Raw genomic sequence first — 72,089 nt, forward strand, 5'->3', positions numbered from 1 at the left:
TCTGCTCACTGGATAATTCTACCTTCTGGGTCAGCTCTGCTAGCGGCACTGCACAGCGGTCTGGATCTCTGGTTCTGACAAAAGTTCTCGGCACTGCATGGCGGTCTGGTCTCTGGTTCTGACAAAGTTCTTGCCAAAAATTCAAACAGCTCGCCCGGCTGTTGAATAGTTTGCAAATGATTTGGAGGCCTGCTGAAAAAGGATTCAGCTTGTGGATTCAGGCCTCTCTGCTACAGATTCTGGAGTTAATTTCTGGTCTCTGGAGATTGATGGATTTGAAGTCTGGATCTCTGGATGTGAAGTCTGAAGTCAAAATGCTCCGCAGAAAGTGAAAAAAGAAAGTCCTATCTGGCTTCCAGTGGCTCTTTTTATGTGTTTAGAAAGTGGGAGGGTCGGCTCATCTTCTATGCCCAACCCTCTCAACTTATCATTGGCCAGTTCCTCATCTCTCCCTTGATTGGGGGAACTGGGTTGTGAGTCAGAGTGATGAGGTAGGTTTATGGTCAGAGGATCCTCCCCTTGTCAAATTGCACACAAATCTATTTCTGATCCAAATACATATTTATCTATGTACCATTTTTCTAATATTATACGTCCAGTTAACATATTTTCTGTAGCACCAAACCATCCGATTCCTGTCTTTGTAAGATGTCGTGTCCACTTATAACAGAATTCTGCCCTTTTCATCCAGATCACGACCTCTAAACCTTTCCAGATTTTACACAAATGTGCACCAGGGATATGGGTTTCAGATGATAAAGTGTCAGATTTTTAACATGCATACATTTGGAGTAACAACATTTTTTTCCGCTACTATCCCCAAGAACATACCGCAGGGTCCTAACACCTCTTAAAATGTGCACAGAAAAATCACAAGAATGATGATGTTATTTATATAACTTTTACAAGTCCGCACTATGAATTATCCATCTTTTTAAAATGATGCTCTGGCCAAAAGGGGTGTGGTTTCCCACATCACATGGTGGAATTACTGGTTTGTCCACTTCTGCCAAGCCAGCTTGCTCTCACAGATGCAGTGCCCCTCCCACTTCTCCTTCCAAGAGGAAGCCATTTTACGACCCCCCTAATATAACATTTGCCTGAGCCAGGGATAGTGCTTTGTTTAGTTTCCTGTAGTCCCCAGGTGCAAGTCCCCTAATTCAATCAGAGAGGTGTCATCTCCTTTTGGCAGGGGCAGCAGGATGCAGCCAGGCCTGGGAACACAGCTGCTGATCAACTTCAACTCCTGTCGGGGGTAGTTGTCAGGCAGAATCCAGTCTCATTAAGCCAGGTTTGAGCTAAATGTCACTTTTGTTCCCAGTTTTTCTTCATTCAAATCAAACTTACAATTTTTACACATGCAGCTAGAATGCTGATTCTAAGTTCAAAACTATGACATTTAACAGTTGCAACCTATGTTACACTCAAAAGTAGGTCACTCATTTATTTTAAACATTTTGATTTTAGTGGCTTTCTGTCCATTTAACTTAAGCTGCTGACATCCACAGCTCAGCCAGTTTTGTTATAAACATTGTTTTGGGCTCTTCATCTTTCCAGATTTTGTATGCACACAAAACTTCATTCTGCCAGATGTCTGCTGGTGTTCAGTAAGACTTTTGAATATCCTGCAATGTTTGAAATAGGCATTTTGAGCTTGCATTCAGGGAAACAAAGGTGATTTTAAAGCGCATTTTTTTTTAGCCAACCGGCGATGCTGTTTTTCCTTTGGCACACATTTCACTCATGGCACTCCTGGCCTATCATGTTCGTACTGGTGGGTGGCAGATTAGGTGACCATTTTGGTGTGCGCAAAACTGCGCGGTTCTCCAGGATTCTGGCGTGAATGTGGGCGGCGACAGCTCATCCCCACCTCTACCCAGTCTATTGATTCAAAATGGGTCAACACCCTTGACAAGCAGCCCACCCTGCACACTCAATCTGTATACCACTCAGTGTACACCAACACACAACATCTCACCTCGCTACAGCCTGGTGTGCATGAGTATCCTGTATATAGCCCCTCTCAGTTTTGTGGGTATCCAGTATATTACTCAATAAATGTAGTAGGATAGTCTGCCCATGGCACGAAATAAGTACTGGGGTTCCCAGCTAGTGCACCCTGTGGTGGCTGCACACCTAGAGGATCCATACTCTTAGCCTTTCTGCTATCAAAGATTTATAGGGGTTATTGATAAATGCACTCTGAAGGTACTTGAAATTGGAATAATAAGTTTCAGGATGACAACCTGTCTATTCAGCTTAGATGTATTAGGCCAGCATGCTCTAGTCCTCTAAGAGATAACGCAGACTTTTACAGTTGACTTTAGCGCCTAATGGATTTATGTGAATACTGCGCATCCATTGCATCAAATCTATGTGACAATGAAAATGTGCGCTAGACCCCCAACAACTCCCCTTCACTTTCCCCCACTTTAATAAATACCGTAACCCACCCTTCTATGTGTTTTCACATAGATTAGTTATGGTCTATGCGTAATTTTCGGCCATGCAGTAATGCTATGGGCAGTAAACGGGTCATACTCACCCAACTACTTCAAAGACAAAGCTCTGTCCAAGCCTCAAGGTACATATGCACACACTTCTTCATGGAACTTCAGCCACAGGCATGCAAACCCACCCGCACACATTAGAAAGCAGCGATGACTATGACAATAAGTCGGACTTCCTGGACACATAATGCTCCCCCCAGGCTTAAACTCTGCCCACAACACCTCTTTTTCCTTCAAAATGCAGCGATGACCTTTGACAAAGTGTCGGTCTTGCTGGACACTTAATGATTCTTTCTTTCTATCACACATATTCCCCTCACTCGGCACCCATCCATGTGCCTGAATTCATGGTTAGCATTTTTTGAGCCTGGTCATCCATCAAAACCTTATCTTGGCCAAAAAGCACACATGCATTCTTGCCTTCACACAACTTCCCACACCTTCAACTTCCATCCCATTTGAGAGCATTTGCAATGTCACTATGTCACTGCATCCACGCTGCGTGTGGGCCCTTATTTCCCAGACATGATGCGGGCCCTCAGACATCAGAAAAGTACTGTGTTCTGTAATGTGCAATGTGTTATTGTGAATGTACACGCTCACAAACATCCCACAGTAACTATTTGTTTGAATTATTTAGGCCTCTTTTCTGGTTGCAAGGGCTCCACAGCAGCCCTACAAAAGGCCGCACCCCAGAGCTGCTCTGCGTTCTGTTTTTGGTTTTGCAGAGCAGAGTAGCGGGCCACATTGCTTTGTGCTGCAATTGTTTTCAGAGCAGTTCTGCTGTGCTATATTACCTTTGCAACTAATGTCAATCATGGCTGCTGCCTCTATGCCAGCAGCACCCACACCCTCACCCTCACCACCACCACCTCCTTCCGAAGGGCCTGACAAAGGAACAGGCGTGCTCATGTAAATAGGGGTCAACAGGAGAACAAGAATGAAGTTCAGCAAGTCCCCAACGTCTGCAGCCCGTGTGACTGCTGGGTGTGGAAATTGTTTTCCAGCGTAGGAGATGTGCCGAAATATCATGCTAACCAGGTGAAATGCACTAACTCAGGCACAGAAAACCTTGCTTGTACAGCTACAGCACCACCGTGCCGAAATATCATGCTAACTAGGTGAAATGCACTAACTCAGGCACAGAAAACCTGGCTTGTACAGCTACAGCACCACCTCCATGCGATGACACCTCAAATCAAACACAAGGCAGCAGTGCGCAGGGTACTGCCCTTCCAACAATGCATTCCTCTCTACAAATACACCTTCTACCACATTATCTCCATACACACCACAACCACAAACTTTATTGAGCAGTCCCTTGGCCTCCACAGTCTCATTTCCATGGCCGCCATCCTCAAAAAGCCCCGGATGTGGCACGTGCAATCCTGGAACTACTGCGGTTTCTGCAAACTTATCGTGCTATCGTGCTGTGTGTGGGGGGGGTTAGGGGAATACATTTCAACCAGGGGAGGGGATTTCGTCTTTATTGGTGGCTCTGGAAAGAGCCTTTTTGTTTTGTAGGCACTTCTAAACAAACAACTTTTTTTTGGTTTTCATAGAGGTTTTTATTGTCTTCTCCTCCTCACATTCCTACAATAACATTTTCAATGCATCCTGTATATTGTAAAACAAAATACCATGTCCAATGGTGGACAAAGAAATGCTATTTGCACTGAAAAGATACACATTTCGAGAATGAATGATGTCATTGTCACAGGAGAACATGCCAGCAGCGCACAAAAAATCACACATGCTTCTGTTGATAAGACACATTCTGACCTCTGGCTGGTGTCAAAGTACATTGGGATAGTCCCATACTCATCCTGGTGGTTTGTATGAGAAAACCACCTTGGCAGTGGAAGAAATCTCCTTCACTGCTTTCATCAACTTCTTTAGTAAACGGAACAAACGTGAACAAGCCATGTAACCCAAATGCAGGCCTCCATAGTGCACCACGACAACATGGACAGTAGCAAAAGTGGCCACTTCTCTGCAAAGTTCATACACAATGGCAAAACTGCACACATCAACACTGCACCACAAAGCCTCCACTCCTTCCAAATTGAATTTGCCATCAAAGTCTATTTCCAGGGCATACCTGTGCAGATCTAGCATAAAGGCATCAGCCATGATCAACACTGTGCATCTCTCCATCTCTGCCAGCCTTACCACAAAGAGTAATGAAACAAAGTATTACCACCCCTTCCTGTGAAGCACATCCTCAGCACCAGATTGGATAATCCCCACAGTCCCACTCCCATGCCCAGCATGGTGAGAAGGGCAGGATTTGGCACGTGGACTTCCCCAACTACCGCGAGGGCCACGCACCAATAAAGCAGAAGCAGTCCTTCTTCCCTTTCTACTATTTTTTTCCAGCACTCCATCATTGGGTACTCTTAAATAATCACACACGCATCCACCAATCACATCCAAGACCTCTCCATCTAACACTATTAGCTCTGTACAACACTCCATATGTACCGTTAAACATTCAGAGTGCAAGCCTCGTGTGATTCAAAAGCACCTCCAGTAAAAAGTTCTGTGAAACTATCCAAGATTTCTGCATCCAGATTCATCCACATCGGTACCCATCACCACAAAGCACATGTATAAATATTTTTTCTACAGTATTTTTAGACCTCTGTTATAAGTGTCTCTGAGCAGGGTATCTGCCACTGAACATCCATAATGTACTCAAAAACCATACTGTAATTTCTCCCATCACCTACCATCAAGTATCACTTCAATGGTACGTGCTTTGCTGTTTTCATTTACCCATATCAGCCATTGTAATATCCAAAAAGGAACGCTCTTCTTTCCTTCCGACAATGGTACAATTATTTTTCCGCGCTAACGCATCTCTTACAAAATTCATAACATTATTGCACAAAAGCAGCACTGAATGTATCCTACCCACCTAAACCAAGTACATAAATTGCATGCATAGAACAGGGTGGCTGCCACTTACCTTGCACACTTCAATATAGGTGAGCATTGACAACAGTACCAATCGTAAATGCAAATACATAAATCCAAGAAGCATAATAATTGCTGTACTCATGTAGGAAGCATATTTGTGCAGAAAAGTTAATGGAATTTCAAACACAAACACATTTTCCTTTCCTAGCTGTACACCTTTCCCAACCTTTTTCTCACCCTTCCACAACTAGGACTAATCCATTTGCAAAGTAAATAGTCCTACTCCAATGCACACACTTGCTAAATGTCCCGTCATAAGGTACACTTACAAATGAACCACGTACCCCCTTACCAACAATGCTGATGCTCCCCCCAGCCATCCAAGTAAAAACACACATGAGGTCTTCCTGCCAACACATCCCCCTAACCTTTTATTTAATGCATTCTCCAAATGCAATCAGTATGCCATTAACAAACAAATTGGGCCTCATTATGAGGTGGGCGGTACAGGATTACCGGCACCGGTAAGAACATCGGTGCCGGTAATCCCTTACCACCCTATTCCGAGGTCCCTTAGCGGGTCCCTTCCTCAAAGCCTGGTTTTGCCAGGCGTTATGGAAGGGACCCATTAAGGGACTTGAGAGCTAATAACGGGCCCGCTCAGAGCGGGCCCGTTATTAGCTCCATCCCCATTCCCATTGAGCCCTATGGGGGCTCGAATGGGAATAGGGAATGGTTCCCGGAATGGGGAGTTACCGGGTCCTCCAAGGTCGGAATGACCCGGAAAGTCCCTACTCCGGGAACACGGACCCGGAATGCGGTAAGGGGGTAGCCATGGCGCTAATCGCGCCATAGCTACCTCCTACCTCATAATGAGGTCCATTGTTTTACGGTCTTCTTTAACAGTTGCAGTAGCCACCTCTGTCCTGAAAGCCAGTGGCGTGTCAACTTCAAAATGCAACCCAAAGGAAGCCTACTCTCCAGAGCCAAAAATGTAAGTGCAATGGTATCGTGGATGTGCACCTCTTACTAAGACAGTGCAGTGTTCTTGTACATTAAGGTACACAATTGCATCAACCCACTGGTATTTCCTTAATGCTTACTAAGTGCACCTCAACAGTTGCCCACTTTGTGTTATCATGTCGCCAGCATTATAGTAACTCCCAAATAGCAATATAGTGTTCCAACAGTACACTAACACACATTACACAATCACACACCTCTATCTGTATTCCTACCCGTATATTCATCCATTCATGCACAGATGCACACATATAAATCATAAAATGTGCCGACCTACACTTTTTTTTTCTCCAGCAGCTGCTACAGAATGGATAACAAAAATGAACTTGGTAGAAAACAACACAGAAATAGACCAGCTCTACCTAAAACCATAGAAAGTAGCCAAGCACCCCTAGCACATTTTGAACAGAAAGTTGAAAGAGAACAGTTAATACAGGCACAAATTAAAACAAAAGCACCTACCAGTAAGGAGAATGTAATGCCTCTATCAAAATGTAGAAATGAAAACAAAGGTAGTGAAAGGTACTGAAAAGAGTGCAACTGTCACTACTGGTAATAGAGTATGTACAAATGCTAATGACACCATAAGGAAGCATTCCCAAAAAGTATGCTTACAAAAATGTTCCATCACAGAGTCCTTCACAACCTTACAAGTAGAGGGGAGGAATCACGCTCAACCCTTTAACCTTACTGCACACAAGTAATCCTGGAAAATGTTGTAAACAATGAAATGCTCTTAAAACAAACATTCTTTCAATTAAATTTAATGAGAATGAAGCAGCTAACAACATTACTCTGTAAAGTACCACCACTACCTAGAAGCAAATGCAATCTCAGCATAGATACCTTAACAACATCAATACAGGTCAGTGGAGGAACACCACCAGCACAGAGGCATACTTCAATGACAAATCATACAGACAAGAGCAAAGAAACCAAATTGCCATACATAGCACTGTACGCGGGTATGAAAAGGTACACAATAGCATAATGGAAGAAGAAACACTGCTTTCACAAATATCCCCATCAAACTTACATGCCCCTGTCTATGGTACAGAACCAATGTGGCACATCTACAAAAACCTTCCACATCATTTTTTAACGATCGCCACAACTCGATGAAGTCGCTCAAGCAGTTCCTCAAGCACCAGTAAAAGTCATTAACAACGGAAAAAGTAAAATACTACAAACTGTGAACTCCTTTCCAGTGCTCAAATGTACAAGAGAACAAAGACATTTGTTAGCCTCCATTTCTAGACCTCCTTGCAAAAGCACCTTCCACCATGTCCAAATGTTAGCAACACACCATTGTACTGTAAGAATTCTTGTTTACAAAGTGTAGTGAGCAAAACGTACACAGCACAAAACTGCCTGGTCCATTCAAATTGTCCTACACAAGTGGTTTAAATTAGTATACAAATTTAACAAGCAATGGTGTATTGCAAATGGCACTATTTGTTTAAAACATTTATTAAAAATGCTCACACCAGTTGTGTTTACAAATAGTAGGTCTGCACAGAAATGCTGCACTCAATCCTAGAAACAGTTACCGGGGATCAGGAATAAGGCAGGAATTGGACTACTGTGCTTGAATGGTATATGCACCTTAAATAGACAAGTAAATCCACAGGAAGTGGTAATGTACTTACTGCAGTGTAGAGGAGGAGCCAAGTACCCGCACTCCACCTGCCCCAAGTACATTACCTGAGAAGTATAAACCAAAGTATGTGACGTATACTACACCAATCAGAAAGCAGGAAGAAGAGCAACGACTCTGTGCAGTACCTATACCTAAGAGAATATGGGAAGTGAAGAACCCATTGAGGAAACCATACCTACATCCAAGATAATATGATGGCCATTTGAATGGGATTCCTGATGAAACAAAGAAACTGAATGACCAGGATGAATGGTGACGTCATCCGAAACTGAATCGAATCCATATAGAAGATAACCAGACCAGACAGGCAGACGATTTATGAAGAACAAAGAAGTACTAAGGATAAGTGACATCTTGGGATCAAGATGAAGAGATTTATGCCAAAAGCATAGTGAAGATACTTTGTTAGTTTAAATGTGTATAGATGCAATGAAATGCAAGTAGCAAAGCAATCATGATCTAGCCAAATGCGTATAGTAAATAGATCGGGACACGCGCCAACATATACATATATACCACATAGATACATATGGATTGAATAAAGAATGAATGTTCCACTACGTATATAGCAGTCTTGAGCAACGAGGAAGGCCTCAATTCAGAGTCACAGTTACTAAAGCAATTGAATTAAAAAGAATATGTTTCAGCTAAGGAGTTGAATGAGCCAAGAGTGCAAACGTCTTATCAGAACTAGAATTGGCTGACATTGGATACAATTAACATGAAAGAACAGAAGCTCCTGTTCAAGAAAGTCAAGTGAAAACAAAAGACAACAGACGACTAGTGGGGAATAAAATCAAATACAAGAAAAGGCTCAAACCGTGGTGCCCAGTCACGTGATGGAAGAAAGTTGGACGCATGAGGAGATCACACCTATGTACGGAAGCCAGAGAGTACCCATACGCCTTAAAAAATCCCAGAGAACAGTACAGACTCAAGGCCAACTTCAAACACTAATTGACACTGAACCATTGAGGTGATGATGGAGTGTACCTTTAATTGGTGGGAAACTGGTATTGAGACAAACTCACCCGAACCTGGTTGTTCAGTCTGCATGCTGCTCACGTAGGTGGAAAGTTATTGACAGGGGTTAGTAGCCAACCAATTGTAGAGGACCACGTAGTTGGGGGTCGTATAGTTGTGTAGCCAATGGGACGTCGTACATTTAGTGTCGTTCATGTGGCCATTTTGAAGGTAGGGCTTAGTTGCCCCACCTGTTGTTGACTATCCAATTATTTCTCTATACAGATATTACACCTATACTTAGTAGTTCACTTAGAGCCAATCCCACTTCCAGATTTTAGAGGTTTGCCACGTAGGATGACGTTGGTAATGACGCAGGTCAACACGTCAGCTGTGACCAATTTTGGGTTTAAGAACCAGCTTTTTTATGAAATGATTTAGAGTTGAGTATCGAGCGATAGCTGATGTTCGTTGTACTCCCTGTTTTAGTTACTTGCATTAAAACAAACATTTGCCAAGCTATTTGTGTCATTTGAATTATTGATGTTTGATTAAAATCTGCATCCCCATCCATCTCCAGGGTATTGCTACTCATCTTAAAGGGCTGGAAGTCTCCAGTTCACTTGGTAGCAGAGATTGATGGTAAGATATGATACCATCGGCAGTCGACTTTGGTTCTCGGCAATATCGCACGACCTTTGCCATTCGGCTGACAGGACGTGAAGCTCCCCATAGATCATGGTTAGAATAGGACAAAATCTTGAAAGAAGGGTGTGACAAGACCCCTATTTTTATAAAGGAACCCCTCCCACACCTACGCAAAGCAGATCGGAAAGCAGCTTGAAGGGCCGGTAACAATGTCAGTGATCCCGAGGGTCCGAAGACGAAAACATGCGATTAGTGAGTGAATAAGACCAAAGAGTGTGGCTATAGGGACGCGTGCATAGTAAATAACAGAGAGTAACGTAAGGGAAGCGGGATAAAATATAATGCAAGAGTAAGAATGTAAAATATATGTATAGGGGGAAAAGATATTGACTAAAGTGTTGCCAAGTAACATATTAGGAAAATAGTCATAAGGTGTAGCCACGCTATGAGGATACGCCCTGTTCCTAGACATTAAAGAGTGCTAGAAGAAGCTTTAATTCAGAGCCCCCTCTACGAGGGACATATAGAAGACAAGATAAGTTTAAAGACGTTCTTAAGGGAATTAGCTTAAGTTCCAATCTGAGCAATAATTTAGAGGGTAAGACAAGTCCTAAGAGAGGATGCACGTATATGTGGCCGGTCAAGTCTGTCTGTTTTGTTTCATGTGGTTGTGAAGTGTGATGATGTCAGAGCTGGAAAAAGAAATGTTTCAAGTGATAGATAAACGCGAAAATTAAGACACGAAAAGTGATTATTTTAAGATTAAACTTTGATGGTTCATTGTTAGCAAGATTAAAGTCAAAATTTGCATTGTGACGGGATTGGAGCTTGTGACGATTGGTGCTCGCTCATAAGTGTATGTTGATTGAAATGCAAAATTGAAAACTGTAAAAAAAGCATAAGCGAAGTAATAATAAAAAGAAGAAGAAAAAGTTAGAAATGGAAGAAGTTATGCCATTAGTGCATCTTTGCAGACAGCTACCAAAGCATGCACTTAAACTTAAACAGTACAGTGCAGAATGGGTTAAGGGGACCGCAGACAAAATGTTTATGCCGTGGCCCCAAGGCGGGTCATTATCGAGAACAGTTCTACAGCATATGATGACTGATTTACATGCCGCATACACAGGAAAAAGTTAGAAAAGCGCCTAGCGAGTCTAGAGCTTTGGAAAATGTATGAACACGAAAAGGAGGAGGAGCCTCCTTTAGGTTGGATACTCAATATATGCAAAGAGGGGGGTGAACAGCCTTCTGCTTCACCCGCCCCGTCTGAAATGAAAGATGAGATTAAGAAAGACTAAGGGTTTTAGCCATTAAGAGAACTTAAAGCAGTGACGGGATATAGCAATCCGTTATATGAGTCACCTACCCAAAGTAGTGACGAGGACCCAGAGAAAGATACTGAGAAAGATATCACCTCCAAAGGAGAGATGTGATAAGGACAGAAGTGATCAAGCAAGTACATCTCTAGACATAAGAAGAGAAAAAAAGAGATGGAAAGGAAATAAGGATAAAACTGATGGGATAGCGCTCATACAGAACTAGTTGTTGGGAGGTCAGACCTTACTTAAACTCGATGGTAAAGGCATCGGAGATGTAAAACAAAGGGGAGACCAAGACAAACAAGACAGAAAGGACACAAAAGGGAGGAACGATTGAAAGATGAAGGAGCGAGAAGAAAAGATAGACAAAGACGAGAACAGTTATATCAAGGTGAGCAAGCTAAAAAACGAGAGAGCAGAAGAGCAAAGGAAGCGCGACAATAAAAGAACAACCGATGAAAAGGAGAGATTAAAGGAGAAAAGAATAGAAGTCGATGAACAGTTAAAGATAAGAGAGAAAAGAATACAGAGACAAAGAGATGAAGTGATACAAAGGGCAAATGAATGAAGGGACATGAAAAAGAGAAGAGGCGAGAAAGCACAGAGAAGTCGATGATGACATGGAATACAAACCGAGACAGAGAGCACATGATCTTGAGTTTTTGGAAAGGGAAGTAAGAGATCCCAATCCCCCGGTAGACTGGGAAGACATAAAGGAATTCTTTCCTGAGTCCGAGCCATTAACAGGCATGTCTAGAGTATATTTAGGAGATGAATTTGACTGGCAAAGCATTGGGGAAATGATCCATAAAGTATATAATGGAATGCAAGCCCAGAAGGGAGCACAAAGGAAGGGCAAAAATGAGCGTCTTGAGAGTACTCAATTGTATGACACGAAGGAAGCCTCCTGTAGTACGAGACAGAAGGAGCTGTCTTTAGACAGTCTAACATTAAATAGAGATGATGATGATGAGAAGAGTTGCACAAGTTGGGCGCAAGAAGTATCAGATGAAGAAAGGGAAACCTACTTGAGGGAGGTTAGGAGTCATATATGTGAGCTAGAAGAACATCTGTCTCTGGATAAGGAAGTCAGATGGTCGGATTTAAAATTACCTAAGTCTAAGGCATCAGAGCCACTGACACAGTCAGACTGATATAAGGGGCAACCCCATGGTCAGAGGGGGGAGTCCTCGCCCAATGTAAGCAGGTTAAGGTCATTGCCAGTTAGACGGCGATGTGGGAATATTACTCCAGCATTAGATAGACAAATGATGAGAAATGAGAATGAGTTTGGAGCATCGCAGTTCCCCTTGTTAGGAAAAGGAGGAGCCAGGCCACAGTATATACCATGGTCACAGATGGACAGGGAAAACTTAAAATGTAAACTCCTGAATTTAACTTCTGGCGCTGGAAAATGGATACACGAGTTAGAAAAAATGATGGGGGGAGTACATTAGCTATAGGAGATATTAAAGGTCTTCTAATTGTCATACTTGGTGAAAGGGCTGATGACGTATGGACACGGGCAGGTTACCGTGGTGTGACTACAGTCAACACCGCGCATGATGGAGCGCTGTTCAATAACTGTAGAACAGCGATCTGGAAAGCGATTTGAGTGCTATATCCAGACACGTCCGATATGGGACCTATATTGACATCAGTTGCTTTATATTCAAGATTTTCTAGACGTATGGGCGCTTGAAACACGTGAGGCTTGGGGGAAGTCTATACCTCTATTTTATCATATATTATGCCAAGGGCTGCCTGAGCAAGTGCAGAAACAGCTCAAGAAACTAGTGGGATAGAAGCAAAACCATGGTCGCAATTCAGTTGACCATCACACATTATTGCAGAAAAACGATGCACATTAAGGTGAAGAAGCGAAGTTAGTTCAGAAAAAGTTATCCAAATATGCCAGTGAAGGGGTAATATTTAACTAACGTGGGTGGATCAGACCTGCAGCAAACAGTACCTTTGCCGCAAGTAAAAAACCACAGACAGTTTGATCAGACGAATAATGGATATGCTCCAAGTGGAAGGGGCTATCACGGGAGATGTTGGCAAGGTAATCAAGGATATTGGCAGAATAATCAGGGACATTTTCAGAATAACCAACAAGGGTTTCAGAATATGCAAAATGGTAATCAAAACATGCAAAAAGGGCAGATGGGAAGACAACCGCTTGTATGTTGGACATGTGGAATGAAAGGACAAATAGCTCATATTTGTAGGAACCAAGGGATGGTACGAATGCTTAGTTTTCAAGACAGGGAATGCCAAATACGCCTGCATATTCAGAGCAGAGCGGAAATGGAGTTGCGCAAGATTAACCAGTGCAGCAACAAGTGCAGAGAGTGCAGCAAGGCTTGCAATCACAGCAAGTGATAGGTGATCAACTGCAACGACAGTCACAGCAATCTCCTATGCAACTTTAGCAGAACACAAACACAGAGCAACCTATGATGCGTAGAATAGGAGGTGTCACTGTTGATGAAGGAAATCCATTCACGAGTGATGGAGTGAGGCTGTACCATCAATAGGACAGCTCACTGGGAGACCTGATGTGTTCAGTCCTATCTATTACGCCAAATTCTCGTAAGGAGCCAAGGATAGACGTAATTATAGGCGGCAAAGCTTACTCCTTCTTAGTGGACACGGGTGCAACACGCTTGTGTACACCTGAGGGCAAATGTTTAATGTCTGGCAATGCCATGAATACTAAGGGCTTTATAGGAGCAACACATTGGCCCTCATTACGACCCTGGCGGAAAGTGACTGACCGGACCGCCACAGCGTAAATAGCGTTTCCGCCATTGCACGAAGGAGCAAAGTGCGGCCCATTCCGACCCATCGGGCACGAGCACCACGGCATGGCGGAAGTGCAAAGTCCGCGATGGCGGAAATGAACCCAAAACGGCCCACACCGCCGCCGTACGGCGCCCTAGGTGCAATACCGCCACCCATCACAGCGGACACCGCAGTGTGCGCCTACCGGAAAGTACGGTGACCGGAAATATACGGAAACGGAAGTTAAAACATGGGCCCGGAACGGGAAACATCCCGCCGTACACCTATAAAACCACTAAAACCACACAACCACTAAAATCACTACCCTGAGACACACCCCAACCCGTCATCCACCCTAGCGAAACCAAGAAAAATGGGAAAAGTAGCGAAGAAAGCGTGCGACCGCAAGCGGCAGGTCCACTTCTCCCGTGAGGAACTCACCGTGCTAACAGAGACCCTCCAGGAGAATGCTGCCGTCGTCTTCTGCACGCAAATGACCAGGACGGCACTTGCAAACAAGAAGGCCATATGGGCTCTGGTGGCACAGCGGGTAAGTGCGGTGGGGACCGCACCCCGCACCCCACAGCAATGCCGTAAGCGATGGGACGACCTGCGGATACGCGTCCGCAGCATACTCTCTGCCAACCGCAACATTGCCACAGCCACCGGGGGAGGTCCTGAATCACCCATCAAGTTGACCCCCTGGGAAGAAATCTGTGCCTCCACCATCGGAATGGAGAGCATAGAGGGAGTCGGAGGGATGGAGAAAGGAGTGCAGACATCCGAAGATTCAGGTAGGTGGCCCAAATAAAACAATGCCAAATCCACAAAGTCCATCCATGTGAAGTACCATGCGTCCACATAGTGCAACAGAAACACATGTCCAGGAGAACGGCCACACACATCGGCCTGATAGCGCACGTTAAAACCCACAATAAATACATAAATAATTAAAAACCCCTAAAACACGCACTACACGTGCAGCAGGCACACCCTAACTGCAGGCTGCCAAACAACTGCACCCTCACTCCACACACAAATGAAAGCACCTCCAAGGCCCCGACCCAAATCACCCTCAGGTACCACCCCAATGCATGTGATACAATGCCATTCAATTCCCACAGACCCATCAATAACCCTCGCCCTCCTTTACTCCACCACAGGGTCCGATCCAAACGACGAGCTTCAGGACACCCCTACCAGCACACCTGCAAAGAGGGCCAAGACCAACGGCCAAAGACCCTCCACCTCAGCTGCACGCATCAAGACACGGCAGCAGCACAAATCAGGTGGCAGCACAGAGGAGGGAACATCAACAGGCACCCCAGCAGCCAGCATGCCCACAACACCACCACCACAGGTCCCCTCAACGGATGCCACAGAAGGCACTGCCTCCGGTGGCAGCAGCACCATAGGTGACACCCCATTGATGGCAGCATGCTCCGACACAGAAGACGGGGATGTCGAAGTCAGATCCATCCATGACCTGTCCCAATCCCCCTGTCTGTCCCATCCCGTACAACATGAGGATACCACGCAGGGGCACCCACAAGACGACGACTGGCCATCCCCCACAAGCCCTGTGGCAGGGCAACATGAGGACAACAGCCCCTCTGTGACACCCCCGCAAATGGCCATGGCCCAGCAGAGGCAACAGTCCCTCGACCAGTTAATCGTGCAACAGCAGCAACTGGCCACGCTCCTCAAGGACCATGCCGATGAATGTGGGGGCACTAAGGCAGACATAGAAACATCAACTGAGACACTTAGGGCAGAAATGGAGAGAGGTACAGAGACACTAAGGGCACAAATGGAGAGAAGCACCGAGAGCCTGAGGGGGGAACTGCATGCGACGTCCAAGGACGTATGTGCCGAACTTGCCGCAGTGCGCCGTGTGCTCACTGAGCTCTCGCAAACCCTTAGGGACATGCATGGACGTGAGCAGGCAGAGACATCATCCGTTGCAAGTTCCGTCCAGGGCAGCCCCCAACGTAGATCTGGGAGGAACCTGCGCTCCACAGGCAGGGGTGCCCCTGATACCCGCAGAGGGGGCTTGCAATAGCGACTGCCCACTGACAATGAGCATCTTTGGACACTGGTGTTCGGGGGGGAGGTGGGAGGGTGGAGGGGGTGTGTTGGGCTCACTTGGGTGGCGGGTCGATAGGGTGTACAACATGATATCACATATGCCATAAAAAGTGCACGATCAACCAATGAGATGTGTGGACATTGATCTTTGTGTACTAGGCCATCATAGGCGTACAGTCCATATTGTGCATGTCCCAGACACACACAGTGCCACGAGTCCCGTGTCCATGTATCAGCCACCAGGCGTGAGTGCTAGAAGCATACATAAATGAGATGCTGACGAATGTCACGGGCCTCCGGTGCCTCGCAGACTCCTTGAGGTGCTGCCACATCCCCACCCTCATCATGACCATCATCAGGTGCTTGCAGTTCTGCGTCAGGGGGCATGGGCACATTTCTACGTACGCACATGTTGTGGAGCATGACACATGCCATCACCATCTTTGCAACCTTCTCATGGCGGTACAGGAGTGCCCCGCCAGACCTGCTGAGGCAGCGGAAACGACCCTTCAGTAGGCCGAATGCCTGTTCAATGACTACACGGGTACGTGAGTGGGCATGGTTGTAGTCCTCCTCATGCTGGTCCCGTGGGTTCCGGACTGGTGTGAGGAGCCATCTCTTCAGTGGATATCCAGCATCACCTGTATGTGGACGAGAAACGTATGATGTGGAATGCCATTGCTACGTACGCACCCCCCCCCTTCCTGCCAGGTCATTGCCGAATCACATACCCCACATTATCATGCATGTAATGAGACTCACCGAGTAGCCAGGATCTGTTCCCTGCGTGTCGCTCCATGTAGCGTGGTATTGTAGAGTTCCTCAAGACCATAGAATCATGGGTTGATCCAGGGAATCGGGCACAACAATGTGTAATGATCCTGTTGGAGTCACACACCATTTGTACATTCAGAGAATGAAATTGTTTTCGGTTGCGGTACTGGGCCTCCATGGCATGTGGGACGACCAATTCCACATGGGTGCAGTCGATGGCACCAATGCAACCCGGTATGCCGGCAAGTGCATGGAATCCCACTTTTGTGTTGGTAATTTCCTGCTCCGAGCGTGGTAGGGAGATGTAGTCGTCTGCGTGCTGCAGGAGGGCATCGAGCACTTGCAATAGTGTCCGTGAGAACAGTGGCTGAGAAATGCCATGCAACTGTCCGACTGTGTGCTGGTAGGTGCCTGTGGCCAGGAAGTGGAGTACAGACACCACCTTCAGTAGGGGTGGGATGGCGGTTGGGCTATCTATCATGCTGACAAGGTCAGCCTGTGTCATGTCCACAATGGCGGCTATGGTGTCCCGGTCCAGACGGTAGAGGGTGTGGATCTGCTCATCAGTGAGGTTGAACGGATGTGCTCGGAGGCGTGGGATTGCGGGCTGCCTGCGTGGTGGTAGTGGCTGTGCTGGCGGCCCTTACTGGCCCTGCCTTGGCCTCCTCCTCCTCCTGCGTCTCCTCCGTGCGGCCGGTTGTAGTTGGTGTTCGTCTTCTTCTTGGAGTTGGAGTACTTGCAGTGCTATCAGGTCCCCCAGGGCCAACATCGCGAGTCCTGCCGGTAGCATTTCGGTGTGGTTGTGGGAGGAGACTGGCTGTGCAATTTATGTGTTTTCAGGCTGAATGGCCTCCACCTGTGGTGATTCATTCCACCTGTGCAAACTGCTCTCCCCTTTGGCCGAGCACGTCCCGCGCACAACGCTGCAATTCGTGGAATGGCATCTTGCTATTGCAATCATGTATTTGTACCCGATGGCCGTGTAACATTGGTTGATATGTTCATTCTGCTGTGGTCCCATTGTTTCACATACTATCTGTGCAGTCGCGAACAGAGTTGTGAAGGGTCAGTGGAACGTAGTACTCGAGTAACGGTGGGCCCTCATTCATCACTGTACCGAGTTGCAACGACGGGCGGGGCGTCCCATTCGTGGGTGAAGGCAGTTGCCATTTTCACACACAGCCGCACTCGATGGATTAATTAGTGTTTTCAAACGGCCACAGATGCCTCTTCGACGTGATGTTGCAAATGAGGAATTCGAAGGGCGGCGCTTTCGGTTTTCAGCTAGCGGCGAGGAGATGCCCACAGGTCTGACTGCAAATATAACGTTCTATTGTTCAATGTCCTTGGGACAGGGGCCATGGCGAGTATGCAATGATTGATATGAATAGTATGGGATGCGCAATAGCGTAGTGGACGATAAGGCAGGACGTTCCCAAATACATGTTACTTCACTACACTGGAATTACGGGCTGGGGCACTGTGGATTTTGCAGGCTGCATAACGCACAGACTCAATGGATATTTCTAATGTTATGTGAGTAAATATTCAGGCGTTTTAATCCCGGGATGAGGGAATGATGAATGGATGCATGGGCAGGTGATTTGATACAGAGTTTGCCATGTACAGGGCTTCTTGGGATCTATCCGCCTCCCCTACGCTATGTGATGCAGGGCTGCCATAGTGGGACCATCGTCTATCTGGCCTTGTTGAGCCCTCCCTGTCTCGACGCCCCCTCAGACACTTGTGTCCATGCACGTTACCAATCCCATCAGATGGATTCTGTTTTCACAGGCGCATGCACAGGTACACTCGTTTGTGATGGTGTTTACACCTCGATATAGATAGTTATGAGTCGCAAGTGGTTTTTGGGTGGTGATGGACCTTTGGAGTGGGCTAGCATGCATGTGGCTGTGGATTTAGTGTGATCATTGCAGTGAGTTGTTGGAATGTAGTACTGATGGCCATTCTGTTCTTTTTCTTTTCTTTTGGTTGACAGGTATCTCCTCCCCTTTTGCCACTGCCATCTGTATGCCACTCCTGCAGATGGGTTTTACTCCCGACACCTGCTGCTTCGTGTTAATCAGTGGAGCAGCATTACGATCTTATGGGAAGATCGCCAATGGGCCACATGCCCTTACGCAGTACTGGTGGCTCGGAGCAACATTTCGGCCTTTCAGCTGGACTAGTGCCTCCCCATTGGGACGGCCCTGCGGTTCTGTGCGCTTCCATGTTGCCTTTTCGTACGTGAATGTGGCTCTGTGTACCATGAGGGAACAGGGCGTCACACAAGTAGTGGCTGGTCATTTCTTGCGGATGCAGCCCACAATGGTGAAATGTGTTTTGGAGTTCATGGCCTGATGGCTGTATGGGCTTGGTGATTTTGATGTGCATTAAATTTCTATTCTGATTTGGCCCGTGTAGCGTTCTTCTTTGCAAGTGATGTGGCATATGCCTATTTGGGGGGCGATGTATTGTGAGGAGATCTGCACTGGGTTCCAGCTTCGGAGTTTAGTTGCGTGGTACTGTACTGGGCGCGTTTGCCTACGAAGCCCGTGAGGTCAGGGATGGGGGCTGCCAATATGACAGTTTGAATGTTGTCATGCTCAGGGGCGGGGGATTGGGTTTTGTGTAACAGATGCCGGTCAGCCAGGTGGACTGGTGGAATGATGTGATTTTCGGAATATTGCTGGTCACAGGTGCCTGTGTTTGCGTGCGTTTCTTGGTGGGGGACTGTGGTCATGTCCATTGGGATGGCTTCTGTATTCGTGCCATCTGTGCCCTGCAGCTCCCATTGGCCCCTGTTGTGTTTCTATTGTTCGTTGGCATGCATGGGTGACTTGTACATTTCACTGGTTGCATTGTGGCTTCGTTGCACCTACGGGGAGTTGTACTTTGTGGGCAGGGAGCGGTGTACGGGCACTCAGTGGGGCCGTTTACGGTTGATTCGTGATGCCGTACTTCTCACCATGGCGGAATGGTGCATTCCGCCATGCTTGATGGCGTTAGGTACATGTCCGCTAGGGTCGGAATTGGCGTACCGTTGCGCCATGGTGGTGTTTACGGTTTGGCATGGCGCGCGCGCGCGTGCTTGGTGCAGTTAGCGTTGGCGTTCACTACGGTGTCGCTAATGGCATCGTACTTTGCGGTGACGGGTCATAGTCGCACCGAGCGCTATTCGATGGCGGTATTGCATTTCCGCCATCGTTTTCCGAATTCCGCCAGGGTCGTAATGAGGGCCATTGTGTTCCTTTTACAGAAGAATTACCAGTCTCTATAGGAGAATGTGAAATGAAGGTGCCATTGCTTTATTCAAGGCAAACACCTGTCAACATATTAGGACGAGATATAATGACAAAAATTAATATGACCATTTTGTTTACAGAAGATGGCATAGTATGCTCAACACCGGGAATGCATTATTTAAACGTGTGCGAAATGATCAGGGCATACGCAGGACAAATAGCACCTAGAGCAATACCATTGTAACCCAAAGTGTTCCATTATGGGATACCCATTATGTTAACATAACAGTCAAGTCTAGAAGGCAGAACCATGAGAATACCAGATGAGATTCTATTTAGACCACAGATGAAGAAGAGGGGCAAATGTTCCCCTTAGCCTTAGAAGCAGCTATAGTCCGAGGAAAAATGGCTTTGCTTGATGCAACTGATGATAAGGGTAGACGATGGAGCATTGTAATTGCCATTGAGGAAGGCTGCAGAGTGACTGACGTCACTGATGAGGATTTGTTTGGAGATTACAGATCTGACAATTTTGTGATATTTGAAATGTGCATTACTTATTGTGTCAAATCAATTAAGAGAGCGGTCCCGCAGAGAATGATGCTAGCAAAGAAGCGTCCTGAAAATGATGATGGGGATATAGCGAAAGTGCCAATTTCATTATGGACCACGGGTCCCTATGACGTAGGCTTACTAAAAGGAGTTGGGGAAGTGAAGATTAAATTGACACCAGTAGCAATTTTACCTCGAGCACGACAATATCCCATGTCTCGAGAGGTAGATGAAGGAATTTTCAAGATGGATAAAAAAGTCAAAGGGGGGTCTTGGAGACTAATTCAAGATTTACACCCGATAAACAAGATTGTAGAGGCTGAGTTCCCTCTAGTCCCTAACACGTCTACGATTCTATGTAATATTCCTGGTGATGCATGATATTTCACGGTGATTGACTTGAAAAATAGTTTTTCTCAATCCCATTGCACAAAGACTCACAAGATTTGAAATCATTCACTTTTAGACAAGTGCGATTAAAAAGCACAAGGCTGCCCCAGGGGTACTGTGAGTCCCCATCAATATTTAATAGAGTCCTCCAGATGGACTTGAGCAATATTGCTTTAGAAATATGGTGTGCTGCAATACGCAGATGACATCTTAGTTTGCAGCACCATAGAGGAAGAATGCAGATGCAATTCTGTTCAGCTAATGATTAAACTTGCTGACAAAGGATATAAGGTTGACAAGGACAAGTTACAATATTGCCAACAAGAAGTGTTGTACACAGGCCAATTGATTTCACATGAAGGAAAGAAATTACTCCTGAAAGAGCTGAGGTCATTCTAAAAATGGCTAAGCCTCATATGATAAAACAGATGCAGAGTTTTCTAGGATTGTGCAATTATGTCAGAGCATGGGTCTTTGACTACAGCTCGTATACTAGTCTGCTTTTACAGGCCTTAAAAAAAGCACAGGCAACGCAAGAGAAAATCGTGTGGACTGAGGCAATGGAAGAAGGGTTTGACAAACTGAAAAAAGCCATTTGCACAGCTCCAGTTTTAGGGATTCCCAATTATGCAGAGGAATTATTTTTATTCTTGCACACAGATGGTACTTCTATGACAGCAGTACTCACACAGAGAACTACATTGGGGCACAAACCCCCTGCATATTACAGTGGAAGTTTGGCCCCAGTAATGAGAGGTCATTTTCCTTGTGAACAAAGTTTAGCAGCCGCCACTGTTGCCATAGAGAAGGCTACAAACATAGTGATAGGATGTTTCATGATGTTATTTGTTGAACATGCATTATTTGCAATTTTAGAAAAACCAAAAAGCACGTTGACTACTCAAAGGGCTTCTATCTATGAGGTAATCATATCGACTCCAGCGATTAAAATAGTCTGATGTAAAATAGTGAATCTAGCTATGTTTATAGCTGAGCCTATTACCGAAGGAGAATCCATACACGATTGTGCGAACTATGAAGAGTTCTGTCATGAGCTCTCTAGAGTAAAAGAGAATGCACTCGCAGGGGGAGAGATTGTCTTCATTGACGGGTCTTCGCGAATCGATCAAAATGATGGGCAAAGATATACAGGTGCCACAGTAGTGAAACATTTCACAAATGGAGGATTTCGAGTGCTTGTGATTACTCGATTGCCATTGCATTATTCAGCGCAAGTTGCAGAATTATTGCCGTTGATACTCGCAGTCGAGAATCACACAGACCAGGAAGTGACAGTGTACAGTGACTCCGCCTATGTGATGTCAACGGTGCATGCAGGATTAGCGTGCTGGAAAAGGAGGGGCTACCTCTGAGCGGATGGCACGCCAGTGCAGCACGCAGCTCTATTGGACAGGCTAATTAAGGCACTACAACTCCCAGAGGGAATAGCAGTCATTAAATGCGCAGCTCACATGAAAGGGACAGATTTTATCTCGTGCAGAAATCAAGCAGCTGACTCTGAAGCCAAGTGCATAGCAAACACAGATATAGGAATGATGAAAGTTCAAACCATTGATGTGAATGAAAGAATGACTGTAATAACAAGTGTGGACGCGGGATACAATCATATGCCTAAAACTCAGATAGTAGGGCTCCAAGGGGAGGCACCGCAAGAAGAAAATAACTTATGGAAGCGAAGAGGGAGTTCTTTAAACCCCTCTGAAGCATTGTGGTGACAAGACAGCACTGGTAAACCAGTAGTGCCTATAGCCTTATTAAGGGTAGCACTAGAATAGTTACAATGCCCAACACATACAACTAGGGAGAATCTTGCTGTAACCATTGCTGAGGATTGGTTCGTACAGAACCTAATGGAATATGCTGCATTTTTTATGGTAAATTGTATTATTTGCCAGCAATTCATGGCTTTCATTTTCAAAGTAGCATCAAACTCTTCTTGAAACAATTGACGGCCATTTTGAGGTCGCATATTGTGTTATTTCCATCTATAAATCATTACAGTATTTCAAATAATCACAATTAGTGTGCTCCTTCTTGCAACTAAAGTAATAACCAACTATAACTTGTAGCGCAACAATTGGGAAAAGCTCAGTGCGCATCACTTGTATAGAAGTGAGGTATGTTTCAAATGAAACAGAATACATCATAATTACTCTGTGCATATATTTTTTCAGATATTAGAATAAGAATTTTAACTTTTTTTTCGTCAAATGAAAGACAGAACCTAAACAACCAATTTACACCAAAACAAGATTGGGAGGAGAAAGAAATTAAAAGAAGGGTGAGTTGTCCTCTTCTATATAGATATTGATATATGTGGTATGTCTGTTCTATGTGACTGCCAACTAAAAATAGAGCATACTTTTGAATATTGATATAGAATAAACTTTAAGCTTACCTTTTTTCCCATCTAGAAATCTCTCCTGAAGAACCATAGCAATAGCTATGGGGAAACACGTGTTGGGAGATTAATAAATGCCTATAAGAATGTATGAGGAAATACACAGAATAAATTGATTTTCTTTAAGGAGATTAATAAATGCCCAGGGAGATTAATAAATGCCTAAAGGATGAAGAATGTATGAGGAAATACATGGAATATATTGATTTTCTTTAAGGAGATTAAAAAAAATGCCCAAAGAATGAAGAATGCATGAATAAATACATGGAATAAATTGATTTTCTTAATAACATTGACTATTGTTTTATCTGAGGATCGCACCAGGAGTACCAACACTTTTCTTCTTTTGGTTCATATATTGTTTCAGCCACAATACAGGCACTCCAAGTGCAGACCCCAGACACTTCTTCATTTAAACAAAATACAAAGACACATAGGATTCGCTCTGGAGAGGTGTTAGAGCTGGATTTGGCTGAACACAGGGTTTCACAATACTATTAAAGGCTACAACTCGAGCAGAACCAGTGCGACAACTAGAAATTACGGACGTATTTGAAAAAAGAGATGCAGAAGAAGAAGAGCTCTTTTTAAGACACAGACAAACAATACGGGAAGCAACATTATCCCAAACCTCAACCTCATTGAGGAATCTTTTTGAAAAATTGGAATCAGCTTCCAAGAAAGAACTATCGAAATGGTGGGAAATAAAAACAATTAAGATGTATATGGAAGTGGGGAGGATTCCCCGTGGATTAAGAATATGTATCTTTCCATCATTTGAAGAAGAGGACACGGAAGCATTACAAGATTGGGAGGCCCTATTGACACAAACCTCCAAAGAAATGATGATTCGAATCTTCAACCAGTCAGCACTAGTACATGAGAAAACAATGAAGGAAATAAGTGAACTCAAAGAAACAATCACGAAACTCAATCTTCCTGAACTAACATTTAAAAATTACCAAATTTTAGATGATTACCTCAACAAATTCACAGAAGAAATTAAGAACAAGAAACAGAGAACTTTCATAAGGGATGAAATAGACTATAAAACTGGAAGGATTTATACATATCAAAGGAAATATGATATTAAGGGCAACCAAAGACATACATTCAAAGCAAGTACAACAACTAATGTGGAGACAACCACACAATTATCAGATACGGAAACCAACAGTGAATCAGAAAAAGACAGCAACCCAAAACCAAGTATATCCACAGACTCACAAGATTTTCCTTTTTTAGGAGAATTTCAAGGACACAAATTAATGAATCGTTCATCTATCCAACAAACAATGTTCCCAAAAGGAACACCATTGCTAAACAATGGCAGAAATATTTCACCCAGTTCCACAAAACCAAGAGGGGGAAGAGAGGAGGATCAAATAAACATAGGAACAAGACAAAGAGGAATGCAAACAAGGTCCAAGAACAGAGAAAACAGGGGGAATCAAGGAATCTGGTCCTGAACCTATCAAAACAAGATGTAGACAAAACACTCATGACTGCATTGAACAGAGGACTAAACTTTAGTCCTACAAACAGAGTAGACTACTTCCAAACGCAAGTATACCTCTTTAAATTTTGTCGAAAATTGAATCTCAAAAAAGACCTTGCAGAAATGCCAATAAAAACCAGAGAATGTAACATCAAAGACATTTCGCCCTTAACTGTGGAACTAGTGGAAGGATCAGTCAGTATTATGAACCTAACGGAGGAAGAATACTCAATGGACGACTTTATGACAGAACAAAACATTGATCCTTTCCAAACAGAGGAAACATACCTGAAACCAAAATCAAAATTTATACCAACCTTAATGGAGAACAATGCAATAGATCTTTTTCATAAAGCTGTAAGCACAGACTTAAGGAAGAAATATACAAAAAACCAAAAATCAGATACAATTTGACAAAAGCGGAGACAAAGGCAATTGACCTATTATCCAAAAATGAGGATATTGTTGTAAAATCAGCAGATAAAGGTGGGAACATTGTCCTCATGCAAAAATCAGATTACATCGCTGAAGGAATGAAACAACTGAAAGATACTAAATACTACTCAGTGTTACAAAACAATCCTATCAAAACTTTGCAAGCAGATTGGCATCTGATGGTAAAACATTGGGAGGAATTAGGCTTATTATCAGAAGAAGAATCCAACTATTTGGACATAGATAAACCAGTCATGCCCATTATCTATTTTCTTCCAAAAATACATAAAAAAAATACAAAACCTTTCCACCTTGAAGACCCATTATTAATGGGATAGGATCCCTAACGGAAAGAGTATCACAGTATATAGATTTACATCTATAGCCTCTAACTACAGGACTAGCCTCGTATCTACGTGACACCAAACATGTGATACAGCAAATGGAATGTATCCCTTGGGAGACATATTTGTGACCCTGGATATGGTGTCATTATACACCAGCATCCAACACGCCAAGGGATTAGAAACTATAGAGTTCTTTCCAAAAACAAGATCTATTTCATTTCTTAATCAAAACAATATGATCTTAGAGATGTTAAATTTTGTTCTATCAAACAACGTCTTTTTGTTTAATAAGACCATCTATAGACAAGAACAAGGGACGGCCATGGGTGCCAAATTTACCCCATCATATGCAAACCTATTTATGGGTCATTTTGAACTGAATCATGCTTGGCAACACCAAGCATTCATTGAAAACAAAAGTGTGTATTGGGGCCGCTACATCAATGATGTACTTGTAATATGGAATGGGAACAAACTGAGCCTCAACAACTACATCTCATACCTCAACGATGACAAGTACAACATCAAATTTACAGAAAAAATGAGTACCAAAGAAATAGAATTTCTGGATCTTTTACTGTATACGGATGGAGAAAAGATACTAACGGATCTATACATCAAACCAATAGCAGTTAACAATAAGCTACATGCACAGAGCAATCACGCAAAACATACATAAAGAACATACCATACGGAGAGATACTGAGAGTTAAACGTAATTGTAGTTTGGATATTAAGTACCAAAAACACCTAACTGAGTTAAAAGAAATTTTTTTACAAAGAGGATACAATGAAGACTCTTTAGATCATGCTATTAGGAAAGCAGAGAAAGTTACAAGAACCAGTCTCCTAAATGACAAACAAAAAACCGGAAAGGAAGAAACAAAAATGCATTTTATCACAACATTTAGTAGTGAGACCACGAGTGTGAAGAAAATACTCAACAAACATTGGAATATTCTACAAATTGACGAGACATTGAACACTTTTATTGAAGAGAAACCAACAATGGTATACAGAAAGGCACCAACCCTAAAGAAAAAACCCAAGTCACCTACGGAGTTTAGAGAGAAATAATCTTAGTAATTTCTTAAATGTGCCGGCACCAACGGGATCATATAAATGCAGCAAGTGCACCATCTGTCCACAAATGCTTAACGGTACCAAAAAAATCAAACTACCCACTGGGAAAATGCAAGACATCAAACAATTCATAAACTGTAGAAGTAAATACGTAATATATGCAATTCAATGTATTTGTGAAAAGAAATACAAAGGCAGTACAATAAGGGAACTCAAGACACGCATATTGGAACATCTCAGAGCTATCAAAAATGGGGATAAAAGATACCCAATGGCCACTCACTTTGCCAAAGAACACAGCCAATCTTACCTTAATGACATCAGATTTTTTTGGAATAGAAAAAGTAGATTTACCCGAAAGAGGAGGAGACAGAGAACTCTTACTACGGAGAATGGAATCGAAATGGATTTATACCATGGACACATGCCACACTGGACTTAACAAGGACCCCAAATGACATACTGGCTTTAAAAAATCAAAATCTGAATCATAAAATTGGAACTTTTAAGGAGAAAGAATACTTTGCAATATATAGAATATCCTTTTTTCAGTTCTTTCTTCTCCTCTTCACTGTAAACATGCAACAGCAGCCTTTGCAAGTCAGACTGAAATGACTAGTGAAACCATATGTATATTTTGCAACTCCTTTATATCACATATTGAATCATTGTTTATTCCCATAAGTGTTTTCTAATTTAATTTTTTCTGTACTTTGTACACTACATTTAATTTTCTATTCTTTTTTGCAAGTGAAGCATAAGGTTCTTCTATGCACACTAATTGTGATTATTTGAAATACTGTGATGATTTATAGATGGAAATAACACAATATGCGACCTCAAAATGGCCATCAATTGTTTCAAGAAGAGTTTGATGCTACTTTGGTTATTTTAGGATAGCATACATATTGGTGCTGGAACTAAAATCAATATGCAGCCCATTAAGTAGGAATAAAAATATGAGATACATACATTGAACCACTTCTTAAAGATTAAAAGCATAACTAGTGATATAATTCGTAGATCGAACCAAATATCACCCCAAAATGGCCACCACACGCCTTTTACATGTATGACGTCATCGCGGCACGTTGACAGACATTCAAATTGCCCCAGAAGCAGATGCTGAAAGATTACCTACCACTGCATTGTTTACTCATGTATTGTATTCATACTAATATTGCTTTCACTGACATTTAGAACTGCTTTTTATATAGGAGCACATGATGCAAAGGTTCCTGTATATGTGTCTGAGCAGAAGGAAAAGGTAAACGTGGCAACTACAAGACATCCCAGGCCATTCATAGTAATTCCCGTCCCTAGAAAAAATGGACAGATACCTGAGATTGAAATGGATGTTATTAGTAATACATCACACACAGCACTTGTTCCAAACACTACTTTTGAATGCCGGAGACAGGGTCAGCAAAACAAGAAAAATAAGAGATTGACAAAGGTTAGGCCCACACAGATAATGCATGCAGACACACCTGGTTCAGTGACAAGAAGCCCAAGCACAAGTCCCACAAGACAATCACGTGCAGATAAGATGACAGAATCTATATGGCCATTATTAGCCATTGCAAGAAAAAGACAGAGGGATAAAGAAAGACTTGCATAACTTTCTTCTACACAGATAGCCCGGATGGATGTTCCTGCAAATCAACCAGCCAGAAGAAGTTATACCGATGTATTCAGAGATGTGGTTATAGAAAACTACATGAAGACTTTGAGAATTAAAAGAAGCATCCAAGACGACAATTATTATGACCTAAATGATTATTTAGACAGCACAGCACACTTGGGAAACAACATATGGTATCAACACATGAAAGAAGTTGGAAGAAGTCCATCAGATGAAGACTGCTTCATATGTGAACTTCTACCATACAGCATGGGGAAGTGAAATATCTTCATAGCAATTGAAACTGATGTCCAGACAGCTCATTGCCTAATGCACATAGCACTTTGCAAAACAAGAGGTCAATTTATGGGAAGTGATGCTTCTCTTAAATGGGCAACTGAAAAGACAGATCCAGATGAAGATGACTACATACAAGATATAAAGACAAGAAACAGAGCCTATTCGAGAAATCATGTGATCAGCTATGAGAAGCCAGGAGTGAAAGGAACTGGCATTAGATGGGAAGTGAACAAAAAACTTGATGTCAAAGGAAAATCTGCAGAAGAAGCTTGCAGATGGAAGAACAGAGGACAAATGCAAATTTGGGAAACAGTATTATCACCAGACGGATTGTAGAAAGGATTGGTGATCTGCAGAGCATGGGTAGTTATTGGCTGTTACTAACCTACTATTGATATAGTACAGAATGGACGCAAGCCATTATGGCCAAGACTTGCTAAACTGCTGACATGGGTCAAAGACAGAGGAGGACCATTGCAGATAGTGCCATTAGAAAGTTCACAGTTTTGCTTCAGGAACAATGGTACAAGAAAAATAGGGGAAATTCAGAACTGTGGACGCATATTTGATGCACCAGTAATGGTGCATGGAACACAGTAATCATGGATCACTATTGGGCTTGTGGATCAAAAGCCTACATCAGACTGCCTAAAGACTGGGGAGGAATTTGCACAATAGTGAATGTCCATGTTCCTGCATTGGTGATTCCTAAGGGTGACCTGAACATTGACAGTTTTCCAAAAGCAGATGCTCATCTAAGAAAAAGGAGATCTGTGGAACTGATAAGTCGAAAAAAGAGAGAGAACTACTTCTCTGCTAAATTAATAGAAACCTTTGATGCCATCCCGTATGAACACAGACTGTTCAGCCATCCCTCATCAGTGTTCACGATGAACTTCATGCCAAGAATCCAGGTTGGAGCAAATACCAAGTGGTTAAAAATCACCAGATGGGAATTGACACAACTATAAAAGGATTCAATGCAATCCGAGAATAACTGAGAGCTGTGAGACTAATGGCTCTCCAGAACAGATATGTCCTGGGTATGATTACAGCCATGGATGGAGGTGTTTGTGCCAAAATTAGAGAATCATGTTGCACATTTATACCTTCTCACAATGACGAGAATGGAACTTTGTCAGATGCCATAAACATGCTCACAAAACTCCATGGCCAGATGATAGAAGAGGTAGAAGATATTGCTGATGACAGCTGGTTTGGACATATTTTCTCATGGATTCCACAATGAATGGCAGATATGTTTAAATTTCTTGGAGCCTTGCTATTATTAGTCATGCTTGGATTTTGTGTGATAAAGATAATCATCTCGCAATGCAAGAAGACAACAAAGAAAGCCATCGGGATGAAGATCATGATCAATATTGAACCAGGATGGAAGCCTAAGGACGTGACTGATGAAGAAATCAGAGACTTTGTGAAGTCTAGCATCCATTCACCTTAAGGAACAAAGTTCCTGTATCCAAAGGACCACAGAAAATATGTGGGAAGATGGATCTACTGCAGTCCAAGTGGAGGGTGCATGCTCACGACATGGAACAAGGATGAGCATGTGAAATCAGCAGGATGACTGAGGGAGTCATAAAAATATGGGTCCCTAAGAGGCACTTCTTCAGACCAGGATGTCTAGGAATAGAAGACGATGTGAGAGTGGTTGATAAATTCCCCAGAGAGGGGAGTGCAGAGGAGGAGCCAAGTACCCCCACTCCACCTGCCCCTCCTATATTACCTGAGAAGTATGAGCCAAAGTATGTGATGTATACTACACCAATCAGAAAGCAGGAAGAAGAGCAACGACTCTGTGCAGTACCCATAAGACTACCTATACCTAAGAGAATATGGGAAGTGAAGTACCCATTGAGGAAACCATACCAACATCTAAGACAATATGATGGCCATTTAAATGTGATTCCTGATGAAACAAAGAAACTGAACGACCAGAATGAATGGCGACATCATACAAAACTGAATTGACTCCATATAGAAGATAACTAGACCAGAGAGGCAGACGATTTCTGAAGAACAAAGAAATACTAAGGATAAGTGACATCTTGGGATCAGGATGAAGAAATGTATGCCATAAGCATAATGAAGATACTAAGTTTGAACGTGTACAGATGCAATGAAACGCAAGCAGCATGAAGCTTGCCAAATGCTTATAGTAAATAGATTGCGGCAAGCGCCAACATATACATATATACCTCATAGATACATATGGATTGAATAAAGAATGAATGTTCCACTATGTATATAGCAGTCTTGAGCAACGAGGAAGGCCTCAATTCAGTGTTGTAGTTCCAAAAGCAATTGAATTAAACAGAATATATTTCCGCTAAGGAGTTGGATGAGGCAAGAGAGCCAAGATCTTATCAGAACTAGAATTGGCTGACATTGGATACAATTAACGTGAGAGAACAGAAGCTCATGTTCAAAAAGGTTGAGTGAAAACAAAAGACATCAGAGGACTATTGGGGAATAAAATCAAATACAAGGAAAGTCTCAAATCGTGGTGTCCAGTCACGTGATGGAAGAAAGTTGGACACATGAGGAGATCACACCTACGCACGGAAGCCAGACAGTACCCATACTCCTTAAAAAATCCCAGAGAACAGTACAGTCTCAAGGTCAACTTCAAACACTAATTGACACTGAACCATTGAGGTGATGATGGAGTGTACTTTTAATTGGTGGGAATCTGGTCTCGAGACAAACTCACCTGCACCTGGTTGTTCAGTCTGCATGCTGCTCACTTAGGTGGAAAGTTATTGACGGGGGTTAGTAGCCAACCAATTGTAGAGGACCACGTAGTTGAAGGTCCTATAGTTGTGTAGCCAATGGGACCTCATATATTTAGTGACGTTCATGGTGGCCATCTTGAAGGGAGGGCTTAGTTGCCCCACCTGTTGATGACTATCCAATTATTTCCCTCTGTTACTCTATACAGATATAACACCTATACTTAGTGGTTCATTTAGAGCCAATCCCACTTGCACATAGGTTTTAGAAGTTTGCCACGAAGGATGATGTTGGTAATGACGCAGGTCAACACGTCAGCTGTGACCAATTTTGGGTTTAAGAACCAAGCTTTTTTATGAAATGATTGAGAGTTGAGTATCGAGTGATTGCTGATGTTTGTTGTACTCCCTGTTTTAGTAACTTGCATTAAAACAGACAAACTTTTGCCAAGCTATTTGTGTCGACTGAATTATTGATTTTTGATTAAAATCTGCATTCCCATCCGTCTCCAGGGTATTGATACTCATCTTAAAGGGCTGTCAGCAGGTATTTGAAAGCAAAAACATACCCATAAATGCAATCTTTCACATTTCCTACATGTGGAAACATACATGCACTCTCTGCAATCATATTGTTCAGGAAGAAGTCCCTAACAAACACTTTCTCTATGTATGTATACCTAACTGTAATTCCATTCCATTTCAGCAGGTAGTACAAAATGCAAACCATAGCATAGTGTGTAGGTCTTCCAATTCCAATAATCGTTCCACCTTCCATATACAATCCCATATGCAATACATAATATGAATGCTTTCAATGTACAATGAAGATGGGAAAAAAAGTAACTGCAAGGTTACTGCCTTCACACATGGACAGGTGTAATTTGGCAACAAAACATTCACACCAATAGGCAGAATGAACCACACAGGTGACACAATCAGGTCAGGTCACTATGTTTCGTACATTAGAAAGCACGTACAGTCTTTGAAGAAGTTGTAAAGGAATTTGTTTCCTTTCATAAAGGAGAGGCGCAAAAATCTCCTTCCCCAAAGGCACTAAAGTGCGTAAGATGGCCCTGCCACCCATGTATGTGCAGCCATTGCACACAGAGTCTGCGAACATATTGATTCGTAACTCACTGCACATATAAATAGTAGATAGGGGCCGTAAATGTACATGTATATATATTGCTGTGCATTCATTGCACCATGTATTAAGTGCCAACATGTCTCCATGTATGTAAAAGGAAGTTCTACGTAACTGGAGTACTTAGCATCAGAAATGCATGATGAAATGGTGACACGTTGCTGCCTGATTTTGTTTTTGTAGCCGCATGGTGGGCAGAAATTAAAACCTCCCATACCTCTCTATCAACAGGGGAAAAGCTCATTGTGAAATAGGCTTCAGTGCAACGCATGAATTGCGCCAAATGTAAAGATTCTATGCCATTGAAAAAGAAAATCCGTATAGCAGTATCACAGTGTTGGCATGCATGGCTGCATAACGTTCCGGTGGGTGTGGCCAAGGCCTAGGCTCTTGGGTGCATGGCCTATGGCCTATGGCTTTTGATCATGCACCCAAGAGCCTAGGCCTTGGCTACACCCACTGCTACGTTATGCAGCCATGCATACAAACATGTTGCCAGGTACCAAAACCCACAAATATAATACAACCACCAGCACTCCTACGGCCTATGGCATCTGGCCATGCATCCAAGAGCCTAGACCTTGGTCACATCCACTGCAATGTTATGCAGCCATGCATGCAAACTTGTGGCTACGTACAAGAACCCACAAACATAATACAACCACTGGAACTCCTACCCAACCCCTGCACCATAATACAGCCATGCATGCAAACATGTAGGTAGTTAGCAAAATCCACAAACATAACACAGCCTCTAGCACCTCTACCCACTTCCACTCACATAGTAGTGTTCTACTGCCAACTGCTCCCAGCAGTCTAGTAAGTACACAGAACCAATACATCATAGTACAGTATAGTAACCAGTAATCTGCGCAATGGTCACAATCTTCAGAACATTGCCCCTGCACCCAGCAGTCTATTAAAAGTACACAGACCCAATAAATCATGGTACAGTGCATTACTCTGTAATCTGCACAATGGCCCCAACCCAACCACATAAATCATCCACTACAACCCTATGCACTTCTATACACACAGTATTCCAACACATCACCCAGTGGTCACACTGCAGGACTGTTGACACCATCATGGCCAGCCGTGCACCCAAAACTGTAGGATGTGCTAACAATCGCCACACCCATTCAATCAGACATTTGACCGCAGATCAAACAGGGAAATGGGACCGCAGAGCAGAGCCAGATATCAGTAATTTTTTGAGAGGTACATTTTACCTGCTTTCTAAAAAAGTACAGGACTGATTATCACAAAATTTACAAAAGCATGCTTTCGGGGCCAAGCCACCACTCCTGCCTCAACTTTCATGAAAATCCATCCAACGGTTTGGGCTGTACGCGTGCGCAAAGTGTTTGTCCATTCAGTCTATGGAAGAAAAAAAAATGTGGGACCCCCCTATAACTTTGGCCCCACTGTACGAAGCCTCACCAAACTTCCCCAAAAAGAATTCACAGTGGGCCAAATACTTTTTTTTGCAAAGTTTCATGCAAATTCATCTAGGAGGAGCGAAGTTATACGCCGCCCAAAAAGTGGTCTTCCTATGAGATGAGCAACGTAACCATAACTACATGGCCGATACTGCGGGCCATGTCATATTACAGGGCCTGCAGTAGATGCGTTGTAGTTATTGTTTGTAAATTCATCCAGTAGTTCTTTTTAAAATACCCAAAAAGTATGTAAAAAGAAATTCGTGATTTCTGGGTTTGGTCCGTGGACTAACTTCCCTGTTCGGTCTGCGAACAGGCCTCTGATTGGTTCGGTGGGTGGGGGTGCGATGTACGGTCCATGGACATCGGACGCACCTGCTGATTGGATGGTGAAAAGCGTGAGGTGCGTCAGATTTTTGGAAACGCCCCTCATGTTGGATTTGCACACAGCGGCCAGTGTCCATGAACATCGCGTTAGACACATATTGAAAAACACAACATTGCACTTGTTAAACTAATGAAACAATCTCTGAGGAGGTGAGGGGGTGAGAATGGGATGAGATATGGCCATACGAAGCCAAAAAACAGGTGTTCTTTGATGCACAAAGTCCGCAAACAGTGCAGATGCCTGTGGAAGTCCTGCGATATTCTTGAACATCTGAGATGTTCGGGGGCATCTAACCTTATTTCTGCATTACATGGTTGGTGAAAAGCAGTTTTTGTATGGTTTATAACTTTGGCACCACTCAATGAAGCAGACTGAAATTCTGAAATTTCATTCTAGACCTGTCTCAAAGTGTGGTACAGTTTTGCCAAAACGGAACAAAATTAGAGGGAGTTTCCAAAATATTTGAAAGGCTTATAAATGTGGTGCCATTTGACAAATCGGACAAAAGTCTGCAAAAATATTTTAAACCTACATATGAATGTGTTTGATGGGATTTAGTCAAATGGGGGCAAATTAGAGGGCGTGTCTCAACATTTTTAGATGGCTTATAATTTTGTTGCCATTTGACGAATGTGGAGAAAAGTTTTCAGAAAGCTTACAGACCCAACTTGAATATGTGTGTAAAGTCTGAATGGATTTTTTCAAATGAGGAATAAGTTATATGACTGTTTTATGTACGTATATTTTGACACTTTTCCAAAAACATAACAAGAGTGGATTTGCAGCAAACTCCTGCAAGGAGCATTGGCAAGGACCTGAAAGCATGGTTTTGCAAATGTGTCCGTCTTTTATTTTTTGAACAGTGTCATAAATGTAGGTACTAAAAAGTGATATACCTTTGGTGACTGAGGTATAGCCTGTGGCCATGGGTAGTGGCCAGACTGTCCAGGTTATGGCCTAACGCCATGACCCAGACAATCTGGCTTACGGTCCTTGACCACAAGGGACTAGTAATGGGTTTAAAGTGTGCATGGCTGCCAGGAACTGGTTATGTGGTAAAGGTTTTTGAAATTGGGATAGGTTTGAATGGGTAAAACAAATTCTGCTTGTGGGTACAGGTTGAAATGCTGGATAGGATTGCAGCAAATATGCACGAGGAGGGTCAGAAAGTAGTTCAAAGCATAGTTTTGAAAATTCGTTTTGTATTTTATTTTTTTGAAAGTGTGAACATGTAGGTACACAAACCAGTGATATAACATTGGTGTCTGGGCAATGGGCCTGGCTGTCAGCAAGGAGAAATGTATACTGTAATTTCCGTATTGGTGCATGGGCGAATCAGTAGGTTTGAATAGGAAAAAATATTCTGCTTGCGGTTACAGCCTGCAGTGGTGGACTAGATTATCAAGGACCTGAAAGCATGTTTTTGGAAATATGTCTTTTGTTTTATTTTTCCAAAGTGTAAGAATGTAAGTATAAAAACTAGTGATATACATTTGGTGTCTGGGTAGTGGGCCTGGCCCTCGACAAACACAAATGTGTACTCCAATTTGCTTATTGGGGAATGCAGCATTGCCAAAGCGCATGCCCCGTGATTTTGGAGACTGGCCATGGCTGCATGGTTATATTATTAGGGTGTAGTGGACACTGAGCTAGGATGCAGGGTAGGTGCAGTGAATAATAGGGGTGGTTTGGCGGGGCTCGGGTTATGGTTGAGCCTTATGCCGTAGGCAATTGAACAATGATTTGCATCCCCAGCATGAGTTGCTGATAACAACCGACCTAAGTATGTGTTTAAAAAAATATGCTTCTTAAAGGAGGTTTACAGTTCTTTAATATATATGAAATGAGGAGTTATTAATAATTTACATACAGTGAAGTAACACCATGAATAATTTTCACTTATGAAAACCCATTCAACTAATAGAAACAACTTTGTTAAAGGGATGTTACAGTTAAGATGCATCCCTACTGCTCCTGTAGTTAGCCAGTGACGTCCCACCTTGACATCCCTTGGCACTTCCCTCCTGGGTTCTCATGAGCACTTGCCGATCCTTACTGCACCTTCTATTTATGCACTTCTCTCACGGCACAATGCATATGTGCATTTATAGGAGCACTGTGCAAACGTTTTTTGTGTAAGGAAGGGAAATGTAGATGCAAAAGATTTGTAGAAGATTGTTAAGTGGCAGTTGGTGTGTGGAAGCTTAATATGGTCATTGGGTTATATGTACAGTTTATTTGTGTGATTGGTGGATGGATGTGTGACTATTTGAAAGCAGAAATTGAGGCACTGTTACAAATACAAAATGAAATAGGGTAGAAGGGCTGCCATGTGCGATGATGTGCACGTGCTATCAGGGTCTTTCAATGATCCATGGCCTGGAAAGCGGACTGTGGAGACCGCGGATAGTTGTAAAGGTCCATCAATTATGTTCCTTATTGTATGCTAGACAAAAGTATTAAGGACAGAAATGTGTTTCTGTCCTTTCCTATTTTTCTCTAGTATACAATTGTCCATTATTCCCATTAGCATAACATAAAATGATAATGGAAATGTTGGACAATCTAATTGAGTCTAACTTCTTTACTGAGAAATGTAAAGTAGATGGAGTCTATAAGATTTTTTTTGTTGTTCAATTTTTTAATTGTCAAAGGTGGTTCCATTTGCTAGTCTATTATGTTGTTGTAGGAGAGGTCTGAAATTAAGGTGGGAAAGGAAATGAGGGAAGAGGCACCAACCACAAATATGGAGGGGCAGGCGGACAGGAGAAGATGTTGTGGGTGTGTTACATCTTAGGTGGGGGCAGTGTTTCTCATACTTCTTGACTACAGCTTCAAAAACGCTTCGAAATTGCTCTCCCCCTGCTGAGTGGTGTGTTGCAGTACATACAAAGTACTGTTGTCTTTGAAAGATATGTATCAACTGCCTCTCTTATCGCTTGCAAGGTAGCTGGTGGAATTTTGTGTCCCACAGAAGTGGGCTGTGTGGCTACAGTATTGGTTGAGAAATATGAGGTGGCGGAAGACAGCCTACTAGTTCCTAAGAAAGGAAGAATCTTTCTGAAAGCAGTGCAGTGGTTGGATTAGATTTGGCGGCGCATGGAGGTGGACCTGTAGGGGTACTGTCCAGGTAGTCTGCGACTGAGTACAACGTTGCACTCAGTGCATTTCACTTTGGTAGCTTTAGCCTTTGGTACAGAGGTAGGCACTTCCACTACCTTATCTTCTTGGTGTTTTTCATTGTTTTTCTAAGTACTGCACTACTTTTGTTGTGTAGGTCCTACAGCTGGTGGTGATGTTGGCTCTTGGGGAGGAGGGAAGGCAATAGCTGATGCCATTTTAAAGATAAGTAGCAGTTTAGTTAATATTATTCCAAGCATGTGCTGTGTGCTAGATTGTTAATGTATGAGGAGCAAGAATATGTGTAGGAGCTGTGCAAGTGTACATTTTGAGCTTCAAAGTTCCTAGATCAGCTGAAAATGCAGTTCCAAACTGTTCGCAAAGCATGGACCCGTTCGCAAAGTGCGGAAGCATTCGCGAACATGTCATTGTGCCACGCGTGCGGCACAAAGTCACATGACACTGTCCAGAAAGGCTGCGATGACGAATGAAAGCAAGTCCCTTGTCACGGACACTCCAGAATAATGACAACCCTCTAGGGAAATAGGCCAGAAGATAGCGTTGCAAGGATAACAAAGGTTTAATTGTACAGAATACAAATATCAGCAAATGACCCTGCTGCTCAAGAGAACTCTGGTTTATCTAAGGACAAGCAGAAGCTTAAAAAGCCATTTCGCATCATAATATACAGTAAGAGCTTGTGCTACTGATTGTTAGAACTCTATGGATAGGTCTGCTCCGTAGGGGATGCCAGGCTAGAATTGGTTAGTTTGGTTGCCATCGATAAGGATCCACATGGGTCAGCTGGGCTTATATCAGTCTTGGGTGAAGGTCATGTTGCTTGTATAATACATTGTTACATCTAAACTGACGCACTAAGCTCCCTATTCCATCACTGTGGCATGCATCTGGGCGGCACAGAAAATGATGCCGGAGGGAATGGAGGATAAAATACAGTCATGCTGACCCACACATTCAGGGCTTCTTTGATACCACACTTCCCGCACTCAAGGTCTCTCCCTCCCTGTACCTCGTGTTACAAAGACTGTATCTTATGCTGAAAGAAATACAGTTGCGCATGCTTGGATCTTTTATGGACACTTGTTTTGTGTTAGGACAGCAAGGTTGCTTGCCTATCATGGAATGCATATGTGTTGGGGTAGAGCCAGTGGTGTGGGCCTAACTTTGAGTTTGCGGGGTGGGGGTTAGCCTATTGGCAGTTTAGTGGAGATGAATGGGCGTTGTCCAGAGCCTGGTGTTGTCTCACGCTCTTGCAGGGTGCATTCCTCTGAAAGATACTAAATGTTTGCAACAGTTGGAGGGACAAGAAGGAAGTGACAAGAAGGATGTGAACTTCCGTGAGAACTGACTGCACGGATTCATTCTGCCTTAATGAGGGTGGGCCTAGTGATCTGGGTTCATGGAGTTTGGCACGTGCAGCGTGATCATATAAGTCTTTGCTTCATTGTCTACTACAAAATGAAGTTTCGTGCTATGTGTTTTCTAGTGCCGCACATCTACTGTTGGCGCTACATTGCTTCTAAATTGTGTTTATCGGTGCATTTTTCTCCCCCTTATACACTACATTACTTCATATGGGGTTTACCTCACCTTAAAGTGCCCAGGGGGGAGGGGTATACTAATTTCCATCCCAACTCATCAGACATTCACGGATGTCGACGAACACAAACACAGTGGCAAAAGCTGCAGAAATTGTATAGAAGTGTTAGAAATTATGCTAGAAGGTGGGGAATATTTATGGTGAAACTTTGTAAATTGGACAAAAATGTTGCTATATATGGGCAAGTATGATATTAGTAAGTTGTAGGAAATTTGTAAAAAGCCATGAAATACACTAAAACAACTTTGTTAAAGGGAAGTTACAGTTAAATTGCACTAATAAAACCTATGAAATTCACTGAAAAAACGTTGTTAAAGGGACGTTATGGTTACAAGTCAAACCGAAAACCCCCATAAATTCACCATTTATGGTAAACTAAGCAACCATAACTCGCACCACCACTGTGCACTGCTAAGACTAACACCCGGGACATGAAAGATGACATCACAAATGCTCAATACAGAGCCCCTCTTCCCTTTGCATGGCAGCCTGCAGAAGGCGAAGTCAGAACCCTATGACCATATTACAACAAGCACATTTTTTTTCCCTTTCAAACCTATCCTACTTTCGAATAACTTTATCACATAGCCGGTCCCATGTGGACATGGCCACTTTAACACCATTGTTAATCCCCCGCGGTCAAAACCAGTAGCCAGATTGTCTGAGTCACCTTATACCATGACCAAGACAATCTGGCCACTGCCCATGGCCACAGGCTATACCTCAGCCACCAAAGGTATATCACTATTTTTTGTACCTACAATATGACACTTGTCAAAAAATAAAACATAGGCACATTTGCAAAACCATGCTTTCAGGTCATATCCCTACACGAGTTTGCTTGAAATCAGCCCATGTTTTTTTGTTTCAAAAGTGTCAAAATGTATCTACATACAATAGTCATATAACGTAGCCCCCAACTTGACAAAATCCATTCAGACTTTACATAAAAATTCAAGGTTGCGTCTATAATCTTTCTGAAAAGCTTTGAACACATTTGTCAAATGGCAACAAAGTTATAAGCCATCTAAAAATGTTGAGACCCCCATCTAATGTAGCCCCCTCTTGAGAAAATCAAATCCAACCAAAACTTACAAAAATATTTATATCTAGATGTAAAAAATCGTTATGCAAACGTTTGTGCAGATTCGTCAAATGGCACCACATTCATAAGCCTTTACAATATTTTGGGACCCCTCTATAATTTTGCCCCCACTTTACAGAATCCCACCAAACTTTGCAAAGACTTACAGTACTAGGTCTAGAATAGAATTCCAAAATAATATGCAGTTCTATTGAGTGGTGCTAAAGTTATAAGCCATCCAAAAATTGCTCCCGAACAGCTAAAGTGTTCCCGAACTTCACAGGACTGCTCGCGAACATCCAGACCGTTCGCACACTTTTACGGTGAAAAACATGTTTTTGGCTTCTTATGGCCATATCCCATCCCATCCACATCACCCCTCACCTCCCCAGAGATTGTTTGATAGGTTTGAGAAGTGTAATGTTGTGTTTTTTTATATGTTTTTACCGCATTATCCGCGAATCCAAAATGGCGGACGTCTCCTAAAATCCGACTCACTTCATGCTTTTCACCATCCAATCAGTGGATGAGTCCGATGTCCGCAGACATCACGTCACACTCTAAGCCAATCGAATGCCTGTCCACGGACCAAACAGGGAAATGTGTCAGCGGACTGAACCTAGATAACACTCATTTTTTTTACCTACATTTTGCCTGTTTAAAAATAATTACTGGATGGATTTCCCCCAAATTTACAAAAGCACGCTTTTGTTACCAAGCCGCCGCTCCTGCCACTAATTTGGTGAAAATCCATCCAGCGGTTTTTTGCTGTAGGCATGAGCAAAGTTTTTCTCCATTCAGTCTATGGAAAACAACGTTGCCCTCCCTTGACGAAACCTCACCAAACTTAGCAAAAAAATTCAGAGCGGGCCATGTACTTTTTTTTGCAAAGTTTGGTGAGGATGCGTCCAAGGGAAGCAGAGTTATAAGCCACCCAAAAAGCACTCTTCCTATGAGATGAGCAACTTAATCATAACTACAGGGCCGCTACTGCAGGCCCTGTAATATATATATATATATATATATTCAGTGAAACAACATTGTTAAAGGAAGTTATGGTTAAGTTGCGCTACTAAAAATCTATCAAATTCACTGAAAAAATGTTGTTAAAGGGAAATTATGGTTCAGTTGCCCTAAAAAAAAGCTATCAAATTCAGTGCAAAAACGTTTTTAAAAGGACATATTATATTCAGTGAAAAAACATTGTTAAAGGAACGTTATGGTTAAGTTGCGCTACTAAAAATCTATCAAATTCACTGAAAAAATGTTGTTAAAGGGAAGTTATGGTTCAGTTGCCCAAAAAAAAAAACTATCAAATTCAGTGCAAAAATTCGCCAGTTTTGATAAGCTAAGCAACCATAACTCGTGCGACCACTGTGCACTGAAAGGACTAACACCCATGACATCAAAGATGATATCACAAATGTCATTCATGACATCACTGATGACATCACATGCCTGGCTCCCTTTTTTTTCTTCACTGACATATGTAGGCCTGGTGGTTTTCTTCACTGACATTCAGGAACAAAACATTCAAAAGACACTATATTTGTAGATCTTAACCTTCTCATATGTTCTTACACTACTTTCCTTAAGGTCCACTCACATCATATAATACATGTACATGGGGAAGAACCAGCATTGAAACACAGCAATCATTTGTGTACATGAAGCTACTCAGTTAGGTTATGAACACTTTCTGGTAGTACTACTGCTTTTTTGCTCACTTTACTTTCCCTGTACATGCTCATATTTTCATCTGTTGTTCTTACACTAGTTTCCTAAGGGGCCAGTCATATGATATGATACATATACATAGGGGAAAAGCAGGCTTAAAGCACAGCAATCATTTATGTACATGAAGATAATCAGTTACGGTTTAACACTTTCTAGTCGTACTCCTGCTTCCTTGCTTACTGCACTTTCCCTGTACATGCTGATATGTCTATGCCTTGTGCTCTATTTATGTTTTGTTTGCAGTAGTACAATTATGTATTAAGTGGGCCTTCATTACCTACTTATTACATGTTTCACAGTACACAAAACTGTAATACGAAAGCATTTATCATTTTACTATCCATATCCAACATGTCAAGATTATGAATAGAGCACTTCTGTGGTGTATGCTTCACACAATGCCTATGTTTCTACATGAGTAGGTTCCTAGACTGCAAAGAATTCCATAATTCAATGCTGTTTATAGCACTACATTGCGTAGTAGATCTTGATATTTCTCTCAATGACCCCTGACAGTTTTGTACCAAGAATCCCTTTTACAGACGTTTCATGCAAAGTAGATGCACATGTGATGTCATCAGTGATGTCATGAATGACATTTGTGATGTCATCTTTGATGTCATGGGTGTTAGTCCTTGCAGTGCAAAGTGGTGGCAGGAGTTATGGTTGTTTAGCTTACCATAACTGGCGAATTTCTGGGGTTTTTCAGTTTTACTTGTAAGCATAATATGGATAGGTTGTTATTAGTGCAAAGTAACTGTAATGTCCCTTTAAAAAATAATTTGCACTGAATTTGACAGGTTTTTCTTAGGGAATCTGAACCATAACGTCTCTTTAACAATGTTGCTCAGTGAATTTGATAGGGTTTTAGTAGTACAACTTAACCATAATGTCCCATAAAAAATGTTTTTTCATGGCGTTTCATAGGTTTTTACCAGGATCCCCTTAGTTTGTATAGATGTACCATACAACATACCAAATTGATGGCTTCATGCCGATGGGCACAGTAACCGAGGACTGTGCATCTGTTCGTGGATATCGGGTGGCATCCAACCTGCTGAAAAAGGCAGGGGTTTTCTTACATAGTGGTACCATTCAGCAAAGACAAGGGACATATACAAACAGCACCATGTATGTGAATTACAAGGAAACAGTAGGTCTGCAAACTCTGTACTTATGAAACAAACAGAGCAAAGGCATAGGGTATGCACCATAATGGAATGCACCAACAAGAGCAATTACGTCTGCCTCCACCAATATTACTGCACTGCTTTACATAGGAATGAAGAAGGAACAGGCTGAGTAAGGACTTCAAAGTACTTAGAGCAGAAAGTCAGTACAACGTGGTAAGTACTCTAAAGTGTCTCCTATAATTGCACAATTTGTGCAGTGTACAATACTAGAAAATCATGATGTTTCTTTTTTTATGCAGCAATGGCAAGCACCAAGGAATAGCCAGCAGAGAATTTCCCTCATGACGAAATGCGTAACGATAGTAACCCCATTGGTACTCACCACAGTCTGAAAAGTAAGACAGTTAATATATATTATATTGCTTCATATACAACTAACAGATATTTTTTTCTTTAACAGAACATACTGGAATGAAGGGAATGCACCAAAAGTGGCACCTCTTCCACAATAGCATACTGCCACAGGAAGTGAAGGAAACTCTGTAAATAACCAACTAGACAGCCTAGACACCAAAATAAATATTTTGTACAAGGACATATTGTGGAACATATAAAATACCACTGCCCCACCTGCACGTGTACCCCTTCCCCATTTCCCAGGCCACAATCCCCACAAATTCCCTGTGATCAGAGACATTACAATGAGACCTCAATCCCTTCCTCCCCTCATGACCAACTTGTACAAATCCCCAATTCCCCTGTGTATGTATCCTTTTCTGCTACCCCTTCCCTTTCCTAATAGTATCTATATATGTATGTGTGAAAATAAAGGTTTATGTGTAAATTGATGCTGAGTGTGTGTGCAGTGTTTCCTTTTTTTTTAAATCCCGTTATGACCCTGCAGCACACAGTACTGTTCGGGATGGCCGCAATTAAGTAAAATGGAGGTATCCTATGGACACCGCACCGGCCCGGCCTATCCGCAATCACAACGGAGGTATCCGTAGGACGCCACTACTGGCAGCATGTCCGCATCTTTTGATGCACCTTTAATTAGTTGTGGGAGCGCATGTTTGTCCATTGGAAAACTCCATACATGTGTATCTCTTCCTCTGTGTGCTGTTAACACCGCCCCTGCCCAGCATGTTCGAAAGAACTTGTGATGTACTTTTAGTAGTTGGAGGCGCCCACTAACATCCTACAGACAGCTGCACACATGAACATCCCACCTGCTGTACCCTATAAACACCCAGCTTGTTCGAAAATGTTTGCCGAAAATGTTTGCCGCACATGTGTCGCAATTTTAACCGTAGGACACCTATGTGCATGCGCATAATGTATTCTGCCAAATACGCATCCTGCGGACAGCCCTCCCACTCAAAAACATTCACGACATCACCATGTGACCGCACACACAAAGCACTTGGGCCCTTATGTGCCGGACATGATCCGGGCACCTGCACATCGAAAAAGTACTGTTTTCTGCAATGCATCGAGTATTACTGTGAAAGTACACCCACTGTGCCCAAGTGCATCTAATTATTTTTGGGAACGATTTAGGCCCGCTTTCCGGTTCAAAGTGCTCCACAGCAGCCCTTTAAAAGGCCACACCCCAGAGCTGCTCTGCATTCTGTTTTTGGCTTTCCAGAACAGAGCAGAGTTCCACATTGCTTCGTGCTAGAATTGCTTTGTGATAATTTCTGCTGTCTATATTACCTTTGCAACTAATGGCAACCATGGCTGCTGCTACTGCCTCTAATATAACCTCGAATACACCTACTCTCAACAACCAACATAGGAAATACAATACCATCGTAGTGTTTTACATCTTACTGAGAGAGTGCAGTGTTCTTGCATTGTAAGATACACAATTTCATTAACCCACCGGTATTTGCTTCATTCTTACTCCTTACACCTCTACAGTCCCTCACTTTATATTATCATCTCGCCACCATGATACTAACCCCCAGATAGCAATATAGCATTCCCAACCTAAAGTTACAGCCCATTACACAATCACACACCTCTATTTATATGCCTACCCTCATATTCAACCACTCATGCACATTGCACAGTTATACATTTCAAAATCTGCACACCCACACTTTCCTTTTTTCTTCAACAGCTACCACAGAATGCCTACCAAAAAGCAACTCTGTAGAAAACAATGCAGAAATAGATCAGCTCAACCTAAAAGCATATAAAGTAGCCATCCACCCCTACCAGAGTTTGTACAGAAAGTTCAAAGAGAACAGCTAATACAGTCACTAAAAAAAATAAAAGCACCTACCAGTGAGGAAACTGTAATTCCTCTCTCAAAATGTAGAAATGAAAACAAATGTACTAAAAAGAGTGCAACTCTCACTACTGCTAACAGAGCAAATGCAAATGGTAATGTCACCACAAGGAAGCATTCCAAAAAAATTATTTTACAAAACATGTTCCACCACAGTCCTTCAGAACCTTATAAATAGAGGGGAGAAATCACGCTCAACCCTTCAAAGTTACTGCAGAAAAGCAATCCTAGAAGCTCTTGTAGACAGTGCAATGCTCCTCAAACGGAAATTCTTTCTATAAATTTTAAACAGAATGAAACCACTAACAAAATTAATTTGTAAACTACAACCACTACTTCGAAACAAACACAATATCAACATAGATACCTTTGGCACCATCTGTACAAGTGAGTGGAATCACACCACCAGCACAGAGCCATACTTCAATTAAGAATCATACAAACAAGTGCAAACAAACCAAATTGCCATCCATAGCAGTGGACGAGGGTATGAAAAGGTAGACAATACCATAATGGAAGAAGAAACACTGCCTTCACAAATATCCCCATCAAACTTAGATTTCACTCTCCATTCCACCGAACCAATACGCCCCATCTGCAAATGGCCTTGCACATCAATGTGTAATGTTTGCCAGAACTATACATTCTCTGCAGCAAGTCCTCAATCATTATGTGAAAGCCAACAACAAAGGAAAAATGAAAATACTACAAACTATGGACTCCTTTCCAGTGCGCAAATACTCAGGACTATGAAGACATTCCTTAGCCTGAATTTCTGGATCAGCTTTCAAAAGCACCTTCCACCATATCAAAATGTTAAGAACACACTATTCTACTGTAAGAAATCTCATTTACAAGGTGTAGTATGCAAAAAGTATAGCTTTAGCACTGGAATATTTAAATAATATTCTCCTACACGGTGCAGCCAAACAGCTGTTCGAACAAATAGACCACATCCAAACGAAATATTTAGAACTGAAGAGCACTTACAAACTCCAGCACTTTCAGAAAACAGTAGCGACAACTTTGCAGTTATCAACTTTCTATTTCACACATACAAAAAAGTAATACAAAAGTTCAAAAGCACATCTGCTAAAGCCCTGATTCGGCAGACCCTTAAATCCAGCGGTATTAGCGCTACCGCTGGATTTAAGGGTTACCGCCGAAGTCGTGATCAGGCCCATAAACTTTACATGGTACACAACCATATTGTACAATGAACACCAACAAGAAGAAGAAGAACTTCAAGCACACCTAAATGTAGATACTCCTGAGAGAAGTGAACCTTCTTTGACAGTAAGCCAAGAACCACTCGCACAGTCACTAACAGCAAATTAGGCAGAATTAGCCATGACGTAAGTAGAGAACACCATGTGTCAGCATGAGCAATCTGCAGAAGACTTTGTTATACTAAAATCCCAACTAAACAATGAGCCGCGTGCAATTTTTCTAGAAGTAACTAAAGAAATTGAACATGGTATACAGCACAAAACTAAAACTTGTACCTGTAAACACTACAAACCTGTACTGCTATATGTAAATTGTGAAGCTGGTTCAGGCAAAACATTCTTAATAAAAATTATGAGTAAGTTCCTCCAACAATTAACAAACAACACCTTTCAGCTGTTGTAAGTGTACCCACAGGTTTAGCTGCCTACAACATAGGTGGAGTCACTTTACACCGATTGCTACTCCTTCCAGTAGAACACCAAAACAAATTAGACTACTACAAACTTTCAGCGGAAGTTGCTATGGAGCTTTGCAGAGTTTTGAAACAAATGCAAATGCTCTTAATAGATTAGGTGAACATGGTTTACAACCTAATAGTAGATTTGATTCACCTCAGATTGCAAGAGGTCCTCAAAACAGACTACGAACAACTCTTTGGAGGGAAACATGTAATCGTTTTTGGCGATCTCCATCAATTAATACTAGCGAAAGGTGAACCTATCTTTAAAACCTTAGGACACAAACTGTGCCATAAAACTCTTGGAAGCATCGGGAATGTAAATCTCTGGCAACATTTCCAATACAGAGAAGTAACTGAAAACATGCATCAGTCTGCAGACCTCACCTACACTAACATTTAAAAAAAAAATTCAGATTGGAGTACTATAGAAGGAAGTGCAGTCTACCCTAAATACCAGACGCATCCATGAGCTATACGGCCATAACACATGTGCTACTGATGTCATGGAACAATTAGCACACAAAAATGTCAACTGTATTTCCTTAATGCCAACTCTTGCAAGCTGTGCACAATTCAATGAAACAATGCTGAAAAAAGAAATGTAACCACTAGTGCAAATTTACTCCACGGACAAACTGGATGTACACGGTAGGTACACAAGCCATAGCATGACTAAATGCCTTAGAAAACTCTATCTCCAAAACAGCTGGAGAAAATATTAACATTATGTGTAAACTGTAGAGTAATGCTAAAGCGTAACCTTGACATAGAGCAAGGTTTAGTTAATGGAGCACTTGGTACAGTTGTTGGCTTCAAGACATACCCACGTGACAACAGCATGTAGTTTGTCAACATCCAGTTTGACAAACTTTCAAAAGTTAAAAGGATAGGACGCACAACTGCTTGATACCTTCTTTTCAAAGACATGCTAGCATACGCAGTGAGTATTCATAAATTGCAAAGTCTAACCTTAGATCAAGCATTAATTGATATTGGCAGCACAGTCTTTAAAGAAGGTAGTTACGTAGCCCTGTCACTCCTATATACACTTGAAGGACCATGTCTAGTCAATTGTGATGCATGTGCAGTCAGTGCTGACATTCCTTTGAAGTGGGAGAATGGGAGAAAAAGCTCCCCCCAATCTCTTCGCGACCATGGCCTAGAGGATCGCGGCCCAGACATCCGCCACGAGATGAGTTTGTCTATCTACCAGATGACAAAATACCCTGGTTCAAGAACATAAGGATATGCCAACCAGCCTGTCCTACTCAAGCCGACACCTGCGGCATGGATGAACTTAACTAAGACTTTAACAACGAGCACCAACATCGTTAGAGATGCCATAACGACCTAGCCAACTGCCAAGAACACATGTGCCACCATGCACACTGGTCACTCATGCACCAGCCTACACGAAGAATATATTCAGTGCTATGACGTAGGTGACGGATACACCCACTGATGCACATCTTTATTATTTTTCACATAGGCCCCTTTATAGTAATGCAGAAATGCAAGACGCCTAAAAGCACTCGCGTATACGCTTGCTGACGCTTCTCCCACCCCTCGCATCGTGATGAGAAAATAAAGAAGACGTAATATTGCTTATGAGGCCATGTCAAACCGCAACACAGATGCCGTGCATTGCGCATCCCCACCCATGAACCAGGCCCAAGTTGGCCGCAAGCAAGAACCACCATGAACACTGCATGAACGAGAGTACAAGTGCTGATCACGCAGAACGAGCCCAGCGAGAGCCCATTGCCAAGGGTGCGATGTTGCAACTCGTATGCTACCAGCCGGCGCCAAGGTCACACCTGTAAGCAAAGCCAAGCACACAGAAGCAAAATACAACTTTAAATGTGCAGAATTCCACCCCAGCTACGGTCTCTCCACACGTGACCAAGCCGACCTGACAAGGTGCCAGACCCACGAAGGAGAAGTAGCCTGGGTCCCACGTCTGGGACACAGGTTGCAACAGTGAAATGACAAGATGGACACCTACGGCGATGGGAATGGCCTGCTCTCAGGCCTACGAGCAAACCCGCACATTGTCCGCACAAACACATAGTTACACATTGTTGCTAGTGACAGGTACACCGCAAGCTGGGAACGACGATGGTCCCAGACTGGGGGACTCGCAGGAGGACCAATCAGAACATGAGGGAACTCATCACTGATGCCACTAACATTAGCCAATCATTAGGGGTCTTCGTGTAACAATTTTCAAGTATCTAATAGAAGGGACAACCCAAGTATACCACCTGACTCATCCTTAACCACTAATATTGCTCTCCATATGTATACTATACTAACCTTACCACTCGAGGAACCAATCCGAAGTGGCAATAGGTTTTTTCACTAACTTTCCCAGGTGACGCAAGTAGCACGTCATACTGCGTTAAAAAGGGCCTGCGAGCCCCACAAATTTTGAGTGTCTAGACGGACGCTTACGATCCTAGACCCCTCCCTGCCATTGTTTTAATAAACAGCAGAACCGCCTTGCTCCTTTTGTGTGTCTCATACTCATTTTTGGGAAGCACGGGAGGAGTTGGGGCCTCCCAGCCCGGAGGTCCGCGGACGGCTCAACCGACCCTGGGATAACCACCCCGACAAGTTGGAGGCACTGCTGAGATATCTCTTTAATATCTACCTTTTCATTTTTTTTCTTTTTTTTTTTTTCCCGAGGCCTCTTGTTGCGAGGAGGCCCGATGGCGTGGCCCCTCTGCCGCTGTCCCCTTTTTGAGGACTACATGACCATTGCGGAACTGTGAGAAGACCGGACAGCGCAATCCGGATATTGGCCCTCGGGAGCCGGTTGAGAAGTATCCCGCCCGCGGTTGGTGAGTGTCCAGACGTGGTCCAGACGAGGGGAGGTGGCGAGCCGCTTGGAGGGGTGCACGCAGTTGAGCGGCCCCGCATCAAGAGAACTTGGTGAGTATGTCACACCCAACAAGCAATGTGAGATTGTGAGGGAGGGGGGAGGAGTTGTAATAAGGGCGGTGGGAGGTGTTACTAAGGCGTGCGACGAAGATTTGATCAATTAGTGCTGACGGTGAAGTGAGTGGTAGCGGGACAGGCGCGAGAGCCATCCGCTACAACGTCACGGAAAAAGGGTGGGTGGAGCAAGAACGCACCACGTGCGGTTGCTCGTAGACACTGATTGGCCTAGGTCGTGGCCACCGGTAAAGGGGGTGTGTGTGTGTGTGGCTTTCCTACAAATTGGTGATTTTTGATCAATGAGTAGATGAGGATCCCTATTGATTGAGCAGTGAAGCTCGATAGATAGATGACGTTTTCCTGTAGGTGGTAACTAAATTGTTGCAAAGTACGGAAGATAATTGGCTGGTTAAGCCCTCCCGGTGAGGGGCATGTCACACGCGAAGCAACGCAGTGTGCGCAGTCCGATTATACGAGTGTATTGTTGGTTACCTTGTTCCAGGCGTAACAAGAGGAGAGCTGTGAGGATAATGGGGACAAACAGTTAAAACTTATTGCGCGCTCTCTTGAAGTGTAAAAGATCTTACCGGTAGTTGTTGGAAGAGGTCGTTGACGTCACCCGTAGGGCTTTCATAGGACACCTTGACCACACAGCATTGTTGAAGGGTGGTGGGGAAGTGAATAGAGGGCAGGGGGTGCGCCCGGAGATCGCCAGCCACCCCAAATACAGGACAGGTGGAGAGGGGGAAGTGACCGCGCACGGAGAACGCCGGCCACGCTGAGTGAGGTGGAAGGAGGAGGGGAGGAGACAAAGTGGGATGGCTGTATAAGCACGTCACACAGGACACGCAGCCGCAGGGGGCTTCATGCGCCGTGGCCGCAGGGGGCCGTAACGGTATTATGGAAGAAAACAAACACAGGAAACGACAGTATATTTGCAATTGTTATATTTGGCTGTTTTCTTTTAGCGGATGGTCGCAAGTGCCCAAACTACGGGGCCAGGTAACGACAACTATACTGAAGGGAGCTAAAAACACAGTGTAACCATGTCATACAGGGTAGAATTGGGAGGGTGGGGGAATACCCTGACTACCCCACTCCAGCATATTTGTAAAACACTATCGCCCCATAGGGAAAAACTGATCAAATGCAGCATAGAATGGACACAAGGGACAGACAACAAAATGACGACACCCTGGCCACCTAACAGCAGTTTCGACCCGTACGTCCAACACTCACTACTGACACACATACATAACACGTACAAATGGAAGAAGTTGGCGCATCACGTGGAGGTGTTTAACTTATGGAGGATGTTCCAGCGGTTCCGACCAGGACCAACCGGGATGTTCACTGTGGAGGAAACGAAGGAGGGGAAGAAGATTAAGCAGGAAGAGGGAAACGGGGAACAGGAGGTTGGTAGCGCACAGTGCGCGGGAAGAGACAGAAAGGGGGACGAAAAGCTTGGCATCGTAAGTGAAATAGAAGTAAAGAAGGAAGGGACCCACGACATGCCCCTAGCGAAAGTAGTGAAGAAGGAAGAAGGGGGGTTATATCCTGTGACGGAACTACGAGAAGCAGCAAGGCAACAACTAACGGCAGCTGAGGGATATTCGAACCCCGCGTACACTCACCACCATATACAGCCACAGGTAGCTACACAGGGGGGGAGGAGGTGACAAGCACTGTAGGCCCAACTTGTACGAAGGTTGCATGCATGGAAGAGAAGAACAGTGAAGAACCCATCCCAAACATAGGACACGACGAGTGGATAGCAACGCAGGTGCTGTTAAAATTGCGAGGGACACTAACGGGAGAAGAAAAGGAGGTGGTACGGAGAATGAACAAGGACGACGAGGGTAGCACTGAAATAAGAGGGGAGGAAGGTAAAACGAGAGAAGGGGAGCTGTCACGAGAAGAGGAGGAGATGTTGAACGATTGGCAGAATTAAGGAATGAGCAAAATGCACTGATCAACCAGCTCGAGAAAGAGGCACGAGGGAGAAGGAAGGAAAGGAAGGAAAGTAGGGATGAGTTAAAGAAAATGAGGGAATGAACTGAAGAACGGAAGAGGGAAGCTGAGAGAATGAAGGCAATAGCAGAAAGGGTATCCCGAGCAGCACAGCGTGACAGGAAAAGAGAGGAAGAAGAGAAAGAAAAGGAAATGGAACTATGGAAGAAGAAAATACTCTCCAAGAGCACCAGGAAATACAAAGAAGGTAAAGTAATAGAAAGCATATTAGAAAGGGAGAGAGAGAAATGGGAAAGGAGGAGAGAGGAAGAAAGGATATTAGAGAAGGTAAGTAATGAGGTGATGGAGGAATTGAAAAAGAAAAGAGAGGAAATAGGTGGTGAAATAGTGGAGAAGAGGGAAGAGGAAAGAAGAGAGAGGAAAGGGGGGAGTGGGGTAAGAACATATGTACGTCGGGATGCAGAAGTAGCCACAACATCAGCGCAAAGGGGAGCAATTGGTAAAGGAGAACAGGAAGGAACGGATTTAATAGACTTAAAAACGGTGACGATTAGGGGAAAAGGACAGATTGGGGGTTGTCGCTCCTGGATGAATTCTGCAGGGAAGAAGAAGAGGGAATGGGGGGAGAAGGAAGAGGCGGCGGTAGGGAAAGCCTAGAAAAATTGTACATCACACGCACCAACCGGGAATCACCATGGGCATGCAGAAAGAAGGAAGAAGTGGAGGGAAGTGAGGAGAAAGAACGAGAATTGGTGGGAGGGCAAACACGTACAGTCACACCCGCATCATTCCACCCAACATGCCCGCCCACACCCACTCCTGAACACACCCCCTACGCCGGCAGGCTTAGAGATCTCCCGGGACGTAGGTTGGAAGAACGGACACACACACCTGCATTAAATAAAGAAAGTAATAAGAAAAGGGGGAGAAATGAAGGGGAAGCTACAACAAGCAGCGGTAATATGGACATGACAGATGATCTAGTTGACACAGAAGAAGAGGAGGGGTATACGGACTCCACACCGCAACAACTGGGGGGACAGATGGGGCACAATCTAATGCCGCTATTGGAGAGGGGGGCTTAGCCCACAATACATCCCTTGGAAGCATGCCGATAAGGAAAATATAAAGTGCAGGCTCCCATCACTAAGTGGAGGAGCGGGAAAATGGATATGCGAGATGGAAAAGCACACTGCAGGACAGAAACTAGCAGTAGGAAACGTGAAGGGCCTATTAATATCAATATTAGGGGATGCGGCAGATGACATCTGGAAGAGGGCGGGATTCCCCGGGGTTACAATAACGAACACATCACATGACGGAGCGCCATTTGCGAATTGCAGGCATGCATTATGGCAAGCTCTGAGGATACAATACCCAGACACCTCAGATATAGGAGCAATTACCTCACGCAAGATGCGTGAGAACGAAGATCCTGTTGATTATATCAGGAGATTCAGGAGAAGTGGCGCATGGAAACTAGAGAGCAATGGGACAAGACTCCGGCAATCTTTTACCACATACTAATGCAAGGGCTTCCGGAGACAGTACAAAAACAATTGAAGAAGATAGTGGGGATGGAAGCCAGGGCCTGGCCGGAAATACAATTAACAATAGTACACCATTGTAGGATGTGGCAAGAAAAGATGAAACAAAAGGAAGAAGATAGAAAAGCGGAAGAGGCTAAATTAGTGCAGAACAAACTGACTAAGTACACCATGGAAGGAGCACTAATAACGACACCAACAACAATGACACCAAACCCCACGCAAGTAGTGGCAGCACAGGATCACTACCACAATGACCACGACTTATAACACAACAGATGCCACCACCCCCACCACACACGGCTAACATAGGAGGAGGGTATATGGTACCAGGAAATGGATATTATAACAACATCAGGGGAAGGGGAGGAATGATGAGGGGGAGGGGATATGGCCAGCCTGCACAACAGCAAGAGGGAGGATTTCGGAGTTTCTACCCCAATGGGCAACCAGGGTACCAAGATAATGCAGGAGGGTTCCCATGGCAGACCAGGGAACCACCTGTGTGTTGGGTTTGTGGGATGTTAGGACACATGTCGCGTACGTGTAGAATGAGACCCTCCCGACCAGCATGGGGGGAACAAGGACAACAAGGGCCTATGAGGGAGCAGCAGTGTTATCAACAACCACAGGGAATACAACAGAGCAGCACACAGCAGCAATTAGCAACACAACAACAGTTGCAGACATACTCATTACTGCAACAACAGGTGGCAATAACACAACAACACCAAGTACAGCCAGTGCAACATCTCACTCAAATACAGGACCATAAATTAACCCCCACCGATACACAGCTACAACAAACACAGTTGGGAAGGGTGACTATCCTGGGACACAACCCTTACAAAGGAAGCGGTCAGTCATTATACCCACGATAGGACAGCCCACAGACGTCCTTGGTGTGTCCCATCCTGTCGATAACACCTAATAATGCGGAGGAACCACGCATTGAGGTAACGATAGGTGACAAAAAATTATCATTCCTTGTTGACACTGGGGCAACCAAGTCTTGCATAAGGGAGGGTAGATTTAAAATGTCAGGTGAGGCCATGAACACCCAAGGATTTTCTGGGGCTAGGGGGTTGGTTCCCTTTACTGATAACATCTCCTTATCTATAGGAGATTATGACATGTCTGTCCCACTCCTGTACTCAAGGGAGTCGCCAGTCAATATACTTGGGAGGGACATAATAAGCAGGTTAAATATGACAATCCCCTTCACAGAGAATGGCATAATTTGTTCCACACCAGGAATAAACATGCTTACTGCACGACAAATACTGCAAGCGTACTGTGGCCAGACAGTAGCTCGAGCTGAGCTGGTGGATGGCGAACTGTTCCAGTACGGAACAGACATGGCATTTGCATGGATGCCAGGAATAGAAGGAAAGATCTGGAGGAGGCCAGCAGCATATTTGTTCAGGCCTGAGACACCAGCCAGTGAACCAGAAGGGAAGGTGATTTCGGTGAGCATCGAGAGTATTATGGCAACTGCTGATTACATCGCAGTACATGCCCAAGACAGGGAAGGGAGAGCATGGAGGGCAGTGACCCAGGTGTCCGATGAAGAGCTCTTTTCAGAAGACAGGGAAGAAGTAGAGATGGTATTTATGATGAGTGTAGATATCTGGCTAAGAGTGACGTATAAGCAAGTGGCACAGAAAATGGCCATGGCACTCGAGGCAGCCGCTTCTATCCCAGTACCATTCTACGAGGAAGATATGGCTAAGGTTCCAGCATCATTGTGGACCACCAGTCCCTATGACGTGGGCTGCATAAAGAGTATCGGAGGAGTAAGAATAAAGCTGAAAAAGGGTGCAATACTACCTAGAGTGAAGCAATACCCACTATCAAAAGAAGCAGATGAGGGCATATACGAAACCATAACGGCCCCGATAAATAATGGCATATTGGTACCTTCAGAATCACCATGTAACACGGCCGTGTACCCAGTGTGCAAAGCTAAAGGAGGGTCTTGGCATTTTATCCAGGACCTCAGACCCTTGAATAACACTGTAGAGGCAGAATACCCATAGCAGCAAACCCAGCCACAATATTATGTGGAATTCCGGCAGAGGCCTCACGGTTCACCGTGATTGACCTCAAAAATGCCTTTTTCTCAATACCTCTGCACCCAGATTCACAAGACTTGACAAGCTTCACATACAGGAACACAAAATGGAAACAAAGCAGGTTATCACAAGGGTACTTCGAGTTACCCTCAATTTTCAACAGAGTAATACAGATGGATTTGCAAAACATTGAATTAGTAAGTACGGTGCTGGAATATGTTGACGATATAATAATTTGCAGCACAACCGAGTAAAGGTGCAGGGAGGACTCAATGAAAATGCTGACAGTGTTGGCTAAAAAGGGGTACAAGGTAGACAAGGAAAAGTTACAGTACTGTCAGGAACGGGTACAATACATTGGTCAACTAATATCCCAGCACGGAAGAAAGATTGCACCACAAAGAGCACAAGCTATATCCAATACGCCACAACCACAAACGGTGAGGGAACTGCAGCAGTTCCTGGGCATATGCAACTACTGTAGAGCATGGGTTTTTGACTACAGCTCATACATAGGACCCCTACTTGAGGCATTGAGAGAAGCACGCAAAGGGGACAAAACACTGGGATGGACAAGAGAAATAAAGGAGGCGTTTGATGAGTTGAAACACGCCATATCCACAGCTCCGGTACTAGCCACCCCAGATTATGAACAACAGTTCTTCATCTTTTCACATTGCGACTCAGCAGTAATGAAAGCAGTATTGACTCAGAAAGCCAGCATGGGACACAAGCCAATAGCGTTCTACAGCAGTCACTTGGACCCTGTCATGCTAGGACATTTCCCTTGCGAACAGAGTCTTGCCGCAGCTGCATTTGCAGTGGAGAAATCATCATCGATTACAATGGGGTGCCCCACCAGACTATTTGTGGAGCATGGGCTATTTGCAATATTGAATAAGCCTAAGTCCACACTAACCACACAGAGGGCGTCAGGTTATGAGATCATCTTGTCTAGACCCGAATTGTCAATTGTCACATGCAGTACAGTTAACCCAGCCAGATTTATAGCGGAAGTTATTGAGGAAGGTGATTATGCTCACGATTGTACACAGACTATCGAAACGTACTCATGCACTAGAAAAGTTGAGGAGGATGCACTTAAAGATGGAGAGATTTTGTACATTGATGGTTCATCAACAATAGACCAAAGTGATGGGATAAGGAGAACTGGGGCAGCAGTTGTAAAAATGACAGAAGATTTGATGTATGTCCCGGTGAAATGAGTGCAGTTACCACAGCATTATTCAGCTCAAGCAGCGGAATTGGTTGCACTGATCTTGGCGTTGAAGGAATGCGTTGACAAAAAAGTAACCATATATTCTGATAGCGCATATGTCACGTCAACCGTCCACTCGGGGCTGATAAAATGGCAGAGAAGAGGGTTTAGGAGAGCTGATGGCACCCCAGTGCAACATTCTCTTTTATTAACAGAATTAATTGAAGTAATTAATGATCCCCAAGAGATAGCTTTGGTTAAATGCCCGGCACACACTAATGGAGACAACCATATCTTGAAAGGGAATGAAACAGCATGCACATGCCAAGCATGCGGCATACTTTGGTGAAATATGAAACCCCCCAGAATCAGAGAGAGGGAGAGGGAGGGGAATGGCAAAACATCTCCCCGCAACACAGATAATGGAATTACAGGCAGCCGCACCAATGACAGAAAAGGAACTATGGGTAAAAAGAGGATGTACGATGTCACCAACTGATGCACTGTGTCGTCAAAATAACACCGGAAAAGTGGTCATGCCATTGGCCCTGTTGAACACCGCCCTGGCCCAGCTCCATCATCCAGCATATACAGGAAAGGAAGTAATTGCAGCACGAATTAGGGAAGATTGGTTCTGCCCCGAGTTAAATTCTCATGTCACCAATTTCATCAGCAATTGCCTCACATGCCAACAGTTTACGGCCGGTCACACGCTGGAAGTGATAGAAGGTACTATACCCCTGCCAGAGGGACCCTTCCTACACATTCATATTGACTACGTTGATATGATCAATGTATGTCAAGGACATAGGTATATGATTGTAGTGGTATGTCCATTCTCCAGGTGGATCGAGGCCGGACCCTGCTCACATGCGGATGCGTTCAGAGCAGCTAAATTTTTAGTGAGAGAGGTCTTCCCCAGGTGGGGTGTGTGCAAAGTGCTGCGGTCAGATAACGGCCCACACTTTGCTAATGAAATGTTTCAGCACATCACATCCTTGCTGGGTATTAAACATAAATTTGCATGTGCATACCACCCGCAGGCCAACGGTGTATGTGAACGCCTGAATGGTCTATTGAAAGAAGAAATCGCAAATATTCAGCAGACAACCAAGAAGAGCTGGTTGTACTGTCTTCTGCTGGCTCTATTTGAACTAAGGAATAGGCCAGGGTCTGATCACCACCTCACTCCCCACGAGGTGGTGACAGGACGTCAAATGCACCTTCCTCTAACGCCTACATCAAGAGCATTCACGGACCATGAAAACACTGCAACTGTTCTTGGTGACGAAATGTATCAATATGTGTCTTCTTTGATTACTAGTGTAGCGTTTGTATCTCAACAGCTCGAGCGCACGCGGGGCGGGTCGAAGAGTTCTCAACAAGAAGACACCAACAAAGAACTGGGAAATAAAGGACTATGCACAATTGCTAAAGGTGACCATGTGCTACTCCGCAACTTTAATAGAAAGTGGAACGGCCCACGCTTTACCGGCCCTCATTTGGTAGAAGAGGTAGCTACCAGAGCGGTGAAATTGCAGGATAAGCGCGTCTGGAATCACCTACATGACATAAAGATCTACAAACTCCAGACCCGCCCTTGCATTAACGACACGGCCATTGGAAGAACAACGACATCAATAGCATCGGCTACAGAGAAGGAGATATCGACCACAACTGACGACAATAGTGTGAATAAACTTGATCACCCCCCAGATTCCCCAGAAGCAACTACTGCCATAGACACTGGACGCTTGCCCACAGCCCATACCATGGCCACGCGATCACAAAGTAAACAAACTTCTGCCCAATGGAGCCCCAGCCCCCTCCCCTCTAAGGTCACCCCTGATTGAAGGACGTTGTATAACAAACTTGGGTATTGCACATACATATAAAACACTTGTATGTTTTCTCTATTTTTTTTCTCTCGCACATGCAGGTACCGTATATAATTGTATTGTTTAGAAAATAAGTAACTAACAGTGTGCTCTGCCCAGGAGTAGATGCTGCCCATGGATGATAACACCCCTGAAGCCCTATCACACCAATTTGTATATCATATAAGAAGACCAAAGTACCTAAAAAGAAGAAGGGTACGCGTATATTACACTGCATTTGTTTTGGCCGTAGAACAATCATTTCCCCATCTACACGAGCACTTACTGGCTCTAAGAGATAGATCACTAAGATTAGCGTGGGAACAGCTCTTTGGCTGGGCGCTGAACGATTATTTGGTAGGGAGAGCTTAATAACAACACCTAACAATAATAACAAGCATATTGAGGATTTTCAGACGGGCACCTTTAACATCGCAAGAATAAGCTGCCGGACTGCAGCAAGGTAAGAGCAAAATGCCGGTTGGTCATCACTGGCCTGCTGGCTGCCTATGTATGGCAGAAAAGTTATGCTATCAATATTATGGCTGCACCCAAAACTAACATGCCCCCTCCCACGGCTGCAACAGGTATGACGTCAGGTGGTAGTAGCAACCCTAAGGATAAGAGAAGTAGAGTTAAACGCAGCACATATACTGATAACAAAGGTATTGATAATTACATAACAGATTCACCACACGTCTCAAACAACATGTGTTACCAGCACATGACCCAAATTGGTAAGTTGACAACAGAAGATAGCTGTTATGTGTGCTCATTGATCCCACACGCCATGAGCGCTTCACGGACATTCGTCGATGTATAGTATATCTGGCACTATTTCAAACGAGAGGACGATTTCAAGGAACGGTGGTGAGAATGCAGTGGGAAACAAGAGACACATACCCATACGAAAATAATTTCCTCAAGTCATATTTGAGTTACCATAAGAGCAGCTTACACGCTGAAGCATTCAGATACATGACGAATGGCCCTGACAAGGGAGAAACAAAGAAAATAACACTACAATACCTGCCATGTGATTGGTACGCCACTGAAGTTCCTGGTATACAAGGATGTTGGGAAAGTCCACTGATAACAATAACAGGCAAGGTATACATGAACAATGAATGGGAAATAGGAGTGGTTGGTAGCAACATGATAACAAGAGAAAATATTACCACCATACAGGAACACAACGACAGATGCTGGACGACATGGGGCAAATACGTACCCATGCTGACATGGATGGAGAAGGATGAAGACCCAATAAGCATACTACCGCTGACCGCACCCAAGTTATGCTACCAACAGAGAGGAGATGTGGAGGTGGGATATAACACCAACTGCGGAAGCGTGTTAGAACTACCAGAGGGGGGTGCTGGAATGGCAGTAATAATGGATCACGATTGGGCCTGCGGAGATAAGGCATACCACACCTTGCCTCTGTTGTGGAATGGTATATGCACAATGGTACACATCAATGTACCATCACTAGTGGTGCCCCAAAACATGTGAACATGGCCAATTTTCCCAAAATGGATGAAGGAAACAAGAGGAAGAGGAGATCTGTACAATCACAAGAGGGAGAGAATAACAACAACAATAATGTCCTAACAAGAATAAAGAGACAAGGAGAACCCCTGACAGGAAACTACCTGTGGGGAAGGTCGGAAACAGCACTCACTTCCATTCCACCAGAACATAGATTATTCAGCAGGCTGCAATGTTCTTCTCGTCAATAATACACCCAGGACTACAAGCATATGCGAATGCGAATTGGCTCCAGATCACCCGATGGGAACTAATGATGACGATTAATTCAACAGTAAATGGATTCAATGCCATAAAAGAGGAGCTGCGAGCGGTAAGAATGGTAGCACTGCAGAACAGATATGTACTGGATCTTCTCACAGCAATGGAAGGAGGAGTTTGTGCAAAAATAGGACAATCATGCTGCACATTTATTCCTGCTAACGATGCAGATAATGGGAAATTTACTGAAGCAGTATCACAACTGGCCCAGATGCACTCCAAAATGATGGAAGAAAGTAAAGGAGTAAAGAAGGATTATAGCTGGTTTTCATTATTATGGTCATGGATGCCATCATGGCTGTCAGACGGGCTGAAGGTAATAGTTGGATGCATAATACTGGCTGCAGCAGTATTGATTGTAATAAGGTTCTGGAAGGCCAGGAAGGCACGCACTACAGACGAAATGATCGAAATGGTTGGCATGCACCCCTTGATGCCAACTGATGATGACCAGCACACCGACGTGATAATAAAGGAAAGAGAGAAACTGCACAAACAGATCATCACCAATCACTTAGACCCACCATCTGTAAAGCTGGAGAACCCAAGAATCCTGAGGAGCTATGTTGGAAGATGGGTATACTGCAAACCGGGAGGGAGCTGTGTTTATATGTACTGGTCATTTGAAGAACATGTCAACCACTATGGACACCTGGGAGGAATAACTAAAATATGGAGAGTAAGGCGAGATAAATAGAAGGATATGTTTGTGGTCGACAAGTCGACCAGAGGGGGGACTGAAGTGGGAGAATGGGAGAAAAAGCTCCCCCCAATCTCTTCGCGACCATGGCCTAGAGGATCGCGGCCCAGACATCCACCACAAGATGAGTTTGTTTATCTACCAGATGACAAAATACCCTGGTTCAAGAACATAAGGATATGCCCACCAGCCTGTCCTACTCAAGCCGACACCTGCGGCATGGGTGAACTCGACTAAGACTTTAACAACGAGCACCCACATCGTTAGAGATGCCATAACGACCTTGCCAACTGCCAAGAACACATGTGCCACCATGCACACTGGTCACTCACGCACCAGCCTACACGAAGAATATATTCAGTGCTATGACGTAGGTGACGGATACACCCACTGACGCGCATCATTATTATTTTTCACATAGGCCCCTTTATAGTAATGCAGAAACACAAGACACCTAAAAGCACTCGCGTATACGCTTGCTGACGCTTCTCCCACCCCTCGCATCGTGATGAGAATATAAAGAAGATGTAATATTGCTTATGAGGCCATGTCAAACCACAACACAGGTGCCGTGCATTACGCATCCCCACCCATGAACCAGGCCCAAGTAGGCCGCAAGCAAGACCGCCATGAACACTGCATGAACGAGAGTACAAGTGCTGATCACGCATAACGAGCCCAGCGAGAGCCCATAGCCAAGGGCGCGGTGTTGCAACTCATATGCTACCAGCCGGCGCCAAGGTCACACCTGTAAGCAAAGCCAAGCACACAGAAGCAAAATACAACTTTAAATGTGCAGAATTCCACCCCAGCTACTGTCTCTCCACACGTGACCAAGCCGACCTGACAAGGTGCCAGACCCACGAGGAAGAAGTCGCCTGGATCCCACGTCTGGGACACAGGTTGCAACAGTGAAATGACAAGATGGACACCTACGGTGATGGGAATGGCCTGCTCTCAGGCCTACGAGCAAACCCGCACATTGTCTGCACAAACACATAGTTACACATTGTTGCTAGTGACAGGTACACCGTGAGCCGGGAACGACGATGGTCCCAGACTGGGGGGCTCGCGGGAGGACCAATCAGAACATGAGGGCACTCATCACTGATGCCACTAACATTAGCCAATCATTAGGGGTCTTTGTGTAACAATTTTCAAGTATCTAATAGAAGGGACAACCCAAGTATACCACCTGACTCATCCTTAACCACTAATATTGCTCTCTATATGTATACTATACTAACCCTACCACTCGAGGAACCAATCCGAAGTGGCAATAGGTTTTTTCGCTAACTTTCCCAGGTGACGCAAGTAGCGCGTCATACTGTGGTAAAAAGGGCCTGCGAGCCCCACGAATTTTGAGAGTCTGGACGGACGCGTACGATCCTAGACCCATCCCTGCCGTTGTTTTAATAAACAGCAGAACTGCCTTGCTCCTTGTGTGTGTCTCATACTCATTTTTGGGAAGCACGGGAGGAGTTGGGGCCTCCCAGCCCGGAGGTCCGCGGACGGCTCAGCCGACCCCGGGATAACCACCCCGACACCTTGCATCATAGAGTACAATAGACTACGTGCACTCTACACACCCCATCTCAAAATGTACCATGTTCTTCAAAAACACAAAGGTTTTAAAAGAAAACTCATACAATCAGAAGTTCTAAATGATCTCACAACAGTACCACCAAAGAAATTGAAATCCGCTCATACTGCATCAAGTACCAAAAACAGAGAAAAATGGACTGAAAAGGACAACACCCAACTCCACACACAAAGAGAAGTACCTCTTCAAAGAAACCACGTGCACTTTGATCAAAGTACTCAGACACAGAACTGCCTGGTCCATTTAAATGTTTCAATACAACTAGTGTAAATTGCTATGCAAATGTAGCAATCAATGTTCTATTCCAAATGCCAGCAATTGTTGAAAATATTTATTTAAATGGCTCGAACCAGTTGTGTTTACAAATGCTAATCCTTCACAGAAATGCAGCAAATAATCCTGAAAACACCTACAGTGTCTCAGGAATAAGGCAGGAATTGGACTACTGTGCTGGAATGGTGACATTCACGTAAAACAGACAAGAAGATCCATAGGAATTTTTAATATTCTTACTGCAAATACTGGAAAGCAAAAACATACCCATAAATGAAATCTTTGAGTTTTCCTACATGTGGAAACATACATGCACTCTCTGCAATCATGTCATTCAGGAACAAGCCCCTAGCGAGCACTTTGTCTATGTATTTATACCTAACTGTGATTCCATTCCATTTCAGCAACTGGTACAAAATGCAAACCATAGCATATTGTGTACTTCTTAAAATTATGATAATCGTTTGACCTTATATATACAATCACACAGCCAATACGTAACATTAATGCTTTTAAGATACAATGCAGATGGAACTGAAAATAACTGCAAGCTTAGTACCATCACAAATGGACAGGTATCACTTGGTAAGAAAACCTTCACAAAAGTATCCATAATCTACCACACAGGCGACACAACCAGTCCAGGTCACTAAACTGCATACATTAGAAAGCAATGTTCATCATTTGAATGCAATGATACTTCCATTACTCCAAAGCAGAGATTACCAGCAAATCTTGCAAATGCCTACTTAATATTCTTGAAGCCAACATGTACTCACTTATTAGAATACCCTACTCCCCAACACCCACCAGTACCTACATAATTGCACAAAAAAAGAATTATCTTCTACACTGTGGAACTAGAACAGCTTAGCATGCAGTAACTATCCAAAAATACATCACTGTGTCTGTTCTACATTTTTTTCTCCATTAAACCCAATGATTATAGTCAGAAAAACAATAAGTGTAAACAAATCACACTAATATTGTTCCCTACATGGTACTTAAAAGAAAAACTACTAAGTATGAGGGTTTAAAACTATTGTCAGCAACCTCTGAAACCACCAACTATGCAAATAAGTCACCACCTGTCTAATAATACCCATACCAATTCAATACATATGCAAATATCATTACATAAACCCATAATGATGCACCAGCCCTTCAGAATGTGGAAAGATGTGAAAGTACCAACAAGAATGCACAAGCATCTGAACATTCCCTATAAAAATGAGAAACTGTAAACAGTTAGAATACCCCAACTGGTATCTAACTGCAACCATATTACTTCAATATTACTTGCAGCATTCAAACTGCCAATCTCAGACTTCAGCAACCACAGTGCTACAAACACATCCTCAAAAACTTCCAAACTATGAACAGTTACAGTACGCCAACAGGTACGTAACTGCCTTCACAATTCTGCAATATCATAATGCAATGGCGCAATACTTGCACAACATGAGCAGCAACCAAACGCATACAGAAATACTGCTAAAAAAAGGAAACAGGGAAACAGTTAGAATACACCAACTGCTATATGACTGCAACCATACGACCAACACGCACAAAACAGATATTGTACACCAATACAATTCCTCCTACTGCAACAGTGCACCTTAAACATTGCCATAATCAGTGCAAACGTTACTGTAATGGACTGTGCAACGTAACAGCAGATTTTTTTCCCCACAGACCCAATGATTACCCAAAGAAACACAGGAACTGCGCACATTGCACAGTACACTTGTTTAAAGCATAGTACCTATGAAAGCAATTATGAGGGTCCATGAAGTATAAAATAACGAAATACCTGTCCTAACATGTTATGTTTTCTTTTTCCACAGAGAATGAAACAACGATGACTACAACATTTCACATACCGTACACAAAAACTGCACAGGCCCTCCACAATAGAAACAGTAAGCATAAAAGGATTGGTGTCATACTCGTTTATAATCTCCCAAGTGTAATGTGTGCACATATTTCTGCAATGCACATACCAATGTCACAATGCTCAATGAACAGATATATTATACTGTGCTGCTTGTACCCATGGCCTACACTCTTCACTGCACACCGTACAGTCTACGGGCTCCAGCCATGCACTCAATATTGTAGACCCTCGCCACAACTACCACAGCAAAGTACAACCATGCATAGAAACATCTAACCACTTTCCACAAACACATAACACAGCCGCCTACTTCCACAAAGTGGACAACCTCTTTGGTATATGCCCTCTTCACACAAGCCTGTAATAACTGGACACAATCCTACCCAATAATCTGCACAATCACCACAACCCAAACACAAAAATGCATCCATATGTCTTATGTAACTGTCCTATCTTCTGTAAGATTTGCCTCCTCGCATTCCACTGGCACCATTTAGGCCATTAGTTCATCTTTGTTGTTATGTACACAATTTGATTGGAACGCATAGAGCACACAATGGAGTGGAGCACATGGTGCACAACTCGGCAACCACATTTGAAAGTCTGCTGTACTCCTTAAAATTTCAAACTTCTGCTTCACTTTTTTAATGCGGAATGGAGACACAATTTGAAAACCATACCCTACTTACAATCTTTGGAGAAGTTGTAAAGTAATTCTTTTTGTTTCATGAAAGAGAACCCCAAATATCTGTGTGCCCAAAGACACTAAAGTGCATAAAATGGCCTTGCCACCCACATATGCATAGCCATCACACACACAGTCTTCCAACATACACCGTTGATTCGTAACACACTGCACATATGAATAGTACATAGGGCCCATAAATGTACATTTATATATTGTGTCATCTGTGCATTCATTGCACCATGTATAAGGTACCATCATCTCTCCATGTACATAATACTAACTTCTACGTAACTACACCACTTACATTCGGAAAATGCACAATGAAATCTTAACACGTTGCCCACTGAATTTCTTTTTTTTTAGCTGCATGGTGGCTGGGAATCAAAACCTAACGTACCTCTCTTTCAATAGGACAAATGGTCATTGTAAAATAGCCTTGAGCGCTATGCATGAATTGCTCCAAGGGCAGACGTATGAAATTTAAAAATCAAAGATAACTTACAGTATAGTCGCAGAGCACATTTTCCACAAAGGTCTGCAACTGTCCAATACGCCATACAGAGCGATTTCCCATTGACACAGTATAACCATGGAATTTGCAGAAGTTATGTAAGTACAACTGTACATAACATGTTTATAGGGATTAAAACTTAGTAGGATACAGTTCTGTATGCATAATTATTTCGTACCATCCCATAGACTTTGCCTGAGTGCATTGCACTGGGTTTTTTAACAGTAGTCTTGCATGCTGCGTTACAGTGCAATGTCTCCAGCATTCAGCCTAAACGACTGCTATGATTGTTGTTTGTTTTGTTCACATGGCCATTCAAACCTATACATAGAGCACAACACTGAGAGCAAACTCAACTCCTGGACTGAAAGAGCACACCATATGTTCAATCGTGTGCTGAAAGATTGGCTGTATTGTCCTTTTAATGACCTTTCAAACACTTAAGAGATGTGTGTGCCTTCATTGTATTAAAATGAATAACGGCCACAGGCGCATATACCACTCGGCCGGCACACAAACATTGACGCCTAATATTTTACTGTTGAATGTTTTGGCAAAACAGCTCCTGCAATGTGCTGCAATCTGAGCGGTCTCCAAGGAGGATTTTTTTTTGTTTGTTTGTTTGGGCACACACAGAGAGAATGTGCCATGGGTCTGACAACACCCGCTGGCACTGACATCTTTTGTAAAAAGCAAACACATGAAAGGAGGGTGTGTTGGAAACATTTGAAAGACGAATCGCATGTGTGTAGCCATGGAAGGAGAGTGGCACCTACAAAACAGCAAGCCTGTAGGTGAGCATCCAACGCTTCTCAATAACACACAGTAGCTCACCATAAGGGCCATGACTCGGCCACCTAGGGCCCTTTGTGACATCCTTCCCTCACAGCCCCTGTCCTTTATGCCGCCACTTATAACGGCTACTTGAATGTATTCTTAGTCCTCTTTGTTCGCAGATATCTTCTATCTTACTGCCTGTGTTACTCCTTCCACATGCCAACAGACGTATTGTGGAACAATCATTACAAGATTACCATAAGTGGTGTGTTTTTTCTCATCGTTATCTGGGACGACCGCTATGGCCCTGTATGTCCATTTGCGGTTCCGGCAATAAGAAGCAACATGCTAACGTTTATGATGTAAGACATCACAGAGACAACAACTGTCACCTTTCCTAATTTAAAAAGAAAGTGTGTTCTCCCACACGAACCACCAAGGACCATAAATTAATCCTTTTGCTACTTTGCCAGATGACAAAAGAAGTACAGAAGAGCACAGATGGCATTCTACAGAGGAAGTTACCTGCAAAATGAAGAAAGCAGTCGTTTCAAGCAGCTTACACTTTCCTGTGAACATTCTTTGAAAAATAAAACCACTTAAAACAGTACCCAGTGTTGTTCATAAATTATTCAAATATTCTCTGACCAACTACTATGTACAAAAAGACAGGGACCGTATGCTCTGTGTGAGCATGTCTGTTTTAGCTTCTGTTTATGTTCCTGTTTTTTCCGGACCTAGGTCCTCACATGGTACGTTGGGCTACGCTGCCCAAGAACGTTATGAAAATAGCAGGAGTACATGGTTTGAGCAACTTCTGTCAACAACTAATGTCAGCTATGGAGGCGAGTGTTGTGATGTAGTGCCGTGCCCTCACTTAAAGTTAGTGCAAGCGATGCACACATAACATTACCACAAAATTGTATCACCAAGCGTGTTCTTTGCGGATCTCATAGAGTACACAAAACAAAGGTAATCGTAAAATGGCCAACCGTCCCGTATTTTGCATAATTGATGGTTTTTGTCCGGTGATTTGCTGGCACTCTCTAAACCTCTAAACATGCCGAATTTGCCTTCACCCCCTGCCTGATTAAAACCTTTTTGTGCCCTGAGCTCACACTTCTGTGTGAAAATTGAACACCAGGGCAGAAAGGCGGTAGGGGAGCTCTCCCAAGATGTGCAGCATGCAGCTCTCCCAGGATGTGCGGCATTTGAAGATGTTGGTCTGTGTAAACAGAGCATTGCAATGGCAGCAGGTAAAATCCAATAGGGGCCAGGGTGGGATATTAGCATGGACTATTCTCCCTTAAGAAATGTGAACTCAGAGAGATTACAAGCGGCAGGGCAGCATGTTGTCTTTCAAGTAAGACTGTCATTTTCAGAGTGAATTGTAAATCTTTTCTCACAAGGTAGTGTGTCTAGTACTACTGTACCTTCCATGCTGGATGGGGGAGAGAAGAATAACATCATACTCATTTTGCTGAACATATTTCTATGACCATTATATAGTGCAAGGGTAGGTCATCGTGAAATGCTCCTTTTGTTGTAATGGGATATGTTTTTTTTCCAAAGCATTTCTATAAAGAAAACATTTCTGACAAGTAGTCCTTCAACTATATGTGGGTAGCTGCGTACATTGTACATATTTTACATGTGTGATGATAAGGAAATCCTTTCATGTCGCAATGTCTTACTTCACTGCCTAAGCAAAGGGTCTGATCAGGGGCAAATCATTGCAAATGCATATGGTGTCATGTCACTCCCTAATGTGCAACAAGCCCAATGAAATACACCATATGGAAGTGCATGCATTTCAGCTCACTTCTGGTGCTCTACCAAGTCTAAAATATCCTCCACAACCATTCTGTAAAGGTGACCACCCTAGGAGAGATGCATATTTAAAAGTGTATACGATGGAGCAACGTATGGCTATAACAACTTACCCAAACGATCGAAGGAAAAAAAATGCACTCCGTAAACTTATTTGTCAAATCCATATACCAGTATCACAGTGTTCGAATGCATGGCTGCATTACGTTGCGGTGGATGTGGTCAAGGCCTGGCCTCTTGGGTGCATGGCCTATGGCCTTCGGCCATGCACCCAAGAGGCTAGGCCTTGCCCACAACCACTGCAACGTAATGCAGCCATGCATGCAAACATATAGCCAGTTACCACAACCCACAAACATAACACAGCCACCGGCACCCCTACCTAGCCCCCGCAACATAATACAGCCATGCATGCAAACATGTAGCCAGTTACCAGAACCCACAAACATAACACAGCCTCCGGCATCCCTACACACTTCCATTCACATACTATTATACTACTTCCAACCAAACAACAAAATCTTCAGAACGTTGCCCCTGCACCCAAGACTCTTTTAAGTACTGACAACCAATACATCATAATACCGTAAAGTAATCTGGCCAATGGCCACAACTCAAACACATAAACCATCCGCTTGAACCCTATCCACTTCTATGCACACAGTATTCCAACACTTCACCCAGTGGACACACTCCAGGACTATTGACTCTATCACCTCCAGCCATGCACCCCAAATTGTAGGACATGCTAACAATCACCACACCCATGCAACCCACAATGTGTACACTGCTCACAAACCATACAAACAAGCCAACAATCTGAAACCTACTTGCAACCAGTGGGCATAGTCTGTGGTGCAAGGCCTCCAGTCATGCACCCAAGGCACTAGGGGCTTACCAGACACACAACAGCATAGTACACCCTATGCAAACATCCTCATATCATCTGCAATCCACTCCCCATCCCCAATTGAGCCTGCCTGCAGTGACCACAGAAGGTAGTCGCCTGAGGAGCTACCCATGAATTGCTGCAGTACTCACGGACACCGCTCGCACACCACTGTCTTCTTCCACCTAAAAAAATATATCATATCAACCAATTTTCACTCCCCCACCCTTTGCATCCCCTCTTCCTACCAGCAGATGCCACAAAGCATGTATTCCAGCCCCTTTCGACACTGCACTATCCTCAGATACAACATGGTGGTGTTACCCAAAATTATGACGCACATCACGCTTCCCTCCAGACAACCACCAGGCGTGTCCACTGTCCGCCGACATCACACCACACTCCAGACCAATCAGACTTTTGACCACAGAGAGAACAGGGAAATGAGACCGCGGAGCCAGATATCACTAATATTTTGAGACATACATTTTGCCTGTTTTTAAAATAAGTACTGGATGGATTTTCAACAAATTTACAAAGCACGCTTTCGGGACAAAGCCGCCGCTCCTGCCGCAAATTTGGTGAAAATCCGTCCAACGGTTTGGGCTGTACACGTGTGCAAAGTTTTTGTCCTTCAGTCTATGGAGAAAAAGAAATGGAACCCCCCCCTACAACTTTGCCCCCCTCTGGATGAAACCTCACCAAACTTCCCAAATAAATTCAGAGCGGGCCATGTACTTATTTTTGCAAAGTTTGATGAGAATTGAATTCGTCCAGGGGGAGTGAAGTTATAAGCCACCCAAAAAGTTGCCTTCCTATGGGTTGAGCAACTTAACCATAACCGCACGCCCAGTACCACGGACCGTTTAATATATTTATATAGCATATCAGAGCATAATATAGCATCTAAGGAAACTCTTGGTAATATCAAGCCAAACTACCAGTTGTTGAACAAGAATATCAGAATGTCTTAGTTTGCAACTTTTACTCACACTGAATGAACTTGCTTTCAGTTGAACCATCTTCTCCCCATAATTAATCATTCTCCATTATTAACGTATTGAATATAGAGCATGTCCTGCTATTGATTTATTTGAAAGACTGAATCCCATCTACATGTCTGAAATCCGTCTGGCTCATTTTTAGCATGCACAGAGAATGGAATTCAAGCTCAGTCTGACATCCAATAATAATGATGCTGTTGTATAATGTACAGCGCAGCCACAGGAGTATGCCCATCGGTACAGGTGCACATTCAATGACCAGCCTCAATCACGTTGGTGCAAGCGCGGCTATTGTCTTCTTCACATTAGGCGGAAAAATCACAGACGCTCATGAAATATGGTGCACGCTATTAAGACCAGTCATTTCATCACAGACCAGCTGATACACAGGTCTAGCGGGATGCGCCAATTGCTGCACTGATGTTGCTATGCAATGGCATCAAATCTTGACAAATCAACCCACGTAATATCCCCCGTCCATCATCACCAATTACTACACATGATGCTATAGAAAGCGCCTTGCCTGTTTGCACCTGCTGGGGAAATCAAAACCGCAGGCTCCTGTGGTACACCAAATGGTAGTGTACAGCTCTCAAAAGTGATAATCACCCTACAAATGAAATCACTATCCTATATTTATGGGCATGCAAATCAAGGGACAGGCATTGCATTCTTGCAGTGCACATCTACTCAGAGACCTATCTCTAATGAGCACTGTTTAAATATATTAAGTTTTTGATGATGAGTTCCCTGCCAAATGCAGCTTGTCAGGAGAAACGGGAAAAGGAATACATATATTTACTTATGCATTAGGGATTTTTGTAATCCTGTGCATGCAATGCAGTCCCTCTGAGCCCATCACGTTAAAGGACTAGGATAGATATAAATGAGGTGAAGGGAGCTGGACATAAGTTGGAGTACTGTACCAAAGATGGGTGAAGGTGAACGAGAGCGACGGCGGGTGGGTTATGGGATAACATTCACAACAACCAGGGTTACATCCCCAGCTATGGTAGATTCAATTGGATATTCGATAGATGGTTTATGCTTTATCGTCCGAATTGGAGTGGTGCCTTTAGGTGGTAAAAGGCCCATCCGTGCGACTGATTATTCTATAGTTGGTGTCTTTAGGTGTTATGTGTCTCATCAATAGAAATGAATATGCTATAATTGGTGTCTTTAGGTGGTATATGCCTCATCAATGGAATGGAATACTCTATATATGGTATCATTAGGTGGTATATGCCTCATCAATGGAATGGAATACTCTATAGATGGTGTCATTAGGTGGTATATGTCTCATCAATTGATTGAAATACTATATAGATGGTGCTTTAGGTGGTACATGCCTGATCAATGATATGATATGATATGGCATTTGAAACATGTCTATACCCAAGTGTTTCAAGGTGCGATGAGGCAAGGAAGGGGGAACAGACGGAGGACAGAGACAACTATCTTACTAGGCAAGT

The sequence above is a fragment of the Ambystoma mexicanum genome, chromosome 11 (assembly GCF_040938575.1).
Source record: "Ambystoma mexicanum isolate Mex_15411 chromosome 11, UKY_AmexF1_1, whole genome shotgun sequence".
Classification (NCBI taxonomy): domain Eukaryota; kingdom Metazoa; phylum Chordata; class Amphibia; order Caudata; family Ambystomatidae; genus Ambystoma; species Ambystoma mexicanum.